A 72,089-nucleotide genomic window follows, 5' to 3' on the forward strand; every position below is an offset into this window, starting at 1 on the left:
ATAAATAACCCCGCGTAGGTCACCCAAAAACTAGGAGATTTGACATTTCGGAGACCTCACGCTACACTAGCGCCTCTAGCGGCGAATTCATTCGCGATAGCCCTCATTGAATTAAAATTCCGGGGTTTACTAGTTTATAAACTCCACTTGGAATAGGGAATATACTGAATAATACTTATCGTATTATTTTAATTATGTTTTTTGAAAATTTGTCTCTATCTTTACTATCGATGTAAAATAGTAATATAATGTTATTTAATATACATCATGATTTCTATAGATACTAATACTCTTTGGTCATGATCTGTCATGGCGACAAAATATAAAGAGAACTGACCTCAGGAACTTACGTATTATATCATGGGTTTGCGCTAGTGTCGCCCCCCGCGCAGGGCTTTGCGTAATATGCCCTATTCTCAAAAAAAACTATATCGTCCGATCCCGTGGGATTATCGGGATAAAAAGTAGCCCTATTCTTATTTTCGCAGTGTGTACAGTCGAGAAACTGTATCATCAGGGTGGAACCTTTTCATAATCAATTTCGCTATGGTTTCTTTGGCAAACGTATGGGATGTCACATGAAATTAGTAGCACAAAGGTTCCACCCTGAGGGGCTACTACGAAATTTGAAGTTCGTATCGTACCGTCCCTCTCACTCTCGTTTAAAATAATATAAGCGTCAGTTGGACAGCAAGAGACGAAGTTCGAATTTTGCACTTCGTAGTAAAGGGCCTGATACCTACGTTATTCCGTCAGTTTTTTCGACTGTACGTACCTAAATATTATCTCCCTTATTCATAAAACTTAACAAGCCTATGTTAACTAACAAATGCTTTGTCCCTTTCTAACAAATACAAATGTCGAAGTGACAGATAAGGACAAACGAATTTTAGCGGCATTTTAACTAAAATAAGTTTGATTGTCGTTTATGAATAAGGGGGTATGTTTTTATCCGTTTTGTTTTAAATGGGTTCTACTGAAAAACAGCGTTATAGCCTGCAACAACATTATGCTGAGTGGAGGCTTACGCTATTTGAGGTTTTTTTTATCGAATATGTGTAAATCTCTCTCTGCCTCAAACAAAATAACTACACAAATTTTTCTGGTTGGTACGTTTTTCGTTTTGGAAACGGTTTGATGCTAATTGTAGCTTTGAGGTTAAAGAGAAAAAACAATTAATTATACAAACAATTTATTTATTGTCCAAGTTTTCTTTCTTCGCACAAACGTCGACCATGCTGCCTGATGTTAGTCCAATTAGTTGGGCCACGTTTTCCCAAGTCTTAGCGTCTATCGTCGTCATCAGGTCTGACTCAAGATACGAGACTTCCACTGAAACAACCATCGAGGAATAGTGAACTCCTCCAGAAAACAATTTAACCACCAATTTAACTATAGTGTCACTTTGCCCGTCTTTGTCAGTCTGGATTCTCTAATTTTTTTGCCAAAAACATTTTTCCCAAACAGATTAGTTTCCCAACTTTCATATAGACTAACGATTTTTTTTTTCAAATTGTTAACACTTTAGTCTGGTTTAAAACTCACCTCACCTAGCCTATAGGGTTCTACGGGATAGTCCATATATCCTAAGTAGTTAACGGTTCCAGAAAAAAATCTTTGGCCCATAATAGAAACAGTTCTGTCTCTGTTTCTCTCTTTGTCTGTTTAAAAAAAATATACCTCCTTGTGTTTTTTGCCGGATTCTTCCCAACAGAGGTTTTTCCGAACCGGTGGCAGATTTTTTTTGACATTCATAAGTGCTTGTTATAGCCTAAATTGAATAAAGATATTTTGACTTTGACTTTGAGTTTGGGAAATTAATCATTTGGGAAAAATATTTTTGGCGAAAAGCCAAGATCTCATCGGTCTGTAACTCTATCAAGACCTTTTTTCTCAGGAACGCGTGAACACGCGTGAAGTAAAGCTGAAATTGATATCAAATACTCAAATCTGCTACCTGCTAAATCAAACTTCTATACTTGGTTTGGATAGGTATATTTAACTAAATGTATACAAAATAACGTCAATTGGTGTCTTAAATATTGAAATTCGCCCATTAAACTATCTAAACATTTACATTTCTGTATTGAAATACACTAGTCTAGTTTGTATTACAATGATAGGTAGGTAAAAGTATAAGTCCACGCAACCAAATAATGCAGTCAACGGCTAAACAAGGTACTTAGTCAGTTTGATTTGACATTTTGTGACGTATTTCTATTTTGCTGTTGTTTGTACCTACGGAACTCTCGGTGTGCGAGTCCGATTCGCACCTGGTGGTTTTTTTATATTTATTCATCCTTGTTATGGTTTCCCATTAAATATTGCCAATACGCCAGAGCTTGGAACTTGCATACACTGAATTGTGAATCTGTTTTATTATTATTTATGCCCGAGGCTTCGCCCCCAGTGTAGTTTTTTTTTTCTAAATCTTCTTTTATAAGAACCTTCTCCTGACAATAGCAAACACAACATAAAAAGAATTAGCGAAATCGGTCCAGCCGTTCACGCGTGATGCCGTGACCAAGGGAAATTGGGATTCATTTTTATATATTAAAAAAAAAGATTTATCGTGGTATACAGATCAAATCGTCTGGATTGTTCGGTCCTCATCTGACATATAGTCGAAATTAAATTACTCTTTTATATGTAGGTACGGGCGAAAGCACCAATCAAGAGTTAATTACTTTTTAACTAGATTATTACTCTATATTCGTGTATACGTCGGAAATTGAAAATGTTTTAACCAACTTAAATAAGTAAGGTAACGGCGCCTATTACCGTGGTACTTAAGGAAGTTTTCAAATGAGTCCCAAAATTTAAGGGTATCAAAGCTCCTTAACAAACGAGAATATTTTTTTATTTAAGAGCGTTTATTGAACTTTCAGTGTCTTAACTTTTGGGCTCGTTTTAGTTATTAGTATTTGATAAAATAATTATTGAAATCAAAATACCCAAATCTTCTATTACCGTGGTAATGGACAGGCTGTGATTCCATTACCGCGAATTGAGCTTCTATTACCGAGGGTATAAAAAAACGGCAATTTTCTACCATCGGTAAAAGGAACCCGACACATGTTTTGGAACTTAATACCGAGGGATTAAAAAAAGGTAATGGCTTTGGTTCTGTACACCAAATATTTTTTGAGAAAATTTAAATAAAAAACTAAAGTATGATTCGAATAGTGTATCCAGCCCATTGTATTTTATTATGCTTATGCCACCAGTTATAGTTTGATGTATGCATGCTGAGTAAGTCACAACTTTATCAAAAAAATCTGCACTTACGGTACCCTAAATGTGAATTATTTTAACAGAAAAATAAAATGTCACTCGGTAATAGGGACTTCTTTAACAACCTATTACCGACCCAAAGACAATTGAATGGGTCGGTAATAGATTCCCAAACATTCTATTACCGAGGGTTATGCGATCATACCATCGTTAATTGGTTTAATTTGGAGTATTGTAAAATCTAATTCCGACCTATAAAAACTATAGGATAGAGTTGTGTTTGAATTACAAATCAAATATACTTATTACATCCTTGGCATATAACCAAAATTACATAACTGGTAAGTAAATATAAAAATTTCATCGCAATATTTAAACAACTTGGCAAAATAACGGTTTCTATTGAAACTACAAATTCAGTATTGAAGTTTTTGCTAAAAATTAAGAGTTTGTTAATACTTTTCATACCACGGAAATAGTTTTTTAAAAGCGTGAATAGATCAAGATTGGAATAACTGTAACAAATTATATAAACGATAATTTATACCAAAAATAAAGCTTGAAGAACCAAAACTACCACTTTAACTATTACCGTGATATACCACGGTATTACAATCAACAGTTAAAAATGGCGCCTATCGCCGCTGTATTTTATTTTCCATTTTAATCGTATTTCCGGGCCAAAAAATATACAAAAAGTATTCAGAACTTGTACAAAAAACTATAAAAAACCATAACATTAGTTCAATTGCCATAAATATTTTGTAAAACACTAAATAAGATTCGAGTCTGCTTGTATGTGGTGTCACGCGTTAGTATGGCAAATCCTCTTCCGTCGGTGCCATTTCGGAAAATCACGAATTGCGAGATCTTTGATTCATTCACATACACTAGCGCTCATAGATCCGTGAGTCGACTAAATAAGCTTTTATCGTGTAAAATATATTTTTTAAGAAATCTATCGGTTTGATTATAAAATGCGTATTTTAAATTGCCGCGGTGATGGCCGTCGATTTCGATACCCCGGTATTAGGCGCCGTTACCTTAGGTTATTTTTTGCTTAAATAGGTAATCAGATTCAAAAGTAGGTGATTACTTTTGTACTTTGTCGTTTTACAGCCACGTACTTAGCGCCATACAAGATTGACAAATGTGTTAATGTGACAGAGTATAAAAGTAATTGAATTGATGCTGACCGCATGCATGAAAGGAAAGGAAAGGAACGAAATTATAAAATAAAATTATAAATGGATGTTTAGATGTATATTATTGATAAACGCTATAATATATAGGTACACCTATAAATCCATAATTTCGTTCCTTTCATGCATTTTACTTAATAAGCTTAGTAAGATTTTTTAGGCCTCGCTTCATTAAATATCAGTACCTAAGTAACTGATGTTTTAGTCGTTACTTCAAAATCACAAACCTCTCATTTGATTCACGTTTTCTAAAATTTTCTTCAAGTTCGATAAATCATTTTCAATGGAAGCCGTGGCTCTTTCAAATACGTCGGTTTCGTTATATAAATCCGTCAATTTACTCAACTTTTCCATTTCGTCTGTTTACTTACAAATAATATCACAAAAGCTTACTTTCTGCTACAAATTAACTGACAACAATAATGTTTACAGTGTTCCTTTTCAGCAAAACCTCAAATAAAATAATTAATTGGCTACTAATATTTATGCGCGTTCGTTAATTTATTTGTGTTTTTTTTTTCAACAATTAGGCAAACTGTTGACTGTCCGCGCGCCTAAATGATAAAGGCGGGAACGCGTAACTTTTTAAAAAAACAAAATTAGGTCAGCCGTCCCATTCAGCCAGTCGACAAACAGTCATCGCGTCGCACGTGGAAAATATGCGCTCCGAATGCGTTTTATTCTCGAATAATTAGTGCAAACAGTCGAACAATGATGCCAATCATCGCGCCGCCCGTACTAAATCTGTTTTTGGATGGGTTTTGGTATGTGAGACGCGTCACTGACTGAATGTCATTGGATTTATAAATACGATCAGCTCCAGAAATAGGTGGCTACAGGTTTTCCAGGCGTACCGACTAAAATAAAGTAGCCTGGATTCGGTTAACAATATTATTGTCTTGAGCGTACGCGGCGACCGACAATAGTGAGTCTCTCAGCTTTCGCTTTTGCTTTCCTGATATTTTATTTTGTGTCGCTATGGATGACGATGAAATGCAACAGTTTTCTTTGCGCTGGCATAACCACCAGGTAGGTAAGTAGTTTTTATATTCAGGACACTCCACAGCGAGCACGGACACATAGGTATACAAACATTTTGATTTAACACGTACAATATAATAATCAAACACACGCAGGCTGAAAGCACGACGCTTTAGCTTTGTTGCGCAGTTATTAAATTAAAAAAGTAATAGTTTCATTTGAATATGGCGACACGCGTGTATTTTTTTTTAATTTAGGTGTTCGGCACAGATTTGGTAACTTTTTTTAGTTCGACACATTTTTATGAAATAAATTTAAATTAAACCCAATTAATTAATGTACCTACATCAATACAGGCGTTTAATTTTGAGCTTTACTCGTAGTATTAGGTAGGTACTTTACAAATACGTAAGTGGTAATTAGAACCAACTTCGCCTAATAATATTTTAAAACGATTAGGTGGCAATTTTATTTATATTTGCTAATTTTCAACCTCAAGCATTCTAGAAGCGCAGTTTGTTGGCTAGTTTTTTCCGCTTTTTCCGTACTTTTTCCTTAATTATAACTTCACAACCCCACACTTTGCTTACGCCACGCATATGACACAACTAAACGCTAATATTTGTAGAGTAGCAGTAGTATACTGAGTGCTTCAAAAAACAAACTTATTTGTTTCGGTGGACAAATTGAGAACTAACGTGGCCACGTATTAACTCCTCGGGAATTGTGAGAAAGTGGCGACTTTCCGTGAATTATCATTGTTACGAATAAGTTTGTAACATTGTGTGACTAAAACAAAGTAATTAAGAAGGTGATTTGGTTGATGTCACTGCTCGTTGTTTCTATTCTACAAATGGATGGAGACCGTGCTTACCTACTTCGATGCGCTCCGATATTTCGAAGCAGTTGCAAGAATGATGTAAAAAAGTTTATATTGTTTTTTACGAAAATTTACTTACTGTCACAGATAAAACCTAAAGTGACTCTATCATAAACTACATTTTATGTATACTATGTAAAAAAAATGTTACCTACATCACTTTAGTGAAACAGAGTTGTATATTTCAAAGCCAAACGAGCGTGTCTTTACTTAAAGCAAAGCCAAAGACGAGATAAATTATGTCATGAGACAGAAAGGAGCGAAACAGTAATAATGACGTATCAGACAAAGATGAAGTATATCTCGACTCCTTGGCTTTGCTTTAGAAGGACTGGTATACAACGTGTAGCTATTATCTATTCTCTGGACAGTGACCGGATTCCCGAGTATAGCTTAGAGTCCCTTCGTAGGATTGTTCTAATATTGTAAGTTATTTGGTTATACATATATAAAAATATATATTTTGTTATGTACCGATTACATACTACAGGCTATTCTGAAGAATTAAATCTTAAATCAGTGATTCGTTATTGCTGTAGCGTTTAGTATATACAGTGTGTGGCCCAGAACCGGGGATAATATTAATAACCTAAACTAACCAACAAATAGTTGGAAAGCCCCTGACTTTGTCACTTCAAAGTTCAATATCTCAAAAACGGTTAAGTCGATTTTGATGAAACATGTCTAAGAACCATCACTAGAAAACCTTATTTCAAATAAAAAACCGCATTCAAATCGAACCACCCGTTTAAGAGCAACGGTGCCACAGATAGACACACAGACACACATAGAGGTCAAACATATAACACCCCTCTTTTTGCGTCGGGGTTAATTGGATCATCATGGTCCCACTTAATTAAAATCAAAACTTAACTTTTGTTTTTTTTTTCAAACAAACTTAATCGTAAATTCAATGAACGCCAGAACCAAACATTTTGCTTTACATTGCTTCTTCGAATAAAAAAGTGTGATAAAAATAAAAATGAACTAATTATTTTTAAAGTCGCTGAACTAATGTTGTCAGTTTGACCAGTACTATCTATGTTTTAATAATTTACTCATGTTACAGGCCACACCCAGTATAGGGTACTATGTTACGTTCTATCTAGAAACTATGTAGAAACTAAGTATGCTTGGAACGTATTGATTAGGCTATTTCTAACCTAAATCAATACTTTCCAAGCATTCGTCATTGTCCAGAGGGTAGAAACAAACTTTGTATATTATAATAATACATTGTATCAGATTACGATTATTTTAATTAATATTCTTAGTGTATCTACTAGAGATGCCACAAATAGTGATTTCGCCGAATACCGATAATACCGAATAACAAATATTCGGCGAGGCACATCACCGAATAGTGAAATAAGTCGCCGAATAGCCGAATACCGAGTAGTTACCGAATATTCGTGGCATCTCTAGTCTCTACGCCGTAGCTTATAAGACCGTTTTAAAACTAAACTAATGAGGGCTATCGCATATGACTTCGCCGCTAGAGGCGCTAGTGTAGCGTGAGGTCTCCGAAATGTCAAATCTCATAGTTTTTGGGTGAACTACGCGGGTTTATTTACAATTAGAATAATTTTGTGAATATTTTGAAGTAGGTACCTGAAATTAATTATGGCAATTATGCGTTACGGGACAATGATGTCTGTGTTTTGAGACAGTTTTGTCTTTCGGAAACTTTTGTCCTCCCTTTTTTTCTGAACAAAACGGGACTACGCAACACTGTGGTTGCTCGATATTTTTATCATATGGTTGTTTTCACGCTCGTAATAACAGACTTTGAAAGCCACACTTAAAAACCTCACGCAACAGTGGCGCCATCTAGAAAGACAAAAAACGATAGCCCTCATTAATACATATGCTAACTTCACATCACACCTCGTGTACTTCATAAATTTTAATAGTAGTGCACTAGCCACATTGCTCGGAGCACTTACTTATTATAAGGTAAGTAGTTAAGGTTCTAGAGGCGACCGCGTACCGGAAGACGAAGTGTTGGCATCCCCCGAGCAAGAACAGATGATTTGGTAAGCATCGTGAGAAACCGAGTCTGCGGGTATAGGTAGTCTTAACTTTTTGAACTGAGCTCATCCACTTGATAACACCATTGAGTGGTTAACTTAGGAAAATTAGGAAACGAAGTTGTAGTAAAAGCTGAGGTATACCTAATCGCATAAGAAGATTAATAAACAGACCTTAGGCACTTGTCCCACCGCCGACGATGAGCGAGAAGCGAGCAGAGCGCGTAACTAGAAACGAGTGGGCGAGCAGTGAAAAGCGAGTGATCGAGCACGACGGGCGATTACTCGCTCTACTCGCTCGAGCCGGGCGGCCGCCAAGTTAACAGTGTTGAGCGTGTATCGCTGAGCTAGTTTATTGCTCAGCGAGTTTTATAGCTCTTGTCGCTGCGACAAAATATGTAAGAGCGAGTTCTCGCCGGCAGTGTGAACCGCCAGCGATCAACTATTAGTATATATATGTCTCTTTTACTCACACAGGATCTCATATATTTTGTTCGTTTCTCGAGCGAGAAAATAGTCGATAGCCAATCGTTTCCTCGCCGGCGGTGAGACAACTGCCTTACCTACTAACGCCATTTAGCTATACCGGGTGTGGCTGTAATATGAGCAAATAATTAAAACATAGATCATGCTCCTCAAACTGAACAGCATTAGTTCAGTGAGTTCTAAAAATAATTAGTTTTTAATTTTTATTACATTTTTAAGTTTATTCTAAGAAGCAATGTAAAGCAAAATGCTTGATGTTTGTAGCGTGACAGGCGACGTCAGTTGGGTTCTAAGATGGCATACATTGATAGCAGTATTTAATTTGTATGAAAAAAAGAAAATTCAAAGACTCCATTATTTTGACATTGTATTTTTGACAAAATGTACCTAATTCTATCGCAACTAAATTATCTACTAACATTATCATTATAAGACTGTAACTAACATGAATTGAATGGGACTAGAGCCTGAAGTAAACGTTAAATTATTATTATTATTAATCTCTTTATTTATTTTTTTATTCTTAAAGAAGTAAGATACAGAAAGTACATACAAAATAAAATATTATAAAAACCTAACCTAGTTTGCCGCCGGTAACGGGCAGGGACCAAGCTACCGATGGTTAGGGCCGCAGAGTGAGGAACCTCCGGACGATGCGTGCCGTGTCCAGAAGTACAGCCTTCTGTATCTGGCCCTTGATCAAGCCATCTAGCGAGAGTCGCTTGAGATGTTGGTCGAGACTCTTCGCTAATAGGCCGTTTATTATTAATTATTATTATTATTTTTAAAAGTCGCTGAACTAATGTTGTTCAGTTTGATGAGGACGATCTATGTTTTAATTTTTTGCTCGTATTACAGGCCCAGTGCGGATTGGTAACTTCACACATACCGTTGAATTGCTTCGCGGGTTTGTACAGGTTTCTTCACGATGTTTTCCTTCACCGTAGAGCTCGTGGTAAATTTCAAATGAAATTCCGCACATGAATTTCGTTAACTACTGCCTACTACCCAACCCAACTACTAACTACTGCCCAAGCCCTCTCATTCTGAGAGGAGGCCTGTGCCCAGCAGTGGGACGTATATAGGCTGGGATGATGATGATGATGATGTTTACAGGCCACACCCGGTATTTATGTTTGTCCTTGATTATAATATTTGTTAAAAAAGTTACCACTGTTTTTGTGATTTCCGTTATAACGGATTGTAAAATTGTTGTAGTCCTACTTGTAGTCTCATGTTAAAAAATAACAAGCAAGTAACTGCAAGAGTTTTTACGAAAAACATCCACTGTTAAATGAAGAAGAATCCTCCATTTAATAAAACACTACTGTGAACGAAAAATTGCCGCCTTGATCAGATGCCCGCAACTCTCCCAATGAAGTCACTGTCTTGCTTACCTACCTAGGTCCTAGCGGGAGGCCTGCCAACGCTGAATCTTCTTGACCTTTTCCCCCCAACAGCTTCTGTTCTTCGAGCAATGTGGCCTGTCTAATGCCGTGGCAACTTACAACTTATTACTGATGATGTCTGACGCAAACGATCATTTCCAACAGAACAGCGTCATTGGTGCGCTAGGGCGCATGCTGAGTACTGGAGCCTTGACTGACGTGACTTTGAATGCCAGTGGGACTTCTGTGAAGGCCCATCGGCTCGTGCTGGCGTCATGCAGCCAGTACTTTGCACAACTTTTCAAGGTTAGTTCTTAGTAACCCTCGCTCGCTTTATTAAGCGAGTTAGTGAACACTAGTTACATCAGAATCTGTAGTTTCAACCCTGATGTACCTAGAACTCCCTATCCTGCATGAATTATAAAAACAAATATTAAAAGAATTTGAGAGATAAATAAGATAAATGTGATGCCTCTTTGTTTATTCGGGTGAAACAACAGATGGCATAAATCTGTATAAATTAGTTGTAAAACAGGCATTAATGTACCTAACTACAGCTAAACTATTTATTTCATTCCTAACCCACCGTAAAACCCTAACGTAGATTAGATTATAATTTCATACATAACAAATTGTGGCTATAGCTTGCCAGGGTGCATAATTTCTGTAAGTTCTAGTATACCTACGTCTTATGTTTTATGTTTTTGCCAAATAAATGAATACTGAATACTGAAAACACCGTTTTTCCGACAGACAATTGCCGTGGTATTTTCTGCGACAAAGTTCCACGGTTTAATTGGTGCGATAGAACAAATATAAAAATAAGGGTCATCGCAGTTATTTCCGCAAACTTTTCAGGAAGTGGAAGCTGAGAACACACTGGTGGTAGTCCTGAGCTGTGAAGCCACGGAGCTGCGATTACTCCTGACCTTCATGTATACAGGGGAAGTGACGGCGTCCAAGGAGGTGCTGCCATCGCTGCTGCGGCTGGCTCAGACCCTGAAGGTGTCGGGGCTGACTGATGCTGACACTGTAAGTTAAGATGCCACGTTGGTGGTGATACCTACTGTGCTGCGAAAGTTTAATAGTAGATTATTCAACAAGGGACTAAAACAAGCCATAATGACACGAAATGTTTAGCCACCCGAGCAGAGCGAGCGACAACCGCACGCCGAGTTGATAACCGCTGGGCCCATAGAGTGCTGGTTTGGAGACAACGGACCACAAGAAGTGTAGGCAGACCCCAGATGAGATGGTCTGATGACATAAAGAGTTACGCCGGACTGTACTGGCTCAGCATTACATCCAGCAGTGGATAGAAAAAGCCTGAATAAGAAGAAGAGATCGTATTAAATAGTAATCTGTACCTTTAATGCGGGTTATATTATCGTACAGGATTTTTTTAACACCATTGTACAAGTAGTGTACATACATAATATATTCCACTATTTTTGACTCTTTAATCTCACTCTTTGTCGGTCCCCAACTGATTGCGCCTCTCTACACTCAAAGGTTGACTGGTAGAGTCGCCTTTGAATAAATAAGTATCTCAAAATTTGTCAATTGTGTTTAGTTTCTTCTTTTGTACAATAAAGAGTTTACATACGTCCGAGAAATTCGTCCGAGAGTCAACCAAGAAATTGGTTTACCACCCTAAGGCTTAATGTCATTTGTAGCGCTTAAAACGTCAAAGCCTATTTTCATTCACAAGTCAATATGGCAATCAGCCTTATTGTTTTATTTCTGAAGAAGAAACTGACATTAAAATTGGTAACGCAATTTCTTGGCGACTATACATACACATTACTTATAAGACGAGTTTAAGTTTTTGTGGCCAATGGTCAATCAACCAATCACCACAAGCCTAAATTGACAGTCGCTAAACTGGCATATGTCAAACTCAAACGCATTTCTCACCGGCCGATCCGGCTAAATACCCTGGATCCCAGACGATTGGGCTCTCTAGTATCTATAAAAAATAACTGTTTAATGAGTGTAGATTGTAGATATTTGCTTATCAAGTCCATTTGCCGGTTGGAGCCATTAGGACCCCATTATCTTGAAGTACCCACCGGGACCCTAAAGCACAGCGTAGTGATAACAAACAGTAGGTAAACTCGGCCATCTAGACAAGCAACTTAAGATACCCTTCAACTGTGCACTGGGACTTAACCGTCCGTAGGCAAAGAGCGTTCACTATATCCATACTAATATTATAAATGCGAAAGTGTGTGTGTTTGTATGTTTGTCCGTGTTTCATGTCGAAACGGAGCGACGGATCGACGTGATTTTAGGCATAGGTAGAGATAGTTTATGGGCCCTACAGTGACATAGGCTACTTTTTATCCCGGAAAAAGCAGTTTCCGAGGGAACCGCGCGCGATAACCGAATTCCACGCGGGCGAAGCCGCGGGCAAAAGCTAGTTACGCTATAATTATACACTTAAGACAGATTTTGCGTTCAACAAAATCGTATGCGACATAGGGCTCAAAAGTATATAATAAATCATAAAAGTAAACCAAGTAACTGAATCATAGAAACATTCTTGAATATTTAAGTTTCGGAATAGTTTGCAAAATAAAATATTTTTGGAGCTTGAGCTATCTATCCGTTTTTTTTTATTAAACGAGTTTTCTGACTCAACTTGCTAGAATATTACGATATGAATAACGGAGTACGATTTCATCCACATACACCTACATTGGGATTCTTTCGACTGCCATAATTTTATAAGTCATAATGTAATGTTATTGTTAGTTATAATTTTTTCCCCGTGAAACAGTACATTTTTCATAATTTTCTAAATGGTTATCCTGTTGAATTCTATAGGTTATGTTAGGTATGTTTTATAAAAATTCTGAAAAATAAATAGTTTCAGAAAAAAAAGAGTTACATCAAACATTACATTATGACTAACAATTTTCGACCAGTCGATATCGAACCACCTACATTGCTATGTAAATATCGAATGCTTCTTCATAACATAATAATTCCAATCCGCATTAGCGATCCCTTAAAATAGCGAACCTACTAGTTAAATACTTGTGATGTATAGATATCATTTATTTATTAGATATCATTTATTTGTATTTGTTTATAATATTGTAAATCTGTTTTTAAAAAAATATACCTCGCTGAGTTTCTTGCCGGATTCTTCTCAACAGAGGTTTTTCCGAACCGGTGGTAAATTTTTGTTTTGCAAACATATTATGGACATCAACTGGGTAGTGCCGCTCCGTCATCGAAGCCAAATAATTTGGCTAGTGGCTTAAATCGGTGTACCACGAATGCACATGCTGGTGGCACGGATTATTGAAATAATAATGCGTGATCTTAGCCAATCCATTACTAAACTTAAAGAGACCGAACGAGACGAACTTCGAATTTCGTAGTAGCCCTGTAGGAACATTATGCATGGTATTCGATTTTAGTCAACCCAACTCAACCTAAATTGTCCTCACATTTTGTACAACTAGAAACATATGCTAAAACCCTCGAGGGTCTGCCTTTCGCGATATCGAAAAGGTATCGACTTGAAAGTATTCCTGTGAAATTGCCACCAGCTCGATAAAACAGCAATTTCATATTCAATGCTGTAGCGGAATAATATAATTCCATCAAACACAAATGTGAAAATAGCCAAATGCAATATCGAGAATGTCAGTTTGTCAACTGGGCCAACAAAAGGTTAGGTAACTTAAAAATATCGGTCTTTTTACCTTTCATTGTATTTCGATTTAGATAATTATTTAGGGACTGATTCACCACCCGTTGATTAATTTTATTTGACGGATAAATGTGATGCCGCCTCCGTCTATTCCAGTGAAAGAAACAAAGACGGCAGCACATTTATCCGTCAAATAAATTTAATCAATGGATGGTCAAACAGGGGGTAAGTCTACTCTTGTTGAATTTATCTATACATCTTACTCATTCTCTTGCCATCTATTAAACAATACAATACAGTACAATACAATACAGTAAAATACAATACAATACAATTTCAGAACCCGACACAGCCGGCGCCGGAGCCCGAACCTCAAGAACCCGACCAGTCCCCAGCGCACGAGAAAAGCCAAGAGCACGACCTCAACGAGACTACTTCCAGAATATTCGACGACTTACCCAACGACAAGGTTAGTCCCTAACATTTAGGGCAAACATCTGCCTGGAGGGAGATCTCTATTGTAGCCTCTCCCCACAAAAAAAAAAAATCCCGCGGCTTCACACGCGTTAAACCAGTATAGACCTGAATGAATCGAAACTCCGGGATTTCGCAAAAGTTCCCGTGGGTATACCCAAAAATGACATCGCCGTGAATTTCATGACTAATCCTGGCGATTGATATTAAGGGATTTTATCCCGATATGGCGGGAACTTTGGGAAAAAAGTAACCCAAGTTTTATGGCAGAAGTGCCTTTGATTAAAGACCTGTTGATAATCGTACCCATAGGAAACCAACTCTACCACCCAAATGACACACTCCATCCGCCGCGCCGCCCAGAAACCGGTCCACACGCTCTCAATACAGGATGCTTCAAATATGCCAATTTTATAATTTAACAATAATTTATTTGTCAGAAATGGAATGCAAATAATGACATACTACAGCCATAAAAGTCAGGTATACGGTCAGACTAGTTTGGATTTTAAGAAGATCTTGTTCGAAGATGAATGCGTTCCTTGTTCTTGACTTATAGTCGTGGTGAGCTTTTTATTTTCGTAAAGGGCATGTTGTGTAAGACAATTTAATTTCAGGACTACGGAATAAACAATGTGGTTCGGAGCGAGAAGGATAGACTGAGCAAGTTAGATCAAATAGTCCAGAATCTATACAGCACGCACAAGATTGGGAGTCCAACAGCGGGACCAGTGACACCACCGATAATGCCTAGCTTAGGTAAGTTTCACATAGGTTAGTTTCAATTAGGTTAGGTTCACTTAGGTAAGTTTCAATTAGGTAAGTTTCACTTAGGTAAGTTTCACTTAGGTAAGTTTCAATTGGGTAAGTTTCAATTAGGTAAGTTTCACATAGGTTAGTTTCAATTAGGTTAGGTTCACTTAGGTAAGTTTCAATTAGGTAAGTTTCAATTAGGTAAGTTTCACTTAGGTAAGTTTCACTTAGGTAAGTTTCAATTAGGTAAGTTTCACTTAGGTTTCGCTTCGTGACCTTTAATAACGTCCGATCAGAGGGCAAAGCAAATAAGAGACCAGCTGAACGATGCTTACCTTATCTTTCCATTTTTGAAGCATGCATCCCATTTCACTGATATGAGATATTTGCTCGATGTCCAAGACGAAAGTTATTTAGGTATATTAAATTATAAAATGACGAGCCTTTTACCTCGCAACTCCGCACAACAATTATTTAGATAGACTGAAGTAAGTATCAATCCCTTTGCCAGCGACAGATCTATACGAAATTTTATAAAATCGAACCGAGTAGGTAAATTTCCCCTTACATTAGGGTTCCTGTTTGTCCCCTTTAGATTCTGATCAGAGACGTCTCTAGCCCGTGTAGTGGACAACGATGTCATAATGATAACACGGGCACAGGTTCATTGAAAGCCCCTAAGCGCCATGCTAGCTGACGCGGTTTGCACGGAGCGGGTAGACGCCTACTGAAAAATAGTATGAGCAGCGCTGACTGCACGTGTCGCGTGCTACGGATTTTACCTGCACCCGCACCCACAGGCCCCGCTAAGTGCACCCATGCCAGCTCGCGTAGGCCCTAACACCGCTGCGCCCGTGTGCGACGCACCTACATCATACCTAAAGACGCCTCTGATTCTGATCTCTGTTACTTTTACCTTCCAGACCCAGAACTCGACCGTAAATGGCGCCTGAACAGCTCCGTGTGTACGATCTGCAACAAACGTCTCAGCAACCAGTACAACTTGCGCGTGCACATGGAAACGCATGCGGGGCGGAGACACGCGTGCCGCGCGTGCAGCCACGTGTCGCGCTCGCGGGACGCGCTGCGGAAACACGTCGCGTACCGGCACGCGCCTGCGAGGAGAGACGCGCACTGATGAGGGGGGTTAAAACACACGCAAGACGGCAGCGGGTCGGGAGCGGGCCGCTTTGGAATTGTGGCGGGCCTGTTTACGTGGCTGTATATGAACAATATCATATCGACGGCGGGCGCAGAGCGGGCCGTGCGTGAGTGCCGAGGTGTGATGTTCTTCATATACCTACAGCCACGTAATAGGCCCGCCGCACTCCCGACCCGACCCGTTCCCGACCTACTGCCGTCCTGCGTACGTTTTGCACTTAAGGGCAGCGCCAGCCCTGAGGTAGAGCAAGAAAAGCAGTCGCATGTGCAGGTGCCAGATGGAGAGGGGCGCCATTTTCACTTTTTTCCTTGCTTTTATTTACTTTATTTTAGTTTTCAAAATTCGGCGCCGCTGGTGGCCTAGGTACCGTGAACTGCTTCAACTTTGCCCTCTGGCCCCAACATTGCCTGATTCAATTGGAGTAGATAACTAGCACCCTTCTAGGTTTTTAAACTTTTATCCCCCCGTAATAATAATTCCCGTGTAGATAAAAGTTTAAAACCTATAAGAGTGCTAAGTTATCGACTCTAAATCGAATCAGGCAATGTTGGGGCCAGAAGGCAAAGTTGAAGCAGTTTACGGTACATGAAAATAATCATGTCAGCTGCATGATGGCATGTTGCCCGCCGACATGAACGGCATGTTGGCGACTTGCGTACGCAAGAGCTAAGTCCGGCGACACCACAACACTCAAGCAATAGTGACGTATACGATCCTCATGGCGCCGACCGACTATGTTTTCCAACTTGCGACTTTAATACTAACCCAACAAAAATTTGCTGACATAAATCGGCAGGCGACTTTAGTGAAAATGACTTCCAATTATTTATCTATATTTATACCTAATGTTCTTCCTTTGCGACGGTTACTTTGCCCCACCGACAAATACAAAAGACACGTTTACTTAGAGAGGATAGTTAAATAAACCTAAAATAACGTCACTGTTTTCGGTACTTGCTTGTGGAACCTTGTCGACGCTGAATCTAACGCAATTTCACTGTTCATTGCGGGATCTAGAGACTAGAGACACTGGCTGCCCAGTGATTACTAGCAGAACAAGTCATGTAGAGAAAATTCTAGTCGCGCCCGCGCCTGGGCTTTAGAGGTTAACGTCTTCTCCTGGTTCCTCCCTGAATAATTACACTACTTAGAACATTTTTTTACCATACATCTATAACTAGTTACCTCTGCCATGCTCAGATTTTAAAATTATTTTTATAATTTAACTAGCTGGTGCCCGCGGCTTCGCCCCCGGTGTAGTTTTTTTTTAATTTTCTAAATCTTTTATAAGAACCTTGTCCTGACAATAGCAAACACAACAAAAAAAGAATAAGCGAAATCGGTCCAGCCGTTCACGCGCGATGCCGTGACCAAGGGAAATAGGGATTCATTTTTATATAAGTATTAAAGATTATTTGAACTAGAGACCTCCGAAAAGTAGGTACAAAATTTATCAGTTTTTTATTTAATAATCATGCGTCCAGTGAATAAATTGAACGAATATTAAAAACAAAATAAAAAATTAGGGACATAGCCAAAACCCTCTTTACCATAAGTTATATTTGAAAGAAGAAATAGGGATTAGGAAATGCTGATTTCGACAGTTTTTTTGTAGGTGTAATCAGTCCGGCCTGCAGTTGTCTCTTTTATGCTCATTCCAGAGGTATATGAAGAAGTAAACAGCAATATTTTATATAAATACCTATTTTTCAATCGGCTCACTCCTCTTACATTGAAGACTAAAGTCTACAAAATCGTCTACGTAAATGCAATGTTTACAATACAAGTACCGAAAGTAGCAACTATTCTTTTGAAGGCCTTTTTGAACAGTTAACCAGTTTTTTACCTTTTTATACTGTGATAAGAATCACATATTGCTCAAACGTTAAAAATGTCATACAACAAAAATAAATCTTATATCAACTGTTATAATTTGAGGTTATTAAGGTTATTTTAATAATTTATTTGTAATGTTAATTCTAGTCGTATTTACCTACTATTTATTTTTATTGGTTTCTAATTAGTTTTAGGTTAAAAAGACAAATTTAAAAGACAATATTTGTAATAATAATAAACTTTTTCTATGACAACTAGTTTTTTATTATTTACTTAACCCATATAGGTTCATCGAGAGTTGATAAAAATGTAAACCGATAAAACAAATAATTATCATAAACAACTACCACTATTACTACTATTAACTGTATAAAACTGAAATTATGTATGGTCGCCGGCGTCCACTCGAGCGTGTTTGACAAGAACTGAGTGCCCGGTACCACGAAACTCAGAGCGCCCGATGATAAGCGACAGCCGTCATTCACTCTGCGATAGTTTAGCGACAGTCGCTATTTCGAAACGTTATCATAATACTTATCTCAAGTCTCAGCGAAAAGACTGTAATTCTCTGGTCAAACCCAATAACTCGATCTAATAATTCACAAAAAAAATCGAATTTAAACTTCTACATAGTGTTCTTTTTTCAACTGTCAATTATTTCGACTTATCGGGTTTGACCACGCAACCCTCGGTATGTGAACTTGATGTGTTTTGCGATGAATACAGCTAATTGTCAAATAAAAAAACAAAATACAAGTGTATACAATTTATTTTCTTATCCTAGTTACATATTTCATTTTAGTAGTAGAAATCACGTAAAAAATCGAGAAAAAATATTTTAGAAATTAGTATAAAAATACTGTTTAGACACAATTATATTTTTTGTTCACAAATCTTAGGAAAATCTGTATAAATGCTGATCCACACAAAGTTAGTATGCGGTTGACGATCTCTAAGATCTAGATGTATAAATACGGGACTGGCTGTTAATAAATGCTTATAGCAGATACATAAATGTCTTATAGTACAAAATACGACTCTCTCACACAAGCAACAGACTTGTGCAACTTTTTCAGCAAAAAGTTGCACAAGAAACTACACGCGTTATAACAACATTCCCGACCAATCAACGGTTTTGATCCCAATACTGCATCAGCCAATCAGAGAGGATGGCGAAACAAAATGGCGGACCAATGGATCAACAAGAGCTTTGGAGCGCTATCGGACTTAGTTTAAAGACATCCTGAACCTTTTTCTGCAGTATATAACCGTGGCAAGTAATATCCAGAATTTTGAGTAAACAGTAACAATAGTCGGACTGCTCAACTTAACTTTGCATCAAGCAGTTAGTAGTAGTAAGGTGAGGTATATTTTGCTAGTTTGTAAGTCGTTGATACGACTTTAATAAGGTAGCGCGTTTGGCAGCGTAAAAGCAATGTAAGAATAATTGTACTTCATTATATTTCTATTTATTACTCAAAACTCTTTGGTTATAACCGAACCCCAAAATGCAGCTACTTGACACTATTTAAAATGTTGCCATATTAAAATAATTACACATGTCATGGAGGGAGCACAATATATTTCTTAAAATTTTAATAATCTCCATTAATTTTTCCGATTTATTTATGAGATCAACCTTATTGTCATTAAAAGCCAGTCCCCTTAAATTTAAATAAATAACACTCTGTTAGCAAAGGTTTTGTAAGAAACGGATAAAGATATACCAGGGTGTAAGCGAACAGAGAATACGTTTCCGAGCAAGAGTGAGAAAGAAGTAAGACTCGTTTATTAATTCTGATAGTGATGCGCTGAAAATAATTATCTCCAATTACTAAGGAATTCATTGTCAGCTATCTATTTTGGCGAAGGAGAAAGAGCGCGTTGCCTACTTCTGTCGCTCATAAGTACTTTATAACTGTTCATCGAGTATGAATGAGTATAAACGGATTGTGTGTATATTTTAAAGTTCTCCAGACTAGACGAATCAAACGGAACTTTTTCGCGTTTCCACCATTCCAAATATGATCTATTTTAGACAATCCACTCATTAAAAAACTAGATTTTGTTGCATATCCACTTTTCTTACAAAACCGCCGCCTGTTAGTAACAAATAAATTACGTAATAAAACTGAGCATCTGATTAAGTTCACAACTTAACATAAGCGAAATAAATATGTTAGTTCATAATATGTAAAAAAGTGTACGTTCTGACAGCAAAAAGTAGAAATCAAAAGACTCCCCTCCGTAACTGTTGCATTGAAAAATAACGGCCAATATATAAGAAATTTACACTATGTCAAACACTCGTTGCTGGCTCCGGCACTTTGACACTAACGCGCCAACGCACTTTATTCTCCATTCATCTATTAATCGATGAACGGTTATCGATAAACGATCAATATTGATCGATGACTTATGGCACCACAAGCAGCGAATCTTTGACATTAGTAGGTACTATACGTTTCAAAGAGCATAAATATTGGATTTATTTTAGTTCGCTCACTGGCATCCGTTTTATTACGCCTATCGATTTTGCAGAAATAATATCTGTTAATGAACTCCATTTAAAATAATGATGTGACGACGCAGATGGGTCAATCAACTTTTTAGTGTAGTTCGTTGCCATGGTAACGTCTCCTGAGCGTCTCGTGAACGTCTACTTAAAAAGTATGATTTTATGGTGTACAAATAAACTAAAACAAAAAAAAAACTGCGAAGCAATTCAATGGTGTGTGTGAAGTTCCCAATCTGCACTGGGCCCGCGTGGGAACTATGGCCCAAGCCCTCTTGTTCTGAGAGGAGGCCTGTGCCCAGCAGTGGGACGTATATAGGCTGGGATGATGGATGAAATAAACTAAAAGTTAGTTGTGACAGTTTTAAGGCAATTCCCTTATGGCTTATCTCCTAATTTAATTGTTTTTTTATTTATCTATTGGTTTTCGCGTTAATAGTATAAAATGCAAACATTTACCTAACAAAGTGTATGATGTCTGATGTCTGATGTTCTGATGTCTCCTGAGTTACGGGACCAAAACTAAATAACAACACTAAAAAGTAGATCGAATTAGGTATTTTGCAAACAAACTTACCGTACAAATTTCCACAACAGGCAGTGACTAACATTGTCAACAAATCCAATAGTAATGTTCATCGAAACTCGTAAAGTAACTCTTGTGCTTTCTACTATTTGTTGTGGGAGTAATGTCAGCTTAGGCCTTGGGGACGGTCCAGACGCGGGTGTTGGCGTCCTGGCCGACGGACACGATCGTTTCGTCGTCCAGCCACGTCAGCCCCGTGATCTGCGACTGCGGGTGCGCGTCTGTTGGACAGAGAGAAATTATCCTTTGGATTAAAACTATCTTATCATTTTAATAAAAGTCGCAACAAACTATATGTAAAGAAAAATATTTCAATCTAATTCTCCTTGTTTTATACATCTCTAACATAATAGATTATTACGCACCTTTTTGATAAAAGTAAATACTTACTTGTACTAGTCTTATCCATATTAAACTTGTAATCGCTACTTCAAATCCGCTCTGTAGTGATGAAGTAACAAACAAACAGACTTACAAACTTTCTCATTTATAATATTAGTGGGAAACATATGAGACTTACTTTTGATAGTAACATGTTTGGCGGGCTGTTCCACGCTCCACACGATGATGCTGGTGTCGAGGGATCCGGAGGCGACGCGCTTGGAGTCGGGGCTGAACGCAACGCAGTTCACTTTGGCCGTGTGAAAGCCCCACTCCTTGTTGTGGGCCAACTGAAAATGAAAAGTATTTTGTTAAAATTCGTTTATGGTCGATCAAATTTTTTGTTGTTTGTTGTTGTCCCGTTGTTAAAAAAAATTCACTTCTATTGCTCGTAAAGTTCGTGTTTATGCTGTATCTAGGCGACATAAAATGACTTTTTATGCTCTAGTGCATAAAATAAAATCTTCGTCTAAGACCAAGGTAATCAGGTGTCAACAGCCACAAACAAAAAAGATTTTACATATTTTTTTAATAATTTTTATTTTCTATATAAATAATAAAATCAATCAAAATAAATCAACAACATTTATAAATGGAATTATATAACAATGCATGAAAATCAAAAGTACATAGAAAGTGAATCATTGTATCCACTGTTGCTATTTAATTTCCTCGCCATCGAAGTGAAAAGCAGAGTGTAAAACTCGAGCACTAAACCTATTTTCCCCTCGACGTGTCTATCCACCCTCGCCGGACCGGCTCGGGTGGCTATATGACCGTCTTGGGTAAAATGGCTCGTTTTATGCTCTTGTTTTACAATGTAATATTTTACACAGAAGCTTGGGTTTGACCACAATCACGCCTGATGGTAAGCAAACATGTGGACTAAGAAGGAGCACGCTTGCTTAATAAATAGTGATCGGCCATCGGAAGCATTTTATGTCAATTTGATGATGAAATTAATACATGGACATGACTATTTAATTTCTTGCACAATTTTTTTACCTGCTAAAAATGTATGTTTTTTTTATTGAGTTACTATCAAGGTTTTAACATTTCTATTAGGTACCTATGATATGATTATGAAGCACAGGCCATAATTTATATAAATGGACCCTCAATGTTAAAAGGAATCGATTGACAGTATTAAACATAGAAAATATAATGATTATTTACTATAACAAATTAAATTCAGTTAATTTTTAAGAATGTGTGGTTTTATTTTAAACTTCACCGACTTATCCATATTAGTCATTACTATTCATTACATAGGACATCAAAGTGACATTAAATACTTCCGATGGCCGATCACTATAATACTGCGGTTCTTAACCGGTGGTCCACGGACCACTGGTGGTCCCTGGAAGAAATCGAAACGGTCCGCGAAGCCATCAACAATGATTGGCAAAACGACGCGCCAGTCAAGTAGCGGTCGCAACCGTTCATACAGTTGGTGGTCCAGCAAGATAGAAATTTTGTCAAAGGGTCCCTCCTAACTAAAAGGTTAAAACCGCTGTTGCCCAGAAACTGTTATAATTATAATAACTACAACGTATGTGACATCCATAAGAACATACATTTTAATTAACTATTGAGAACCGTTTTATCGAAAAAACATAACAATTACCTTTACTAATGGTTTTTTTTTTTTTTCACGAGCAGCAATGTAATGCAAACATTTATTTGACGTTTCAGAGAGGCAGCAAATACTAGTGTCAGGTTGTTAGCTTTGTTACCGATACATTGCGTGCCGAATTAATTTGTACGAAAAAAAACGTGATCTTTTTAAAAGAAATACTAATTTACGTTCATTACGGCTTACGCTTTTAGCCCTTAAAATATATGTTCTTATGGAAGTCACACGTCTATGTTACTAATATGGTTAGGAGATAGTCCATAAAATAATGCGCTTGTAACTACATAAGACAATTTTAACAACAGAAAACATATAGACTCATGGTTTTAAACAGTTTTCCAGGGTACAAAAAAAGTTGATCGATCCTTTTAACCCCCGACGTAAAAGACGGGTTTTGGGTGACGTGTCTGTGTCTGTCTGTGGCATCATAGCTCTCTAAAACGGCTGGACGGATTTGGATGAAATTTGTTTGTTTGTTTATACTCTTTATTGTGCAAAAAGGAAAAACAAAAAGATTATATAAAAAAAGTAGTGTTAAGTACTACTAAAATTGGCACCGGTGTTTTATATGTCTCAGGAAATGGCTAACTCAGAAATTTTAACAAATCTCTAAATCTAAAGGATGTGGTCAAATCACGCAAGATGTTAAAATGGGGAATTCATTTTATCATTTCCCTAGAAAAAATCAGTCATTTGATCAAAAACCTAAAGTGAAACGACAAAATCGGATAAAAAGCGCAAATCGTTTTTTCATTTCACTACATTTGTATAGTGATTTGAAAAAATCCTTGTTACGCGTCAGTGAGTTGACGAAACCAACTCGCAAAGTCGACTTGTTTTATAATTTCACTAGACACGTTTACTAGATTTTTGTAATATCACTAAACGTGCCTAGTGACATGATAAAACGAGTCGACTTTGCGAGTTCGTTTCGTCAACTCACTGACGCGTAACAGGGATTTGTCAATCGCTAAACAAATCTAGTGAAATGTAAAAATAAGTGACCCTCTTTATCCGATTATGTCATTTCACTATACAGGTTTAGGTTTTTGATCAAATGGCTGATATTTTCTAGGGAAATGATAAAATGAATTCCAACATCCAGCGTGATTTGATCATATCCCTTAGAGATTTGTTCCAATTTCTGATTTGGCCATTTCCCTACAACATATACAGTCAAGGGCAAAGATATCGACACGGCCAAAGTTGCAAAAATATGTATACACGGCCTTAATGTTCAGTGCATAAAGTCGTGTATACATATTTTTGTAACTTTGGCCGTGTCGATATTTTTGCCCTTGACTGTACAACGTTAATGAACTATATATTTAATATAATATAATAATACACTTTTATATTGTCTATGCCCTATATTTTTTTAAATGGTTTTAAAAATATATTCTAAATGATCCAGTGTTGTGCTGTTGCATGTGTGCGTGAACTATCATTCCGCTCATTTGGCTTGTGACGGATCCGGGCACTTAAAGAAGTGTCGTCCTCTGCCTAGTGAGTAGTGACTAGTGACGTACCCATCGACAACCGTTGTCTGCCTAGTTACGGATCCGTCCAAATGTACAGAACGTTAATTTCGATAAAAATAAAATACGAACAGTTGATATTATTTTGTTTTATTGCACACAAATAAATCTATAAAAAAAAAAACAAATTGTGGTTCGTTTTTACAATGTTACATGATTATCCTGTAACTATTATGCCTACTTATGGGACATATACAAAATATGAAAAATAGGTCAACCGCGAATCAGGTAGGTATAGTTTTTATGGGTTCCGCATATCACAAATTGTCGTAATAAATTGAGTTGACAAAATCAAATTCAAATGTTTGTTCTGCAATACAGTATTTGTATTATTTGACTGTTTTTTTTATATATTTTTAAATCAAAGCTCGTGCTCGTGATATCGAACGGAAAACAAGTTTTATGCTATCTTTACATACAACAAAGTTATAAAAAATTTAAATCCAAGATTAGACGGAGAAAGACTTACTTACTACTTATACTTACAAACACACACTTTTTCTACTTGCACAGAGAAATGTTTTAGAAAGAGACACATATATAGATGTTTCAACAAATTACTAGGTAATAATGCAATTTTGATCGTATTATTTTTTCCTATGCTAAACATTTTCATAATAATATATATATGGGATATGGCCAACTCGGGAGTTGTTAAATACCGCTTCATGCCGTGCAAGCACCTTTACAAATGTAACTAAGCTGTGATATTAATTTTCATAAAAAAAATCATAATTTGTTTACTTTTAAGTTAGGACTGTTATTTTTTTCTAATTTATGTAATTTTGATTGTGTGTGTTTGCAGTAACAAATAAACATTTTATCTATCTATCTTAAAATCGTTTTGTCAATTTTTGATTTACTTAAATATAACTTACAATACAATACAATGCAATACAATACAATTACTCTTTATTGTACACCAGAAATAGTAAGCGATACAGAAAACAGGTACACAGAGAAAATTACAAGGTAAGCAATAGACGGCCTTATCCAATGACACTTAACTTAGACAATGAACTAAAAACAATTTATTTTCTCTGTCATGTCATGTTACTATGTCTATGAAAGAAATGTATATTCATGTAACTCCTCTGCATACACACTCTCACACGCTGTAAGAATACACACAGATCAACTATCGCCACCACCACACTACGTTGACGCGTTTCGAACTCAACCTGAGTTCATCCTCAGAGCAACAACTTTTCACCATCTCAAACAAAATGTTCTTGAAATTTATTTATTTACAGTGAAGCCATGCTTTATTAATCCTAACTGTTATTGCTCAAATTAGACCGTAGCCGTACGTAGCAAAGCAAACGAGAAGAAGTTTAATTTACCTGCTCATTAATACCCGTACTGTTTGTACCTTACAACGACAACTTAGTATTAAGTAGTTCAATTACTTAAGTAACTGCTGTAAATTGTAAATTCTCTGGTCTCCGCGATACAGGCCCAGAGTCTAGTGCGGAGTCCGCCGATGAATCTAAATTGTAACCTTGTTATATTTCAAATAAATTCTTTCTTTCTTCTTTCTTACCTATAATACTTTTCGGATAGCTTGGGTACGGTGACACAGTCATAAAGCAATTAAAGGGTTGTGAACTTGTGACAATGTAAATTCGAATCGATTTATTGCGATTCTCGATTAAATATGCTAAAGGTGTGTAGTCGATTTTATTAGTGACAGTTTATATTTCTATTTAACTAGTGTTTTTGCTTGTCTATCGGGATCTTACAAACCATGCGTTCGTCTTTGGCACTATATCAAAACTAATAACAAAGTAACAGTTCAAAACATTAAAGGCCCTTCGCTCTAGTACTGATTGACAGATGGCATCTAGATGATGCGAGTCAAACGATTCGACAAGATTGTGGAATCAATTCGGTCGATAAGCAAAGTCAAGCACTATTGTAATTGAGTTCCGTTTAACGCGATGAAAGATGACGAGATCAAAATTTATCTTATTAGTTTTATAACAAAATAAGTGATTTGTGTTTATTATTACGAAATATTTTAAGCTGCATGGAGATACATATTTTTTGTTATTTCAAGATTCAAGTATATTTATTATAAAATATTGGCCTGGAACATTCCTGGCATGGAATGGAAAAAAACACATGTCACCATACACAAGCTATCTGAAAAGTACTATGATTACTTTCTAGCAGTCCGCGGAGCATCCAAAGAGACGCAATCCTTTATCTCAAAAATTTAACACCACGAATCCGAATCTAATAAAAAATGATATCGTAAGGTCGCGGGTGAGCAACGTAACTGTTTTTAGTTAATTAATAAGGACGTGGCCTAAAATAGTACATAAAAAAAGTACAATTTAAGTCAAACTACATTGTAAACAGTTGAGCATGATGATATGATGATTAGCCAATATTTTCTAAAGTATGGTAATCTCTCCAACATGAGCCAACGCAAAGATACACTTTGCACTGGCTGCACATTATATTCGTTTTTGTTTGCTTTCTGAACGCAGCGCATCTGACACAGCGCATCCTTTTGTATCTGTCTTGCTTAGCAGTTTCCTTTACAGCGACCGCACAGTGCTCGGGGAAATGCTCTAAACTTCTATCTAGCCGAGCACAGGGTTCACTGGCCTTATTGCTTCGTGCCGTCACATCTGTGCCAAACTGCTGCGTTAATTCCTCTGCCAATTTATGGCGGAACTGCCTATGTGTCATTTTTTTGCGTTGGCCCATGTTAGATTTGTATATTATGTAAGAGTTTAAAATGGTTATATTTAATAACCGCCGGAAAACTTTTATGTACCATTTTAGACCACGTTTTCTCTCCATGAGGTATGAAGACAATTGTTGGTCTTTGGAATCTACTCTACCCATGAACTTATTATAATAATCGATGACGACAGGTTTCGAGACCTGTCTGCCTGCTCTGTTTCGGCCTACCATATCCGCGTTGTGGTAAGTCGACACTGTGGTGACCAACCTGACGTCTTTCCACGACGTCACAGACACATCTCCACAGTGTCGACTTACAACTGCCCCGCGAGGCATCTTTTTCTCATTTAGGTCCCTTATGTCTGCTGGCGTGTCTCCCCCGCGTCGGTTTAACGTTCCGACAACGTCAGTTTGGCGCGACTTCAAAAATCGTGTTAAACGAATAGAGTTATAAAAATTATCCATTAATAATGTATACCCTTTGTCCAAGTAATTTTTGAAAACGTTTAACACGACTTTTGAAGTCGTATTAGTAAATCCGAAAAGGGGCGCCGAAGGTGAAGTATCTTTACCAGTGTAAATTATCATGTTTAAAACATAGCCGCTTACCGCCTCGCAAAGCTCGTAACTTTTGATGCCAAATCGCGCTGCTTTGGTCCGGATGCACTGAATCCAGCTTAGATTACCTTTCCAAAGCAGCAGCGATTCGTCTAAAGACAGTTCTTTGCGAGGCGAGTACACGGCTTGGAATTTGGTGTTTAAAAAATCTAGGATGGGCTTTATTTTTGCCAGTTTTTTCTCTGGCCCACGTGACAAAATGTAATCATTGTCGGAAAAGTGCAAAAACCTCATTAAAAGTAGGAATCTACCTTTCGACATAAGGGTCCTGAATTGTTGCATGCCCATTACCCCCGTGCTCCAGTACTCCTCAATTCTTCCGCGTAAACATAGAGACATCAGTATCAAAACTGCCACCAATCGGTAGAGTTCTGGTACCGATGTGTCCACCCAATCGTTTACGCGGGAACTGTCGAGTACGCCGCCATCGTTTTCGGACGCGGCAGCTATAAACTGCCACGCATAACGATTGGTTTCGTCTCTAATGTGTTCCATCAATTCCTGATCCCACAATTGAGTGAACACGGCAAGTGGATTTATTCCCTTTATTTTGGGACCAGGAACTTCCTGAAAGTCCTCCTCTACGCCAGTGAAGCTGGCGTAGTCGGCAGACCAAGAGAATTCTTGGTCTACTTCAACGTCAGCCTCCTCCTCGACGACTTCGTCTTCCGGGATTTCTTGTAGCTGTTCTATGATCTCCTCTTCATCCTCACTCCCTGAGTCTACATCAAGACTTACAGAGAGGAGGTCCATGGGATGAGTTTCTTCCTATAATTAATAATTTCATGCCACATACAACCACCAAAACAAAAAACCATTAACCCCAATAGAGTCGGCAGTGACACCACGTTCTCATAATACAGACCATCAATGTGCGATTCAACCCAAGACATAAGGCTGCGGCTCCACTGAGGCGGAGACGAGCGGAGCGGAGAGACCTGTAGGGATCGACTAATCCCTACACGTCTGATGATAATGAGGCGGAGACGAGATGTGGATTCAAGTAATATGATTGGTCGATCCCTACACGTCTCCTCTCCGCTCCGCTCGTCTCCGCCTCAGTGGAGCCGCAGCCTAAGTGTTGTAAATCAACTTTTTAGTATAGTTTGTTGCCATGGTAACATGTCCTTAGTTATAGGTAGTGCCACCAGACTTCAAAGTCAAAGTATCTTTATTCAATTTAGGCTATAGCAAGCACTTATAAATGTCAAAAAAAACTACCACCGGTTCGGAAAAACCTCTGTTGAGAAGAATCCGGCAAGAAACTCAACGAGGTATATATTTTTTAAACAGATTTACAATATTATTAATTGATATTATACATCACAAGTATAGTACTAAAAAGAATATAAGGGCCACTTGAATTTTACTGGTAAAATTAAATCAAAAATATGTTTGGGTTTTTAATTGAATACATTTAATTGAATGAAAAGTATTTGTACTATGTTATGTTTTATTAATAAAACTATTTTTAAACAAGGAATGTCATAAAGAATTATATTTATTAGTATTTGAGTTTCACCCATAAAATTCGCGTGGCCCTTATTTTCTTTTGAGCAGTATATTTAACACAACTTTATTTTTAACACAGCAGGTTCGCTATATTTGAAGGGATCGCCAATGCGGATCAGAATTATTTCCAAATATCCCTGTCCATGATATAATCATTAAATTTATAATACGCCTTAGATATTAATGTCTTCATGACAATAGATCACCACTTCGGCGAATTTATAAATAATATTTTTAAATTTAGTATAATAATAATAATAGAGCGGCAAAGAATCTGGTTTCTCTAGACACAGATATTAGAAAATTTCAAGTTAACTTTCATACTAGATTTTTTTTCGGGTAGGTAAATAATTAATCTAAAATAGACCTCGACAACCCTAAGCGTCCGCGCCGGAGTAGGCGGTTAAGTCTCCTAAAGGGTCGGAGTGTGCATACTTGTTCTCTTTTACTATGGTATCATTGATCTCTCCTGAGTTAGGTAACAGGATAACATACGCTTAAGTTTTTTAAAGTAGTTTATACAGGGTGGCCCATTTATATCGGTCAGTATGGGAAAGTCTGAAACTATACGACATGCGAATATTTCTTCTTAGGAACCATGACATCGATTTTAATAACAAGAAAAACTGCAATCATGCATTTAAAAAAAAAAACCTGTACTCAGCTCGGGAATCGAGCCCGGTTGTTTTGAAAAAAAAAAACAACTTCGAACACCTACTAAAATTAATTAAAGTATGTGAAAACAATGCATTTTATTCATTTTAGACATAATGTATCATGGACACATTTACTTCTTAAGACGTACACAATCGATATCTAAATAGAAATAGTGTAAGTTTTTTTTTTTCAAAACAACCGGGTTCGATTCCCGGGCTGAGTACAGGTTTTTCTTGTTATTAAAATCGATGTCATGGTTCCTAAGAAGAAATTTTCGTATGTCGTATAGTTTCAGACTTTCCCATACTGACCGATATAAATGGGCCACCCTGTATATATAGCGTCCCACAGCTGGGCAAAGGCCTCCCCTCCTGACCTCCACAACTCCCGTACTGACGCTATGTCAGGCCAGTCCTTTGCGTACGTGTCCAAATCGTCGCTCCATCTTCTCGGTTTGCCTCGACGTCGGTGGCCGTTCTCCGGCAACCCACCAAGTAACTCTGTGAGCCCCCACATGTGGCCCAGTCCCATTTTAGCTTAGCAGTCATTTTCGCAACGTCTTTAAAAGTTGATTGACTATCGTATCACTCACCTTGTACTCCTCAGTGTTGTACAAAATGACTTTTCTGTTGGCGTCGCTGGCCGCAAGATACTGGGAGTCATCGCTGAAACAGACGTCCGTGACCTGCCCCAGGTGTTGCAGCACCACGCCCTCGGTGAGGGTGCGGACTTCCAGTTTGTACGTGCGGATTTTGTTGTCCGCGCCTGCCAAACACATACAACAATACAATACAATGCAATAACTCCCGAAGTTCGACGCACATCATCTAAGTAATTTTTTGTTTGATTGACAAAAGAAAAAATATGTGTCCAATAATTTAACTGACGGATTTAATCTTAGAGCAACGCGGGCTTCCTACGGAAGGGAGTAGCCATTCGCCGCGTTCCCCTCTGTCAAAAGTGCAAGCCCAACTGGGCATACGAATTTTATAAAACAAGGCGCGCCCGGATTTCAAACTAGACCGAATCGAGTCGTGCGAGTGAACGCTGAAGTGCAAAAAAACCTCAGACACCCCAAACATGTTTTTTCATTTTAATTGAGTTGATTGAATTTATTTTTGAATACCTTCATTATTATTATTTTTTAAAGACATTGGTGTGTTTTGTTAAAAACCGAGACAAGTGTAGCTGTACCGCACTGACATTTGACTGATGACAGAAACTCGCATCAAGCTAGTTTTAAGCCAGATGCGTTCGCACGTGGCGCCCTCACGGCATATTTCCCTTGTCTGTATGATTTGAGGTTGCATCCTACACTAGCACACTCGCATGTTATTGTGTCCATTAAATATAAATAAAAATTCATTGTAGGATTTGTGGGGGACGTACCTCCGACCACGACTTGTCGAGACTGCGGGTCGATGCTCACACAAGTCGGCTCGAAGTCGAGCGGCAAAGCCGACTGCTTGCTACTCCCGTTTATAACTTGCAACTGTAACAATTACAACAAAATTTTATTCGTTGGTTCTTGGCAAAAATCTAGATAACAAAAATTTTATAATATTTTTTTTTACCAAATACAAAAAACCATAAAAATATTTTTCTAACAGTCTGAAGTTGGTGCCTCAGCACGAGCCAGCAGGAGTGGACCTATAGTCGTCTACCTCACCTGCTAAGGCACCGACTTCAGACTGGTAGAAAATTAAAATCGAAATCGAATTGAAATTGTTTCAAAGATGACGGAGTTCAGACGTAACATAATAAAAATTAAAAAAAACACCCGAATAAAATAAATAAAATAAAAATAAATATCATGGGACACTTGACACCAATTGACCTAGTCCCAAACTAAGCAAAGCTTGTACTATGGATACTAGGCAACGGATAAACATACTTATATAGATAAATACATACTTAAATACATATTAAACATCCAAGACCCGAGAACAAACATTCGTGTTATTCACACAAATATCTGCCCCGGCCGGGATTCGAACCCAGGACCTCAAGCTTCATAGTCAGGTTCTCTAACCACTTAGCCATCCGGTCGTCCAACCTCCTCCTTTTTTTGAAGTTTGTTAAAATAGAGAAAGAAACAATTGACAACCATTGAATTAAGGGCCTTATTCATTCAAGGGGAGGGAAGGGATAAGTGATTATTTTTAATTTTAACATTCCTTCCCTAAAATAATAATACGGTATTATTGTTAGTTTTTTTTGAATTAAGATTAGTCATCAATATCGTTTTCATCGCGGAAAACACAATTAGTGAAAATTCACTCAACAAATTTGACCTTTGGAAAACGTCAAGTTTAACTTTAAGAAACTTGTTGGGCAAACATATATTATTTGTATTGTAAAGTATGAGACTATGTCCACTAGCACGTGTCGTAGCCAACCGTCGCCGTCGCGTGTCATGTATGCGTTTAATATTCCGTTCCTGACACGTTCCTTTTACGGCCATGGCATGATACGGTGTAATGCGTAGAGACCTTTATGCCGCATACGGATAGAAGAATGATTGGTTTTTGGATTATATTTGTATTTTTTATTTCAACTCCAAATTTGTTACTTTTACGGTCATCCAAACTGAAACAAACAGCGGTCCAGTGGTGTAGCGGTATGGCACGCATTAGGAATGCTGAGGACCTGGGTTCGATTCCCAGCGTTGGTCTCTTTTTCTGGGTTTTTCTGTGCATCCATGTTTCAGCATGTATTTTCGTTAGAAGAATACGGTCGAATGCTGCAAAATTCCGACGAGATAGCTTGTTGATTCCCCTACCTCCTTGACGGTGGCGACGATTGTGGTATCGTCTTGTATGATGTGGTCCATACCGCGCGGCTGCGACCCCAGCGGGACGACCACGTCGGTGTACGTTGGCACTTCACCTGCAAACATTAGCATGATAATTACATTAAGAACTAAAAACCGGCCAAGAGCGTGTCGGACACGCCCAAAATAGGGTTCCGTAGCCATTACGAAAAAATTAAGTAATATTTTTCTAAGGATTTCGTATTTTATACAGAATCTTCCATAGTTTAGGTATATTTTATACCTTAGGCTGCTATTTACTCTTAGGGGCTGTTTCACCATCCATTGATTAGTGTTAAGTGACGGTTAAATGTGATGCCGTCTCCGTCTATTCAAACAAAACAAATAGAGACGGCATCACATTTAACCGTCACTTAACACTAATTAATAGATGGTGAAACAGCCCCTTAAACTACTAATAATTGTCAAGCAAACTTAGCCATTATAGTTTTCCTTGAAAGTTTGATATACTTACTACCATCCTGAATTTTTTCAAATTTTTCCACCCACCAGTTTAGATTTTAGAGAGGGGGGGACGCTGGATTTTAATTAAACGAAAAATTGTCGTAGCAAACTCCGCAAATGGTTATGGTTCTCAAAGACTTATCCAACGATACCCCACACTATAGGGTTGGATGAGAAAAAAAATCACCCCCACTTTACGTCTATGGGAGGTACCTACCCTAAAAAAAGACTTGTTTTAGTTTTGTATTGTACCAGTTTGTCGGCATAGTTTACATATATATCCGTGGAAAATTACAGCTTTCTAGCATTGATAGTCCCTGAGCAAAGCCGCGGACGGACGGACAGACAGACAGACATGGCGAAACTATAAGGGTTCTGTTTTTAAGATTGGTTTTTTGGAATCTTTTTGTATTTTTTATTTCAATTCCAAATTTTTACTTTTACGGTCATCCCGTAAAACCTAAATTGAAAATACAAACTGAAATATAGATGCACAGAAAAAACAGAAAAATAAGACCATCACTGGGAATCGAACCCAGGTCCTCGGTAATCCGTACCGCGTGCTATACCGCTACACCACTGATGGTCAAAATCAAAATCTTAATTTGATTGCTTAGTAACGATATCTCTTGTCCGGGTGAGCGGTTAGTTCCAATGGAGTGCCGAAAAAGCTTCTCGATGAGGGCTACGGCATAGATGTCGCTAGCGTCACTGCTTAAGTGACTAAGTAAGAAACAAACAAGCTGAGATATGAGGTGCATAGGGGAAATTCGTGTCGGTACCGTTGACCATCTGTGGTGTAGCGGTATAGCACGCGGTACGGATTACCGAGGACCTGGGTTCAATTCCCAGTGATGGTCTTATTTTTCTGTTTTTTCTGTGCATCTATATTTCAGTTTGTATTTTCAATTTAGGTTCTGTTTTTGCCATTTTGGCTCCGGGACCCTAATAACATATGGAAGCGATTAGCAACTATGGGCAATATCCATACTAATATCATTAATGCACAAGTGTGTGTTTGTATGTTTGTCCGTTTTTCACGTCGAAATGGAATAACGGGTCGACGTGATTTTTGGCATAGAGATAGCTTATGGGCCAGAGAGTAACATAGGCTACTTCTTATCCCGGAAAAATGCACAGTTCCCGAGGGAACGGCTCGCACGCGATAACCGATTTTCTACGCAGGCGAAGCCGCGGGCAAAAGCCCTATGCCTCTATGCCAAAAATCACGTCGATCCGTCGCTCCGTTTCGACATGAAAGACGGACAAACATACAAACACACACACTTGCGCATTTATAATATTAGTATGGATTAGACAATTCAGAACGCCGGTATAATTGGAAATTACATTAAGATTGTTGTTTTCAGTTAAAAATGAACTTGCTCGTCACGGAAACACGGTTTCGTGCCATCACCCACGATTTTTTTCTTACAGCAATTGTCCACTTAGAATTTGCAGCCACTATTGTTGATAATGTTTTTACAATTCATAACAACTAATCTCGTTAGAACATATTTGTTTACTGCAAAACATCATTGGCTTCATTTTTAACCTTAGTTAGCGCTGCTGTGATCGTTTTGCATGTCCCCAATATATAGCTCTCATGACCTTGGTCTTTCTATGTTGACCTTGACCTACTTTCGGCTTTGGGCACGGCGCGTCGCAGCGAGTCATCGATTCCACAAGTCAGCAGAGAACCCTCCTTGCAGGTTTGCATGTCGCTGATACATGGCTCTCGTGACCTTGACCTAGCTTCGACTTTGGGCACGGCGCGTGGCAGTGAGTCATCGATACCGCAAGTCAGCAAAAAGCCGTCCTTGCAAGTTCGCATGTCGCTGATTTATAGCTCCGGTGACCTAGTAATCCTTCTATGTAGACCTTGACCTACGTTCGGCTTTGGGCACGGTTCGTCGCCGTGAGTCATCGATGCCGCAAGTCAGCAATGAGCCGTCCTTGCAGGTTCGCATGTCGCTGATATATGGCTCCCGTGACCTTGATATTTCTGGTGACCTTGACCTACCTTCAGCTTTGGGCACGGCGCGTCGCAGCGAGTCATCGATGCCGCAACTTAGCAGAGAACCGTCCTTGCCGGCTTTCATGGCGTTGATCTGGTTGCCGTGACCTTGACCGAGGATGTGTAGACCTTCGCCTGCAATAAACAAAAATGCCTATTTAAAATCGTGAACAGCTCTAAAATTCTCAGTAACCCGATTAAACTGTTGAACTGTAAGTTATTGAACAGCGGGTACTGCCTTTTCGCATCGTAACGTCCGGCTACCTGTTTTATTTTATTTCGCAACTTTTCATTTCGCTAACTCTAAAACTGTAAATATTTCAGGATTAATTTCAGGGCCATCGTGTAGAACTCTTTAGGTTAGGTTAGGTTAGTTTAAAGAAAAAAGAAATATTTACAGTTTCAGAAAGTCAAGTTGGGAAATGAAAAGTTGCGAAATAAAACAGGTTGCCAAACGTAGTAGACTATTTTTTCTTTTATATTTTTTAAGGCTGTCGTGTTTTTGATTTTCTTTTTTATTCTTTTCGTTATTTCTGTTAAAATGGCTGCTTAAAAATATTATAATGTAAACATTTAGAATGAGCTAATTATTAGCTTTAATTTGATACGCCATATTTTTTTTTCACGGACGCCATATTTAAATATTCTCTGTCACTCTGACAGTCAGGACGAATCTAATGATACCTCAATTATGTTAAAATTCGTTAAACACGCTAGAAAAACAACTCTTCTTTGGGCAGTCGGAAAAAAAAAACTTAAAAATGACTACGGAAATCTTCCAACCCTTCTTACCAGTATCAACATTCCACGAGGTAACATTCCCATCGTGGCTGGCGGTATATACAGTATGTTTGTCCGGGTGCAGCGCTAGACAGGTGATGGGCTTGTTGTGTCCGGTCAGCACGCGGAGAGGCTTGTCCGGGTTGTTAACGTCCAGGTAATTGATCTCACCGGACAGAGACACAGACAGGAGGTGCTGGCCTTGCCAGAGGCACGATACCTGAAAAAAAGTGATATTTTAGGCTATGGTCTCCTATTTTATGCTATAAGCGATATCTGATGAGTGAAAGAGACCACAATACTGCCATCATAAGACAAAAGGCGCTATCTCAAAAAAAACTCTTTTGAGTTATAATCTATTGTGTAGCTTAAAACATTCTGCATCACATGGTGTAAATTACAGAAAAGCGATTTTTTTTGAGATAGCGCCTTTCGGCTTAGGAGGGCAGAATAGTACTCTGTAGTAGTGTAGTCTCTATGGTAAGCATTGTCATGCAGCGTACGACGTAACGCTGTAAACGGCTGATGGCATTTATAGGAGACCATAGCCTTAGGGAGATAGATATTTGTTTGTAAAAATTACATTCTCTATACTTCTCTGACAAGTGGTAGATCTATAGATAAGATAAGATAATGATTTATTTATCAAAATAGATTACATAGTCATAGAGATATACAATACAATATTAATCGCCATGCTACTTATACTACCTAAACCACTAGATGGCGCTAATATTGTGAGGTCTGTTTGACGTTAGTTCAGCTTGCAATTGAAATTAATGAATTAATATTACAAATGTCTGCTATAGATAGTGCCATAAGAGTTGAAGTGAATGATTACACACACAGCTACAAAAAGAACTGATTGCACAAAAGGAGAATGAATTAAATGAATGAGTTAATGTCAAAATTCTGCTGACATTACACGACATGTTGTAGCTGTGTATGCAATCATTCACTTCAACTCTCGTGGCACTACCTATACCACCGGGGATCGAACCCGGGACCAAAAGCTTCATAGTGAGTGAGCAAGGACGTAGTAAAAATATGGGCACACAGGGTCAAACTATGGTTAAACAGGAGATGAGATGAACTTAGTCGGGTAGCAATCCAGGTGGATCTTATCACCGAACAAATTTACCAAAACTACACTGCATGTTTTGTGTTATGTGTAATTTATTAAATAACACCTAAATGAAACTAAAACTATTTGTTAGTTCTTTACTTCAAAAGCTTTATTTTAATTTTGACGACCAGATGGCCTAGTGGTTAGAGAACCTGACTACGAAGCTTGAGGTCCCGGGTTCGATTCCCGTGTCGGGGCAGATATTTGTATGAAAAATACGAATGTTTGTTCTCGGGTCTTGGGTGTTTAATATGTATTTAAGTATGTATCTATCTAAATAATTATATTTATCCGTTGCTTAGTACCCATAACACAAGCTTTGCTATAAGCTTACTTTGGGACTAGGTTAATTGGTGTTAATTGTCCCGTTATATTTATTTATATTTATTTATTTATTTATTTATAAAAGCATAAATTAAACTTTACTTAATTACTAACAAAATTTCAATAGAAACTTTTACTTGATGCAATTTTTCGCGTAGCTTTTTACATTAGTATAATTAATTTGTGCAACTAAAACTAATAGCGACAAAAAAACACGATTGTGACAGGACGCTATAATTAAATATAATCTATGATCGAGGTGAAATGCGATTCGGTGAATCGCTACAAGAAATTTGTACTTTTGAGGTAAAGAACTAACATCATCATCATCCCAGCCTATATACGTCCCACTGCTGGGCACAGGCCTCCTCTCAGAACAAGAGGGCTTGGGCCATAGTTCCCACGCGGGCCCAGTGCGGATTGGGAACTTCACACACACCATTGAATTGCTTCGCAGATTTGTGCAGGTTTCCTCACGATGTTTTCCTTCACCGCAAAGCTCGTGGTAAATTTCAAATGTAATTCCGCACATGAATTTCGAAAAACTCAGAGGTGCGAGCCGGGGTTTGAACCCACGACCCTCTGCTTGGTCAAACCACCAGGCCACCACGGCTAATGACTAAAACCTGTAATGACAGTTGTGTGTAAGTAATAAATAAATGAATGTTTAGGGCCTGTTTCACCACTTGTCAACTAACTTTAAGTGTCAGATAAAAGTAATGCTGTCTCTGTATATTCGGACAAAACAAACAGAGACGGCATCACTGACACAAGTTGACAAGTGATGAAACAGGCCCTTAATATTGAGTTATGAACTAGCAAACCGACCTGTTGATTCTCCACAGCGTTGCCCATATTGAACAGGATGCTTTGTTCCCTGGTCTCCACATCCCAGACCGCACAAGTCTTGTCTCCGGAGCAGGACAGGAGCCGCTTGCCGTCGGGAGACCACGCGATGCCGTACACGCCGCCCTTGTGAGCCGGCGAGCCGAACTGGCGACACAGTACGATATTATTTTTTGTTTTTTATATATAAAATAGGCTTAAGTTTGGCCTCAATCTCGCTTGATGGAAGGCGAAGATGAGGCCTAAGATGGTACACGTTTGCCTAGAAATTAGAGGGTAACCCTCTTATTCATAAAACTTAACAAGCCTATGTTAACTAACAAATGCTTTGTCCCTTTCTAACAAATACAAATGTCGAAGTGACAGATAAGGACAAACGAATTTTAGCGGCATTTTAACTAAAATAGGTTTGATTGTCGTTTATGAATAAGGGGGGTTAGTCATTAGTCAACTTTTTAGGGTAGCTTGCTGCTATGGTAACGTCTCATGATACTGGTTAGGTCAAGTCCTACCCGTCTCGTGTAATGTCTGTACACAGTGTAGAGGGAGTCTGATTACAGCGCAGTGAAGCATATTCCTCACCGTACATGCTGAGCTAAGTCCACAAGAGAATATTTTTTTATAAAATAAATAAATAAATAGCTGAGCATGTACCTTCTCACTTATACAAGGTCTCCCAGAAATCGACGATATACTATACTGACAGAATATGAGGTTTTAGGTTTAGTAAAAATGGCTTAATTCTTGAGATATCGTCAATCGTCATTTAAAAAAAAAACTCCCTGAGCGCGTTCTTTAAAAGCCACAGCTAAAAATGTGAGGTTTTTTTAAACTATTGTTTTTGATAAAATATTCTTAAAAAGTAAAGTTTTTATGGCACTAAAGTTGACCCTAGAACTTATGGTTTACGATATAGTAAAAGTAATATATATATAAAAGATAAAAGTCGTCCACGACGACGTGGACGTGGAAAACGTGGACGACTTCGGCAGAAAGTGGAATGCAGCAAGTAAAAACAAGTTTGTTAAAAGCTGACATGGAAGGGGTCCCGAAGAAGCTCTATAAGGAGTACACAGTACGTTTACATTTACGTTAACGTCAAAAAAGCTTAAATTAAATAAACTTTACTACTTCATTATTTTGATTAAATCTTTTCAGTTTAAATTAAGTTTTTTTTTTCGTTACAAGCCTTATCCCCAATTATTGCCTCACCTCTCCTTTTAGTTCAGAAGTGAGTCCATCGAACAGGAATATCTTGCCGTCGAAGCCGGCCGAAGCGAAAAGACTGCCGTCGGGGCTGTAGCGAACCGCCTGAGCGAAGCGAGTGTGCTCCTGAAAACGTACAAGTAGTTAATTTGCTTTGTTACCTAAGAGCAAAAATTACCCCTGCAATATCCTACCAATCCTACTCTTCTTCTTCTTGCCCCCCTCCCATTTCAACTGGGGTCGGGCCTCCTTGTACGTCGGCGCCAGGACGCTCTGTCCTGGGTTGTCGTTGGTGAGATATTCAGGGCTTTCAGGTCCCTCTCAACATCCAACCAATCCTACTAATATTATAAATGTGAAAGTTTGTGAGTGGGTGAGTGAGTATGTTTGTTACTTCTTCACGCTGAAACGGCTGAACGGATATGGATGAAATTTGGCAAAAACTTAATTTATAACCTGGAAAAACATGGGATACTTTTTATCCCGATATTCCCACGGGATAGGGATAAAATCTCGAAATAACAACCGCTGCGTTTAGAGTCTTGCAATTTTGGACAGTTGTTCTTAAAACAACCTCAATGAAGACCACGATATAAAATTTGGGAATTCGCAAGGGAATTTTGTAAAATCCCCCGGAGTTTAAATTGTAACTACCAGATCGAATAGTTTACGCGTGCGAAGCCGCGGGTAAAATCTAGTTGTCCATAAAGTACACTCAGTAAAATTATTGATTCTGAGGTAGTACGAACTTTTTAAAAAGTAATGACAAGACCATGTACCGTTTGTGCCCAAATAAACATTAAAACATCAATTAAGGCTGGCCAGTCAATCAGTGAGAGGGCGCCGGGCCACTACTTTTGGAGGTACCTAAGTGCCTCCGCTAGCTGGCGCGGACGCCCGCCGCGTGCGCACGCTCGCGGATCCCACTACGGACACCCGCCGTATTAAAATCCGTCGCACGCGCCCGCGCCAGTTAGCGCTGTTCATACAATTTCTTATTAGACGGGAGTCCGTACCGGGTAATCCGCGTCAGCTAGCGGAGGTACTAACAACTAAAATTATACGGAAAGAAGCAGGGCTGGTCGAGCAACGTGTTGGCAACGAAATCAAAATGCTTTGGCAGGCTATTTTGTGGTTGCGGCACTGGCCTGGGTTTGCCATCCTTGTCGGGTTAGTATCACTTTAATTAACTAAAATAAATTCTTTGCTCACCCGCGACCTTTGCAAAATATGCGTGTTGCGTGTTCATGCGGGTGAGCAAAGAAATTCTTTTAGCTCATTGATATGGACTTCTGCAAAGTAACGCCTGATTCAATAAATTAGTATCACTTTGTCTAAAAAGCAGCTGGTCTACTTAGAGCAAGTGGTCTAAAAAGTTCCCCGAATGTCTACTCGGTCTCCGTTCATCTATGAACCAAAGCCGCCGCGGAGTTCCTCTTTCCCGTGGCTCAGGCGCTTCGCACCTTGACGCAACTCTAACCTAACCAAACCCATGATTTTCATGTGTTCGACACGAAAATGTCAAGAGTTTCAGACCACCTTGCTATTTAGACCAGCTGCGTTTTAGACGAAGTGATCTACATCGCATTGTCATGGACAGGGCCGTCTTTCACCTATTAGAGGCCCCGGGCACAACATGCTGCATGCATTCGGTAAGCCTGATTTTCAAACGAGAGTTGAGAGTATCGGTTATTAGTAATGGAGTAGGGACTAGGGGGGGCCCAATCTACCGCGGGGTCCTGTGGGCACGTGCCCACTGGGGAAGAGGCGCCTGGTCATGGACGTTTATTTACCTGCTTGGTGCACTTGAACTTGAACGGTGGTCCTTCGAAGACGCCCAGCGTGTTGTCTTCGGACGCGGTGACGATGCGGAACGGGCGCGCCGGCCGGAAGTCCACCGAGTTGATCGGCTTGGACTGCCCGCTGATCTCGCCCACTGACGTGCCCGTCTCCGCCATGAATACATGGCCGAATCTGAAAATCATTAGGTGGGTTTTTACTGTCGCTTGTTGCCATGGTAACGTCTCTTGAGTTACCTATTAAGAGCGTTTATACCTGCTGAGCTGGCAACGTTGCATTTTTGTGCCAAATGGAATGAAAACGTAAATGTGGTCTGATAGAACTCATATTAACTCTTCTTAATATATAGGTTAACTTAATGTGTCTACTTCAATAATTATTCGTTATAGACTTTTTTTTAAACCGTTAAATAAACATTAATTTGTTTTTAAAGAATACAAAAGTCTATCGCGAATAATTATTAGAGTAGACACATTAACTTATCTATTAAGAACAGTTCTATCAGACCACATTTTTAATTTTCATTATTTTTTTATGGAATAATCGAGAAAAACTAACAAAAATGCAACGTTGCCAGCTCAGCAGGTATAAACGCTCTTAAAATGATATTATGGGGTATAAATCCACTAAAAGTTAAAAGAGTTGCGACAGTTTTAAGGCAATTCCTTCATGGCTCATCTCCTAAGCATACTAATATTATACATTGCAAACATTTATCTAACAAAGTGTATGTCTTATGTCTCCTGAGTTACGGGAGAGAATAGCAACAGCAAAAAGATGATTGACCCAGATGGTTCATAATAGACTAGATTCAGTCTGTTCGGTTAGATTTTCAAATAATAAAGAGTTAAATTTTCCAGGGAACGTTTTTATCACAAAAATAATTTTAGCCCACAGATAATTACAATCAATTCTAATTTTACTTTAAATTTTAGGTTTATTATACAATCTAGATATCTTCAAACTAGATAATTATTTCATTTAATTTGAATCACATTTTAAATCTAATGACAGTTTTAACAAAGTAACAAAGCGGTGACCTTATCCAACTGTATGCAGAAGGTCACAGGGAACTACTTCCGCCTTAAGATAGAACTAAAGTCGGGTTTTAACGCGACCTTTTGTGATCTCTTCTGTGATTCTCGAAATGTTTGTTAGAGAGAGAGAGAGAAAATAAAGACATATACACACTAGGCTGTGACGACACGAACGCCAGCGGAAGGTAGTTCGCAAACAAAGTTAAGCACTTTTATTTATTTATTTATTTAAAAATGATCCTGTGGACTTACTTACAGCGTCCAACAGGATAACAACACACACACACACACACACACACACACACACACACACACACACACACACACACACACACACACACACACACACACAGACAGACAGACTAGGGACTCTATTAGCTTACCGTTCCCTCCCCTCCCCGACGACCACCATCCGTTGACTGTCGGCGCTCCACGCAATGTCCTTGATGGGTCCGCCGATCGGCTGGAACTCATTCTTGAGGATGTGCTCCTTGTTAACCGTATCCCAGATACGAACCTTGCCAGACGCATCTATAACAAAAATAGATTTTAGTCATCATCATCATCAGCCGGAAAACGTCGACTGCTGAATGCATCCACCGGTAGCCCGCAACTCTCTCGATGTCGTCAGCTGTAGCTTAAAAATTGTTTTTGTTTCGAACAGCATATACTTGGGAGCAATTAAATCGAGCCACCCTTGCAATTTTTACGTTGATTTTTAGGTCGTAAATGTTATCATGGAAACGTAAAAATTTGCAAGGGTGGCTCGATTTCTTTGCTGCCAAATGTAATTTAACTTTAATTTATAAATTAAATAAAAAATAGTCAAATGTAATCTGTATTGCTCACTATTTCTGGTGTACAATAAAGAGTCTTTGTATTGTACTGTATTGTATGCCGTATTTCGCCACAAGATGCTCCCTTTAGCTAATTACTAAACACTTGATCATAAATATGCCACCTAATGACAAACGCTACATTAGCAGCATAAATATGGCTTGGATAGTTGGACGGCAGCCAACTCGCTCCAGAATTAAACCAAGTTTATGTAGGGACTGTGGAATAACTGATAATATCTATATTTGTTTCCCAAGATTCCGCAGAAACCACTGCATCTTTACCTAAGAAAATCGTGACTGAATGCCAGATAGCAAAGCATAAGCCACAGTAGTTAGAGACATCGAGGATCATAGGGCGGATAAGAAATCTATGTGCATAATAATAATAGTTGTAAAATTAATTATATCTACGTACCTAGCACAAGTCACACAATAAATTAGTTTTATACTTTACAAATTATCTATTTATTTATGTAGTTAATGGTCTGTAGTATGTCTTTATAACGGTCCGAGGGTTGCCGACGGTGCTGGCTGAAAATCAGCGCTGGGGTGATCTTAACGCTTCAGCATTATGCTGAGCCAGTATCCGATTCATAACCGCAATGGCACATACCTTTGTTGTTTTTTTTTTTGTACCTAATAATATTGTTGTTGTGAATAAATGCAGTTCTTTCTTTTCTTTCTTTCTTTCAAATGGGATTTTTCGAAATTCCCTTTTTTAGGGTTCCTTGGTCAACTAGGAACCCTTATAATTTCGCCATGTGTGTCCGTCTGTCTGTCTGTCCGCGGGTAAGCTCAGAGGCCGTTAGTACTTTCTAGCTGTAATTTGATATGAATACATTTCAGTCACGCCGACAAAGTGATACAATAAAAAAAAGTAAAAAAAATGTTTTTAAGGGTACCTCTCATAGACGTAGTGGGGGTGATTTTTTTTCTCGACATTGTGGGGTATTGTTGGATGTCTTTAAAACCATTTAAAACCATTGGGGGGTTGCTAAGACAATTTTTCTATTCAGTGATCTGTTTGCGAAATATTCAACTTTAACGTGCAAATTTTCAGTGAAAATATTGAAATCGAGCGTCCCCCCCTCTAAAATCTAAACTGTTGGGTGGAAAAATTTGAAAAATTCAGAATGGTAGTAAATATATCAAATTTACAAGGAAAATTATAGCGTCTAAGATTGCTTGAGAATTATTAGTAGTTTAAGAGTAAATAGCAGTCTAAGGTATAAAATATACCTAAACTTGGAAGATTCAGTACCTACCTACACAATACGAAATCCTTAGAAAAATATTATTTGATTTTTTCTTAATTGCTACGGAACCCTATCCCGGGCGTGTACGACACGCTCTTAGCCGGTTTTTTATTTTAGTTTACCGTGAAAATGTTCTAAAGTCTCATCCCACTAATATTATAAATGCGAAAGTTTGTAAGTCTGTTTGGTTGTTACTTCATCACGTCTAAACCACTGAACCGATTTACATGAAATTTAGTATACAGATAGTTTGAGTCACGGAGAAGGACATAGGATAGTTTTTATCCCGGAAAAAAGCATAGTTCCAGCGGGACAGCAATTAACGAATTCTGCATGGACGGAGATGCGGGTAACGGCTAGTACTTAATAAATTAAACTTAAAATGGTATTTATTAAACAAAAAAAAAATACTATAAAATAGTTATGAATGGTAATAATATTAAAAGCCCTGGTAGGGTAGTGGCGTGGTTTGACCTATGGCCTCTCAAGCAGAGGATTGTGGGTTCAAATCCGGGCTTGCACCTATGAGTTTGTCGAAAATCTTGTGCGAAATTGCATTTCAAATTTACCACAAGCTTTATGCTGAAGAAAAATTTGCACAAATCAAGCAATTCAATGGCGTGTGTGAAGTTCCCACTCCGCACTAGGCCCGCGTGGGAATTACGGCTCAAGCCCTCACACTCTGAATGGAGGCCTGTGCCCACCAGTAGGACATGCATATACAGGCTGGAGGATGAGATAGAGAAAGATCATGGGACAGCTACCATGTTATGCAATTTCTCAAAACAACTCAACCTCTCCAAGCTTTGATGACTACACAAAAAAAGAAAAAAAAACAAGATTTATTATTTTATAATTTAGCGGACGAATTTAGCGGATTATGACTTACGACGAGCAAAGTCTTTGTCACTATTTAAATCTATGCTTAAGGAGCACTATCTGTCATCTTGTAATTATTAGCCTTATTATAATTTATTTATTTGTTGCTGTTTATCTCACTACCTATATTTATTTTGGATGTATATTATATGTACGATATAATTATGTATGTATTCGTAGATGTATTGCTGTTACTTTTAAATTTTCTGATCTACTTTTGATGCACCACCTGTTGTAAACTAGTCCTTCCTTCTTTCTGTAAAAAAGGTTGCCTGGAAGAGATCGCTCTTAAGTGATAAGGCCGCCTATTGCTCACCTTGTAATTTTAATAATTTGTTGTCTGTATCGCTTACTATGTCTGGTGTACAATAAAGAGTCTTTGTATTGTATTGTATTGTATTGTATTTATAGTCACTTGCATTAATATCTGCCACAGTGGAACATGCAAAATTATCTGACATGTCCGACCAGCCCTAGAATTAGTCATATCAGATATTTATGCATGATTTGTTGTGTCAGATGTAAGTGCTGGTTCACTGTACCTATTAATTTATGTATCTAGAGTATTTACTTTCCATAAAGTTTGTTCACAGGCAATTAAACTTAAGTGTGAGAAAAGTGTGTCGGAATTAACATATAGTGAAAGCAGATAAACAAGTGTTATAATGGATATTAAGGCGCACATGCATTAATGCTGTACTAAATCAACAGGTTTCTGACTGAAGTTAAAACCCATAAAATTTTTTTTTTGTTCAAGCCGGCAATTGGCGTGAAGTTGCGCAGGATCGGGTTAAGTGGCAAGCTCTCGTTTCGGAGGCCAAGACTCATTTTGGGTCACTGAGCCAAACTAGTTAGTTTTAGTTAGTTAGTTGATGGAATGCTAATTTTATCCTCAATATTAGATATGGGCCGAATGTGGTTTGAACCAAATATGAACTTCGGCCGAACATTCGGTAAAAATAAAAAATCCGCCGAACTTCGGTTCAATAACCTGCTTCTAGTAAATTTTAAATTGTTATTGCAAATGCAACGAGGTTGTTGAAAACAGCCTTTAATAATAAAAAATACATAATGTTTAGTTTGTGCAACTTGTGAACCAAAAACTTTTTCTTTTAAATTGATTTTAAGAATTGTACCTAATCAAGATATTTATTAAATTAATAGGTATTAAGTTTGTTGCATATTCTACTGATATGGCAGACATGCATTCTATTAATTTCAGTCGAAATAGCACAAGTACGTTTTTTTTTCTAGTGCCGAATATTCGGCATTTAAACCGAATTTCGGCCGAATGCCAAAATTCTGCTCAAGCTGTCATTTGATTGTGATCGCGAGTGTCAAAAGCGTTAAGCAATATCTCCTCTGGTCACAGATTACACATTATTGTATGCAATTTTAACTTACAGCTGAAAACTTTTTTTGCAAGTATTTTTTGTGCAAGTAGTATGTCACACCTTGTATTGCCTTTCTCAGGGATGACCTGCCTAAAGGGTTTTGAAGAGAAGCGAGGGATAGAGGAGAATAGCAGCGGATGGAGGAGGCCTATGTCCTGGAGACAACCTGATACTAATGTGGCTGGTGTCAACAAACTATATGTTGTATTTTATATTACCACTGAATATAGGCTATTTTTATTTTTATTTATTTTTATGTCCCACCTAACTAAATCTTCCCCTTATGAAAAACAACAACAACATAAACAACTACATGTTAGCAATTGAATATAAATAAATAAATAAACATGGCAGTAGTTCGATTTCCCCAGATCCAGTCTTACCTGGGTGAATATTCCAGCTGTCATTATTCTCAACATCTTTGTAACGGAATCTAGAATTAACTGATGTTGATTTAATATTGACCCAAGCACTGCTATTTATACAGCTCCAATTGTATCCATTCCTTAATAAATCTGATAAAAAAGTGTTGAGAATAATGACAGCGGTTTAAATACCCAAATACTCACCCACCCCAACAAACCTTAATAAGTACAGTCAAGGAATTTAATTTACGTCCCAGGGTGGAACCTTTACTTAATTATTTTTGTCATGGTTTCTTTAGCAATATGGAATGTCAATATGACATTAGTAACAGAAAGGTTTCACCCTAGGTAGTGATTTAATTTCCTTGACTGTACAAGAACACTGGTCTAATTTGATGACGATGTAAACAGAATTGAAGATGAGTTTTGCTATCTTATTCCTTCACTTTATCAAGTAGGTACTCCAATTGATTCATTGTAGGCTGTGCATACAATTATTATTATTATTTATAATGCACAGGCAGCTTATAGCTGATGCATGCATATCAAACACAACAACACATATAACAGTATTAGCAAAACTTTTTCTTAAATGGCTATATTGGCATTATTATTCAAAAGTAAGAAATTTTCAATCAAATAAATACCGGCTGTACAAGATAAACAATGATTCACAAGCTAATCATGATAAAAGATAACCCTACCTCCTGAGGCGATGTAGAAGCCGCTCGGGGAGTATTTGGCTACGTTAACCTGGCACGAATGCTCCGTGTACACGTCTGCGATAGCCGGGTTCTCGATATCACGAATGATAACTGAATTCCCGTTCGTATACAGGAAATTGCGGCCCTTAGGGTCACCACCCAAAACAAGCGGTGTACCTCGCTGCGTCCTCGGCAGAGCCGCGAAAACGTATTCTGCAAACACATCACCACCATATTACCCTTTAAAACTGTTAATAACTTCAAACATCACATAAATCGAAGGAATTTCTGAAACATTATCGACACAGCCCATGCTTCCGGACACTTAAAATTCATTAATTGGAACTTACTATTCGAATAAGACATCTTTTGCTTAAATTTTATTAGTTTACAACTACAAGTGCTTAGCTAAAAAACTAGAATAAACTAAATAGTTTTCAATCTATTTTGGAAAACACTATCAGCCGCTAATCCATAGCCTTAGCCTTCTACAAAAAGTGACGTATAATGTATAATATTTTATGTAGTGTTGGCAGAATTGCCCCTATTTTTTTGCCCATATATGGGTATGGGCTAGTGTTGTTCGAAATGTAAAATAAACCGGAAAAAGTGTGCTCTCCTCTAGTTCATGGTTCGGCAAGTGTGTAACGTGCCTAATCGACATTTTGATCATAGACAATAGACATTTTAGAATCATTTTTGGCTATGGAAAAGCAGGCATATCAATTTTTTTCTTTACTTACTTGGTGTCAGTGTCAATTTTCATTTCGCCCTGTGTCATGTCTTGAAACGAGTTCACTGCATCATGTGACGGAAAATCGCTAAAAACGCTGCATTGCTTGTGTTTTTATTCAGCAATTGTGCTCTGATGGAACAATAAAGAGTTATGTTTGTGAATGAAATACTAGGCTTTAGCAGTAATAGTGAAATTGTGGCGTTTTTCAAGAATATTATTTGACACTTGTTTCCACGTGGTGGTTGTCACGGATCAGTCGACGTGTTAAAAGTTATCGCAAATTTTTATTCTTTCTTTCGCATTCCCAGCCTAAAAATTAGAACATGGTTTCCTTGAACATGTCTCAATTGAATCTGTCCAGCGTGAGGAGCCAACCTCCTCAAGAAAACGGAACAAAGAGCATTTCCGAAGCAGAAGCTAAACTCGGCGCAATCGTAAGTTGCACACTTACTTTTATACATTTAATATACACGCTCAAACGTAAAAATTAGCAGAAATTTGAAATAAATGTATAACGAAACATATTCTTTGTTAATGTGTGCTTTTTAAAATTGCACAAGAACTTGCTCCATCATTTATTTGTTACACAATATTGAATCATATTTCTTTTGTAGACCATTCAAGATTCTGAAGATGAATACCACTGCGAATACAGAGAAGATATTTGGCAGCATCTGTTGGAACAAGAGAAGGATAAACTGGAGATACATCTGCAATCCCCTCAGGTAAGAGTAAATTTTGTTAAATCATTGTCTGTTTGATAACAAACGAGGCGACATTACAATTATTAAAGATAAGGTGTCTATTTTAATCCCTTTTTTTTTAATTACCTTATTGATAGGGAGCAAAAAACCTACATTCTAGTATTGTTTGTCTCAAATACTAATATAAATTATTCAAATGAAAATATAAACAACTAATAAATTATGCTAGTAAACTAAAACTAAATAAACCTTGAACTAGGCTAAGGTTTGCATTGAGGGTCATATAGATTCAAAACAGTCCTGGATTTGTCCATATAGGCCGTGGCCTATGGGCGGCAGAGGATGAAGTCCAACAAGTACATTAGGCCGCGGAAAGATAAAGTGGCCTACATTCATAAAAATATAAATCCGGTACTGCCCTTGAGACTGAGTCATATTTATATGACTAAAGTATGGTTAAAATATAAGTAGAAAAAAGTCTGCACCATCAAAGTGAAATTGTGACCTCCAAAGTTATCTGTTTTTGTGAGAACAAAATATAAATCATAGGTAATCAAATAAATAAATGTGTAGGATATGTAGTAATTTGTAATAATTTTCACAAGCTTACAAACAATCTGCACAGTGTTTTATCAAAGAAGTTTAACACAATAAATTCCCACTCAGACTTAATGTTAAGGTCTTCAAAAAAAAAAAAAGGTCCACCCAAAGGGACCTTTAGTTATATAAATAAAAAAAAAGCGAAAAATCATTTAAATTGCAATTACTGTATGTAAAACAACAAGTAATATTGAATTCATTATAAACTCGTGTTCTAATTAACTTAATGATAATAAAAATGATAAAATGTGGTGTACCTCTATTACATGGTTCCTGATTACTTCAGAGATAGATAATGTTAAGTAATAATCTAATAATAAAGTTAAGTAATTCTTGTTACATAGCTGATAAGTGTTTAGTTGACTATTGAGAATTGAATTTAACTAATATTAATTTTAAGAGTTGTGTGCCATGCCAACAGAAACCTATCACTAAGGCTCTGCTGTATGGCTGTATGTCTGTCACAAAATTGTATCTTTTGAACCTTTTTAGCATCATGGGAAATCTGCCACAGACAGATCTTTTGGACGGGGTTTTCTTTTTATAATTTTTATTTCATAGTAACATATTAGATATACATAGTTAAGGTTTCTTAGGTAAGTTTTCTTTGTCTTCTTCTTATTAGTATCATTTTATTTTATTCAATCTGTACTTCTTTTGTTTTTTTATTTGAGTAAAAATGCGTTATTTATTTCAAAATAAAAATGAACCTTTAATTATAATTTACAGAATTTATTGTGGGTGCTATGTTAACAAATCATAAAAATAAAATAAAAGCAAAAAAATATTTATAAACGTCACCTACGAAATGCGCTTTTTTATAGCGTTTTAAGTGCCATATTGATTCGCGCTGCCATCGTTCATCCACCATTACCTCTCATATTTCGTTTTATAGATTTTTTTTACCGTACAACGGCAAAACCTACTAGACACTGGCAAAATTGTCCTCCAATGGACAGAGCCATATTTTTCTAAAAAAACAACAACCAAGTGCCATATTGTGAGTAATAATGATAATTAGAATGTGGTACGAGAAACCCTTTGTGTGAGTTTGCCGTAAAAAAATTAAAACCATCAAATTACATTTTCTAATTAAATTTAATTCCAATAAATTCGCCAAAAATCAAAATGCCAATTGTCAAAAAAATTGGGGCTTTTTGAGTTAAGACAGTTTTTGATTACGACATAATATAGTGAGCTCGTGCAATTAGGATAATAGCAGAAAAAAAAAAACTATTTTTAACTCGGTTAACATGAAATTGTGCAAGTGTAAATTGTTTTTAAACTGAATGCACAAATGCATGACGCAAGTTTGGAGTCGAGTTTCAATTATTTTATCGACGCGCGGCAGCACGATTTCGTTCGCGTTCCTGATGGGCTACTACAAAACTCGCAAATCGAAGTTCGTATCGCACCGTCCCTTTCACTCGCGTATTAAATGACATAAGCGTCAGCGGGACGGCAACATACGAAGTTCGAGTTTTGCACTTCGTGGTATAGGGCCTGGCTTTATACTGCGAAGTGCAAAATTCGAACTTCATATCTTGCAGTCTTGCTGACGGTTATGTTATTTAATACGAGAGTGAGTGGGACGGTAAAATAAGAACTTCGAATTTCGTAGTAGGCCCCCTGATGTGTAAGGGAGAATTCCGGCTTCACCCTCATTGCAGATTTCATTATCCCCTGAGAATTTACAATTTCGCAAAATTTTTATTCCTTGTTCGCGTTATAACTGCGAATCATTTAAGGCTGGGCTTATATGACTTGAACAGTGAGGGTGTTAACATTTTTGGAACGTAACAAATTTCGAGATGTGTGCGCGCATCTTATAGAAAAAAAGGGTAGTTTAGTATAAAGATCATATAAAGCGAGACCTTGTAGTTAAAACTACGCCTCGCTCTCCTTCTAATAGATACTGTGAAAACCTAGAAAAATTACTATAATTGCAGTTGTTTTTATCTTATAACTAGCTTTTGCCCGCGTGGAATTCGGTTATCGCGCGCTTTTCCTTCGGGAACTGTGCATTTTCCGGGATAAAAAGTAACCTATGTTACTGTCTGGTCGATAAACTACCTGTATGCCAAATATCACGTCGATCCGTCGCTCCGTTTCGACATGAAAGACGGACAAAGATTAGTAACAGACAAATACTTTCGGTTTCTAGACTTAATGAACTTAAAACTCCTATTATTGAATTTAATTATATAAAAAGTAAATAAATATAATTATATAAACAAATGAAATCTTAGTTCCTTATTTATGCGAGATGAAGATTTTCACGCACTCACAGTACATGTCTTATGCACCATAATATAATTTATTATAAATTTAAATGTCAAAAAAACGCGATAGCCCTAGAACTAGAACACTTGTCCCAAACTACAAAGAACGGCGAAGTATGCAGCTGGGGCTCCTCCCACCCGCGTCTCACCGTCGGATTACTGTAGGGAAACTTGTTATACTGTGCTAATACTATGTTTTCCTTCACCGCAAAGCTCGTGGTAAATTTCAAATGTAATTCCGCACATGAATTTCGAAAAACTCAGAGGTGCGAGCCGGGGTTTGAACCCACGACCCTCTGCTTGAGAGGCGATAGGTCAAACCACTAGGCCAGCAACGCGACTCAGCGGCTGCTGCAACACGCGCACTGCGCGCCACCGCTCTGCTCGCGCGAGCATCGCGAAGGGCTACGGATTAGCCCGAAACATGTCGAGCTAAACTCGATATAAGACGTGAGTTATCCGGGTCAATATATTTAATATGAGTGAGTCTCACGGTAGTTTCATGTTCAAAAAAAAATTAGAGCAAATCCCGTCACAAGCGCTTTGAGTACAACGGTACCATTTGAGAGCGTAATCAATAACAATATTCGTAAGACGCGTGATAGGGTACCATTCGCACCTGGTTATGATCCCTGTTTTACACAAAAAGGGGCTTTGTGTTGTTACTTACCTGGTGGATACCCAATGCCAAAGTATGGGATTGACTACCTGAACGGCGCAGGTCTTGGTTTGAAGGAAACGCCGAACATAAATTTAAAAGGATCTGTATTTCCACTTCCAGTTTTCATACAATTTTTAGATGCTATTGCGTGGGCGGTTGCCGTACAACTAACTTGAACTATATCTACCTACATATTTACTTAACATGCTTTCTATGTATGTACCTACGGTATCGTACACTACCTGCGATTTTCAAACATGTACCTACCTTGTATTTAAGTTAATGAAAGTATAGCAAATTAATATATGCATTTTAACGTTATTAACTTAAGTACATACCAAGGACTTGATCACTTCGGCATAATTCACCGCGCTGGTTTTCAGTCTGTGCCTCTACACCGCGTACGGACATACATTGACATTACATTACAATACAATGGGAATATGATGAATAAAATAAGGGGTGTAGTTAATGTACGACTTGTTAATGCACGCTTAATAATGCACGGCCTGATGATCCGTGCTTATATGCACGAATTATCATGTCGTGCATTATCACCCCGTACCGAACTAGCAGGGAACCAATAATGTACGAGCAATAATGTACGACGTGATAATCCGAAGCATTATGTCATCCGATTATCATGCCTTACGATTTCCGTGATTGAAATAAAAAAAAACCTAACGAAGGGCGAGAGCGGCGAGCGAGGCTGCCGCCGATTATCATGCCGTACATTTACCCTAAAAAAGTAGGGTAGACCGGGGACAATAGAAACACGTTATGATTGAAACAAGTCAAATTTCTCGAAAACTATGATACCTACGGGTATGACGCAACACTCAGAACACGCGGTCGGCCACGGCTGAATCCTCGACCAATAGCGCTCGAGCGACCGAGCCGCGTGGACTTGTCGAGGAGCCATCGAAATTTTTCGCAGTCAAAAACATGAATTTGTGATCTACTATGTTTTCTTATAATTTTGTTTACTCTTGTATTTTGACTGATTAAATTATTGGAGGGTAATAGTAAGGAATACACGCGTGTTTTGATTGTTATGGATCAGCTTTAGAGTGTCTTTGATGAGTAATATTTGACCTTGAATTAAAAAATGTGATGTGGGGACGGTAGAAACAACTTGCTTGTGGACGATTGAAACGTTTTTATCATCCACGCGTTTTAATCGTCCCCAAAAGTAACCCACTTCAAATATAAGGAGGTTCTGTGTTCGATGCACATACATGCTGTTCACAACATACATTTTTAGGGTTCCACAAATCGGTAACGTTTAGGCATAATGTAATCCTCTTCGGAATCTTAGGGGGCTCCGCTGGATAATAATGACTAGGAAAGGGTAGGAGTTGCTTAAATCAGGGACCCCTACCTTACATTATATCAATAAACTACAAGCATTTACCTTGCTACTCTGTAGCGCACAATATTAGTATGTTAGCAAGGTCATAGTTCATTGATACTAATATGGATGTCTGCAAAATAACGCCTGGATATAAATATATCTATCTAGAACAGGGTTTCTCAGACTTATCGCTCCACGTACCCCTGTTAAAGTTTCTAAACGATAGCGAACCCCCCCCAAAGAAAGTAATAAAATTGACTGTTGGAGAAACTAAAAATAAAAAATACAAAAAGACTCCAAAAACCAATCTTAATCATCTTGCTACTCTTGCAGCCTGGTGGTTTTTGGACTCACGTAAACCTTGTCGCGAACCCCCTACCGTCGAATCGTACTCCACTTTGAGTAACCCTGAACTAGAAAGTTTTCGTGACAACATGGGAAAAATGGGTAAAAATAAAATAAAAATATGCCTGTCACGACACAAAATACTAACTACATCTATCTCTTTGGTCCCACAGCTTGAATTCCGTGGCGCCCTAATACAGCAGTTGCGCGATATAAACAAGAAGCTTGGTTTGACAATCGCCACTCTCCACTCGGCGGCGGCGCTGCTCGACCAGTTCATGGATGCCCACCGGCTGAGAGCCGACCGGCTGACGCACGTCGCGCTGGCGTGCTTGAGTCTTGCAGGTATCATCACAGAATTACCATTATCACCATCGACGTCTATGTATAGACTTCCAAAAAATATTATAAATGAAACGGATACAAAATTCAGATCTATTGTCAAGAAGACATTAATATCAAAGGCGTATTATAAAGTTAATGATTATATCATGGACAGGGATATTTGGAAATAATTCCGATCCGCATTAGCGATCCCTTCAAATAGCGAACCTACCGTGCTAAAAATAAAGTTGTGTTAAATACTTGGGATGTATACATATCATTTAATAATATTGTAAATCTGCTTAAAAAAAAATATACCTCGTTGAGTTCCTTGCCAGATTCTTCTCAGCAGAGGTTTATCCGAACCGGTAGTAGATTCTTTTTGACATTCATGAGTGCTTGTTATAGCCTAAATTGAATAAAGATATTTTGACTTTTGAGACTGCATGTTTCTTACATTATAACGGCGCACAAAATTTGTTCACAGCGCGGATTTGTGAACCTTTCACTATAGTTTGTTGACGTCCGTGACAGGGGTTGTGTCAAAGTAATATTGATGATTGATGCGCCGCGCGTTTTGTTCTAAACAGCCAGTCTAGTGCTGTAAGGTACATAGATGTCAACGCGCTCCTGCAGCAGCAGTACGCCATGCAGTAACAAACTCATTTACCGACCTTGGGCTTTATGACAATAAAATTAGTATGGGCAGTGCCTCATTTACCGACCACGGGTTTCATGACAAGTACATTAAGTTCGAGGGTTTCATTTGGGAGGTTGCAACCAAGGTAGCCTGCAAGTTACGACACTGTTTACGAGCAAGTGTGATGAAAAACATTTTACCTTTATTCCAGCTAAAAGTGAAGAAAAATTCAGCCGGGCACCAACCTTAAAAACACTATCAAAGATCAGCAACGTCCATCTCTGCGGTAAAACCTTCCGTCAGTTGGAATGGATGGTTGGCCAGCACGTCAGATGGAGGCTGCTGGCTCCAACACCTGTCACCTTCGCAGCGCTACTGGCCCAATATGTGGTTACAGACGGAGACCTAACCACCAGACATCCAAAGTTTGTGAGGAGGTTCAAAAGGGACGGAGCAAAACTGCTTGATGCCTATTTGGATTTAACTTTGTCTGGTAAGTTTAATAAATTGACACAACTTAATCTACCTAGTCCCAAACTAAGCAAAGCTTGTAATATGGATACTAGGCAACGGATAAACTTACTTATATAGATAAATACATATTAAACATCCAAGACCCGAGAACAAACATTTGTAGTATTCATACAAATATCTGCCCGGCCGGGAATCAAACCCGGGACCTCAAACTTCATCAATTCAAGTTTAAACATGAGTTTTCAGTAATTGAGAAATCGTAAAGCGAAAAGTAATTTTTCACTATCACTCAGAAATGTTTCCGTTTGTTTTTTTTTTGTCAAAGTGAGACTAGAATATAGAAAAGTCTGTATATAATATGTGTTTCCTAGACCCAGCTATTACATACAAAATTTCATCCAATCCCATCCAGCCATTTTAGCTTGAAAGAATATTGTTACACTGATTTACTTACCCTAGTAAGGTGAGAATGAGACCCTACTTCTAATCTCCGATAGCGTGATTTTCACTCAAAATTAAAATACCACAAACGGGACTTATCACGCTAAACACACGAGTAATATTTACCTCGACGTTTCGACCACATTACAGTGGCCGTGGTCACGAGAAGACTGAAGTGTGCCTAGCAGCGCGAGTCCTTCGAACTACACGCACACGTATCTCGATCGAACTACCCTAAATACTTGGTAATTTTTATTAAATATTATGTGATATTTTAACTAGAAGTCATTTTTGTTGTAGACGTGCGTCTGAAAGTAGTGGAGTCTGTGGATGTGGGGTGTGCCTGCGTGGTGTGCGCTCGCGCCGACCTGGGGCTTAGTGCGTGGCCGGCCTGGCTCGCGCAAGCCACCGCGCGGCCCGCCGCCCGCGTCGCGCCCGTCGCGAGGCTACTGCACCGGTAAGCAATACAATACAATATAAAACAGATGCTCTTTATTGAGCACCAGTACAGTGAGTTAAGATACAAGCAGTACAATAATTTTTGTGCGGGGGTGTTTAGTAGACTGAAAGAACTCAGGATGTCTTTTGAAGTTGTTGATCCACACTAAGAAAATCTTGAGCTAGGGCTGAGCGCGTCGCACCAGTTGCGAATCTCCCACACTACTAAGCGATACGTGTTGAGCAGAACATTAAACCGAATGAACGCTCGGTGTCTTTCGAAATAGTTCAGCCGTTTGTCAAAAGATGGCGCCACGTGTTGTAATTGATATCTACCCGCTGAAACACCCTGAAACGGTGTGTTCCCACTAGTTCCATTGACAGTATTATTATAGAACTCTATTATAGTACTGTCAATGGAACTAGTGGGAACACACCGAAAAGCGTACCTTAAGAATGCGGTCATGCTGGGTTAATTTTTCGTACTTAATTAAGTTTCGTTTCTGAAACTATTGAGCTGCACACTGAATTAATTATTTTTGTCTTATTGACGACTTTACGAGTACAGTCAACGTCATAAATAAGTGATCACTTTTGTACCTTGTCACTTTAACGTCATGTTTGAAAAGCCATACGAAATACGGTATTTGACTATTTTGTATATGTTTTATATTGAATAGAAAAATATTTTTTAAGCTACCTTTACAAATAACAAAGTTATAAAGGTTTTGAAATTCAAGATTAGACACAGAAAGACATACTTGCATGTGACGTCACACGCCGGTACCGACATACTTGCTGCATAGAGAAAAGCGTTTCGAGAAAGAGACAGGTATATAGATTTTTCAAAAAATCACTATAAATCCTATTTTCAACCGATTTAAATTTATCTTCGCTAAACACTATATTTTCATAATAATATTAAGATATAGCAAAATCAGGAGTTGTCAAATACCGTATTGTGTAACGACTGAAAGCGACAAGGTACAGAAATGATCACTTATTTATGAGGTTGACTGTACATTATCTATCACATGTGATACTCGTTATATTGTCAGCTTTCATTATGAAGATAGGTGAAAAAAAACACGCGCTCTGCGTGAAAGCAGTTTATGAATATTTTTAATGATGAAACAAAGGCCGAAAAGACCAATACAAATAAGGTTGACGTCCCAAGCGGTTGATATCCTGCACAGTCGATATCCCAAATGGCGATTCCCTTCTACTGGTTATAACAATGAAGCGTTATACTGAACAACGTACCTTTCAAACCACTTAATTCAAAAACAACACGATCTGATTCTCCCTTTTTTTAACAGGATGATGCAGACCTTGAAATCACGTGACGCCCCGGTCGAGTCTGAAACTGATCAAGGATACAGTAGCGCGAAAACTTCACCAAACCAAACACCTTCAACGTCCCCGCATCAAGTCTCCCCCGCCTCGTCCACTTGCAGTACATCAACTCGAAGCTATGTAAACGTTGACACTTCTTACCGCCAACACCCTGTGCAGGCAAGTATGTACTCCGTGCTAGACTTAAACGCGGCAAATTTAACCAACGTACGAGATTGTTACCTGCCAGCTGTCGATATGACTGTAAGAGTCGACAACCCTAACGATTACAGGTATTTTAAGTCGCGAAGGCTTATAGAAGCTAGTTTAGAGGGGCAACCGTCAACTAGCATGGCTGTGAAACGTGGTCTAGAGGCCAACGTTGATTTAGACAGGAAGAGGTATCGATTGACACAAATTTCCCAGGTCGTTCAATGATTTCGTTCTAGTCGGTCCATATTTGTGAGTTACAACTAAATGCTTGCGATTCTATCGCCAAATGAAGTAATGTAGTGGAAGTATTTAATTCCAGTCAAGTCAGTTGTCGAAAAATCTTGTCAACTGATGCAAATATTCGATATTGATCTTGAGCAGTCAGTTTTGATTATTTGAAGCGTAACTGCATTAATAATTACAACAGATTAGCTAAAATAACTCGGTAACTCTTCCCGAAAAAAAATATTTCTTGCTCTTATCTATAAACTGAAAAGAAATCCCTATTATGTCTATTGTGAACAAAAGTGTATATTACATTATAAAGCATACTGCCAAAACTTCACAGATATGGACACTGTGATTGCACGTGCTTATTTGTTGCATTTTATATGCATTTTTGTAAAGGCATATGCAATCAGTTAGCCTAATTCTTAAACACATGTTATGCTAAATTGTATATTGTAGCACCGATATATTGTATGCTTAAGCAATTTTATATCTAGAAGGAATAAGGTATTGGGGCCAGAGCCCATAAAAATATATGGCTCTAATATGTAAACATGTTGATATGTCGAATAGAAACTTTAAATCTTCATTCGTAAATCACTCAAAAACAATCGAAAAATTAATAAAAATTCTTTCATTTTATTATAAGTATTCGCAAACAGTAAACAGTAGTTATGATGTCATCATCATCACCCCAGCCTATATACGTCCCACTGCTGGGCACAGGCCTCCTCTCAGAACAAGAGGGCTTGGGCCATAGTTCCCACGCGGGCCCAGTGCGGATTGGGAACTTCGCACGCACCATTGAATCGCTTCGCAGGTTTGTGCAGGTTTCAAATTTCAAATGTATTCCACACATGAATTTCGAAAAACTCAGAGGTGCGAGCCGGGGTTCGAACCCACAACCCTCTGCTTGAGAGGCGATAGGTCAAACCACTAGGCCACCACGGCTAGTTATGATGTAACATAATTTATTTATAAATTAACAAACCGAACATTTAAATTCCTAACATTTAAAAATTATCCTTATTCCTTCTTATCATAATAACTTAAGTATGGTGGTGTATGCGAAGTGCGAACGAAGCATTTTTTAATGCAGCTAGATAATTATTGTGAGCCTAGAGAATCGACTCGCCGAGCAAAATTGATCAACAACAAAATTTAAAATATCCTTTTTTGTCCATATGTATATGCAGGACGATTCTGGAGACATCTTAACCAACTCAGCTAATTGTAAACAAGCGTTTTGTAGCAATAATCAGTGGCATAGCTAGGTTAGCCGTGTATGACCCCAATGCAAAAAAAAAAATTGGACACCGAATTTTTTAATTACTTATCTTCTCTTTCTTGGCGTTGCTCGTCTTTTAATTCTCAACTAGGTTTTTATCCATAATTTCCAATTTAAGGTTCATAAGGTGCACGGACCCCTAACCCTGCTATAGCTACACCACTGCCAATAATTTAGTGAGATCAGTGTTCCTTTTTATGGTTCCGTAGTTAACTAGGAACCCTTATAGTTTCGCCATGTCTGTAAGACAATTTTTCTATTCAGTGATCTGTTTGCCAAATATTCAACTTTAAAGTGCAAATTTTCAGAAATCTAGCGTCAACCCCCCCCCCCCCCCCCGTCCACTGTTGGGTGGAGAATTGTTAGTAGTTTAAGAGTAACTGCCTAGTAGCAGTCTAAGGTAGGTATAAAATATACCTAAACTTGGAACATTCAGTACACAATACGAAATCCATAGAAAAATATTATTTGATTTTTTCGTTATGGCTACGGAACCCTATCCTGGGCGTGAACGTACTTTGTAGATTTATCGTCGTGAGAAATGTAGTAACACTCCAGTGAAGTTCTTTGTAAAACAAAATATGAAAGTTTAAATATGGTAGTAACTATTCTATACGTTTACTGAATACCGCGATCACGTCTCCAGAATCATTCTGTATACAACAGACAGTAAAGAAACTACACAATTCAGCCTACCATACCTCGGGATCATGCTTGTTGGGTTGTCAAAATCTCTAAAGGCGCTTTGACTAGGTAAGAATGTAACGAAATGTGATATAGGGTAAAGTGTAGTTATTGGCCATGTAAATGACAAAAGAAATTTTTCACTTTTTCACATGTTTTTACTATTACTGTACGATATGTGGTCAAGTATTTCTCAATGTTACCCTATGTTTAGCTTTCTGATTATCCAAAACGTAGTGATAAAATTGTTTTTATGGACTAAACGGTTAAATGTTTTTTATTGTGTGTAATTTATTTATTTTTGTTACCGATTCTATTTGCCTCTGCCGGTCAGAACGCGGCAAAAACTAAAATACTTTACACTTAATTGGCCAATAAAAAAGGTTTGACGTTTCAGATGTAGCCTAATCGTCGATATATCCTCACTACTTCGAAAAAGACTCGTGCCTCAAAATTGATACTTTTCAAAGTGAACTTTACGAACATTATTTCAAAGGTCAATTTTGTTGACGTATTGATTTGAGATACGAGATTTTTTCAAAGTAGTGACGATATTTCTTAAAGTTTGTAAAAACGTTAAGGTGATTGTGATTTATCTCGAAGTAATTCACTTGTATAAGTCTATGATGCCAAATCTGTATCTAGACATTATATTTTATTAAATTACTACTTGTAAAGCGTCATGACGTTAATTATTTGTTAAAGTTTTCACTTCACATTTTATTCTCAAATCGTACGCTCTATCAACCGCCTTAACGTTTATTATACTTAATTTTAATACTTAGTTAAAACCACCCGAGACTAGTATAATACATAGACAAGTGAAATATAGAACTTGATTGATTAATTTATTAATACTGTTTTTGGATAAGTGAGGTTGTGATTAAAGAATGTTTTGTTTTAACTTATTTATTTCGTAGATTTCCAAAACGTGATATGGAATAGAATTTTTGAGCTCAATATTTGTACTCGAAGTTGTTTTTAGTTTTTTTTTTACCATGTTTCCAAATATTCCGTTCCATTTTCACTTTGATTTGTGAAGTTTGCTGGATTGGAAATGGTTTCAACATAGTTAATGATTTTAATTGTATTTCAATGATTAAATTTAATGATCATCTGATTATCATTAGCCATTTCTAAGACAGTGAATTAAATAATGAAATGTACAAGCGGGTATTTGTAAATATATTATTTTCTTACTTTTTTAAAAAATACCTGTATTACTTATATGTTGATTTATATCAGTTGATTGTGTTATATTGTAGTCTGAAGTAGAAGCAAACGCAATGTATACATTTTTAAAACGAATTCTGTTTGCTAATAATTTAGAAACATGATTATTTTTTAACTTTTCGTTTGTCAACTGCCAAAAACTTGAATTTTACAAGATTAATATGCATTTTGAAAAATACTGTTACGGCGTCAAAAAGTTAAAATATTTTAACGGCAGTTGTCTGTTTTTGTTGTCTGTTTAAAGGATTAATATTTTAAGACCATGCTACGTTTTTATGTCATTTATAATTTTAATATTTTCGTTTTACTCTTTCGTTTTTTCTTGCATTATGATGATAATTTTTTAAGAAGCCACATAAAACTAATTAATAAATTTCTCACCGATATTGTGATATCAGCAAAACCTCAAAAATATTGGAACAAAAAAATATTATAAATGTATGTATGTAGCTTTTAAAAATGCTATAAACCCGTGTATCACTAAGCAACTCGCAATAAATATTGAAATTGATATAACATATTGTCAAATCTAAGTTATAAAGTTAACCTGGACAGAAGAACTATTTCAAGTTCAAGTTTCTTAATGCTGGCTTTTTTGTTCGTGTTTTGCTCTGTCTTTCGAATGAACAAAAAAACTGTATGTTTCTTGGTTTTTTACAAATATTTGGTGAAACTGCGTAAATGGCCGGCATCTCATGTCCCAGTGAACTTAACAATTAGAGAATCAGATCACAGACATACAGAATTAGGCTTGATTGTTAAAAATAATACAATTAATCGGTCAGTTAGATTAACAAACAATCTTTTGTTAAAAAAAATATGTTGAACATGGATTTCAGTTTGTGCGACTGATCGGATTCTTCTCATCAATGCTTAGCGGTCTGTGGGTGCAGGTGGGTTCTGTGTATTATTTATTTCCTAAGATTTATCAGAAGTACTGAAAATTAACCAATTATTTTTAATTATGTGACAAAAACACACTTACTGTATAAAAATGATGTACTTAGTATTTATTGTCTGTCACATAATAAATTGTAATTTTCAGTAGCTTCTGTATACATACGAACAACTAACGCGTATGAGAGTTATTACCCTTATAAATTATCAAATAACTTGTAAGATGTTGAGAATAGCTTGGACTTAGCCTGCAAATTATTAAAAAAAATATTAAGTATAAATTATAGAATGATGTAAAAACGTAAAAGGACTTGTATGAAGACTGAGAACAATCGTGCGTGGCGTTGTACTGATATACTATATTTTGTACCCTTAAATCGATGATGAGAACGAAGACCTATACCTTGAAATAAATATTTACTTCTGTAAAAGTGTTTTGCATTTTACCTTTATTTGAGTTTTAATAATTCACCGCTGTATATCCGTCCGTAAAAGCATTAAACCAAAAAATAAGTTAAAATAAGAGGTTTTTGTTGTGGAACATACAGTCAACGTCATAAATAAGTGATCACTTGTAACTTGTCACTTTAACGTCATTTTTGAAAAACCATACAAAATGAGGGTTTTCACCACGTTTTCACCAAGTTTTCAGAGGCGAAATATCGCTAGATGGCGTTAGTATCGTGAAGTGCGTTTGACGTTTGCTTGCGATTGGCTCATTTACTTTTTTAACCAATCAGGAGCTAACGTCAAACGGACCTCACGATACTAACGCCATCTAGCGATATTTCGCCTCCGTGAAAACCCTCATTGTGTAACGACTGAAAGCGACAAGGTACAGAAATTATCACTTATTTATGACGTTGACTGTACTTAGTACTATTATTTATTTTGTGGTTGTGAGCTTTCGGTAGTACTTACAGATTACCACTACTATGCACGATACATGTACACAGCCAAGTCATTTAGTCGCACGGTAATGTAAGGACTGTGGCGGAATATAAAGCTTGACTAGCAATTTTCAAATAAATTTGTTTGTACACGTTGCAAGCACATGTTACCTTTTTGAATGACATTATGACGGAATATATCATTACTCGGTTGATAAAAAAATAGACCTTAAGGTGGTCAACCTTTTCATTCCGCGACTGAGATTACCAAGACCTACCTTACTAAGGCGTTAAAAAATATCTCTATACAATCTATATTAATAATTTCGTCCAGGGGTACGGTAGACTCGAACGAAATGCACATCAAATTGAAGAGCGTAAAAAATTAGTCGATCCGAGTCGACAACATATATCCGCAAAATTCGGATTATGGAGAATTTCGTTAAATTCTAATGGCACTGACAAACAAACCGCAGTCGCCATCTTGGGTAGTTAATAAACGTTCCGTTTCATACTAGCTAGCTCTTAGATACGGCTCGCCTTCAACACATCGCGTGCGTCACGCCAAAAAAGTATCCATTACAAAGAACTGTGACTCATGTGACTGTGTAAAACGAAACGTCTTGCCGGAAAACTTGAATGGATCTTATCAAAACTCAAAACTATCACCAACTACCTTCAACTATAACTATCTTCAGTTGTTGACGTTTGTTCCGAGTCGACAACTTGTAGGTAGAAAATTCGGATTTAGCGAGTATTTTCAATAAAAAATGGAATAAATTACTGAGTATATATAATGGCGTTGCGAAGTAAACATGTCAAAGTCATCACATCAAAGTGGCGTGAGTGTCACGTCATCACGTGTCACAGGTTTGCATTTCGTTCTCCATTGTGACCTTTTAAGGGCCCCACACACGGTACGATTCGTCGATTTTCATCAGATCGATCGTACAGACGGATCGTACCTTATATGGGGCCCTTTAGGTCTAATTTCTTTGATTATGAGACAGACATACGTAGTCGGTCCCAAAGTTCTGTCACTGGCACATTATTTTTAAATTTAAAATATGATTTTAAGAAAATTTGATTGAATTCCATTTTTGAATGTTTGTCAATTATTTTAAAACAATAAACAGTCATTCGCTGCAATTTCTCACGATGGAGTGGACGTTGAAAGAAAACCGAATAGCTGTTTTAGCATTGCACCGCTGTGGGCACTCGCCAAGTACCATTTTCAAGTTGCTCAAAAATGTAAATATAACGCTTAGGTTTGTGTACCGTACGATTGACAGGTACAATGAAGTCTCCAGTGTTGAGGACAAGAAAAGAATTGGCCGGCCTCGCTCCGTACAAACACCAGCAGTGATCAAAGCGATCAAGGCACGCATAGCAAGAAATCCTGTCCGAAAACAGAAGTTGATGGCTTTGCAGATGGGTGTCAGTAGAAAAACCGTCAAAAAGGTTTTAAACGAAGATCTTAGTCTGCGAGCATACAAAAAATAGAGTGGGCACTTACTTAATGCCCGTCTAAAAACAATAAGGTTTAAAAGATCCCGGAAGTTGTTAAAGCGGTACGCGAAAAATCGACACCGTGATATCCTCTTTACAGACGAAAAGATTTTCGATATTGAAGAGAAGTACAATAAACATAATGATAGAGTGTACGCTAGGAGCTCTAAAGAGTATTCTCTGATCTTATTACGGGCCAACTGAGGTTCATTTTTGCGAAAAAGGGGTCAAAATCAGTGCGAAAGTGTACCAAGAGACGGTTTTGGATAAGCATGTCAAAGATCTGCCCAACACGCTATTTTCAGGTCATAATTTTGTGTTCCAGCAGGATTCTGCGCCAGCACACAAAGCCAAGACCACTCAAGCCTGGTTTGGCCGTCAAAAAATCGACTTTATAAGCCACGAAGATTGGCCTTCCTCCAGTCCGAACCTTAATCCTCTGGACTTTAAAATTTGGCAGGTCTTAGAGGGGAAGGTCTGTGCTAAACCCCATAAAAATTTGGAGAGCCTGAAGTCATCTTTAAGAAAAGCAGTCGCTGAAATAGACATGAAAATGGTGCGTGCTGCGATAGACGACTGGCTGCGCCGATTAAGGGCCTGTATTAAAAACAAAGGAAGTCATTTTGAATAATTTTAAGTACTTAAATTTATTTTTTTGTTAAATTTACTTTAAATTGGTATATAATTTATTAAAAACTGATTGGTACTTTTGTTTTTATCATTATTTTCATTTGTGACAGAAGTTTGGGACTGACTACGTAGTTATTTGGGCAAATAAGATTTAGGAGAAATATCTTCTGGTGAAATACCGATACGTAGGTTAGCCGTTAAAGTGTTTGTGATAATAATTAAGGCTGGGAATATACGTCAGATTTTTCTATAAGTACGACAGTCTTTACTGGCAAAACAATTTTTCAAACATATTATTATGAGTCTACATTTTACCCGAGCGAAGCCGGGTTTTCATCTAGTAACTCTTTATTGCACACCAACACAGTAAGCAGTACAGGTAACAAATATATACAAGAGATTTACCTATACCCCTATACCTATACCTTTATGCTACTTATCATAAGATTGATGTTTACACATTTTTAACGGGTTATCTTATGCCCTCGACTGTACGCTAGTACGTACGTTAGGTGTGTGTTCGGTCGGGCGAGAAAGACAAGACTATTTTCCGTACACATTATGTGTTGAGGCTATTAAACCGTCATCAACGTAAAGTCCGATTATGATTTTATTTCCATTCGTTTGTCGAATAAATAAACATGGATCTGTGTCACATTGTTTAAATCCGATTGATTTTAAATAGTCAACAATACACTTATTCCAGCATCGTGGAGCTTGTTTGAGACCATAAAGACTCCTCTTCAATTTGCAGACTTTGTTTGTGCCATCACTGAACCCTTCTGGTTGACTCATGTAGACGTCTTCGTTTATTGAGCCATTAAGGAAGGCAGTGGCTACATCGAATTGCATGAGAGATAGTCCCTCGTTAGCTGCAATACTTAGGATTGATCTGATTGTAGCCATTTTAGCAACTGGACTAAATGTTTCGTCATAATCAATTCCTTTTTCTTGCGTGTAACCTCTTGCTACGAGTCGAGCTTTGTACTTATCGAGACTTCCATCGGCATTAACTTTCTTTTTGTAAATCCACTTACAAGAAATTAGTTTTCTGTCTTTTGGGCGATCTACCAAGATCCAAGTCTTGTTGTCATTTAAAGATTTAATTTCGCTATTCATTGCTTTCATCCATTCAGTTTTCTGCTGACTTTTCATGGCGTCTTTATATGTGGTGGGTTCATGCTCGTCATTTAATATAGTCGAGACAATAAAGTCGTCATATCTACTTGGAAGTCGCAGTGTGGATCTGTCGCGAAGAGTTCTGGTATCAGTGTTGAGGTAAAATTTTATATTGACAATCAACAATGATAATAACAAATCAAAATAGACAGGGTTACAGCCAGTATTGTTATAGAGTAGAAGTGTTTGCTTAAAACCTCTTCTAACATCCTCCCTTTTTGGCAAACTCTATCTACAGTATAAGGCCAATTAACCCACTAATAAATGCCAATCTAGGCTTAAAAACAGCTTTTGTGAGAATATCTGCACATTGATATTCTGTGGGAACATATTTAACTTGCAGCTCTTTGTCTGTTACAAGTTCTCTGACATAAAAATGCCTTATCGCAATGTGCTTCGTTCTTCTGTGCATTTCTGGGTTTTGTGCAAGCTTTATAACTGCATCATTGTCAATTTGTAGAGTTGGGATATCTTTCAGTATGGTTATTTCATTGAACAGTCTTTTCAGCCAAACTATTTCACGTCCTGCTTCACTAGCCGCAACTAATTCAGCTTCTGTGCTCGAGATCGCTACAGATGTTTGTCTGCGACTTGCCCAAGAGATCACACCTCCTGCATAGATGCACAAAATTCCAGATGTAGAACGTCCTGTATTTGTGTCTCCGCCGTGATCGGAGTCGCTATAACATTCCAACACTCCGGGTTTGTGTCCTTTTTTGTAAACAATCCCTGAATCGATAGTTCCTTTCAGGTAACGAAAAATTCGTTTAACTTTGAGAACGTCTTCATTAGATGGATTGTCTAGTGTTCTGGATACGACGCTTACGGCGTACGATATGTCTGGTCTGGTTCCTGTCTGGAGGTATGCCAGTGCACCGACAGCTTCGCGGTAGGGGAACTTTACTTCCTTCTCCGTTTCCGTATCTGGTTGTGCTTCTTTAATAATTGGTGTACTGATAGCCTTGCAGTCACTCATTTTAAATCTCTCTAGAAGCTTGTTTGTATAGTGTTTTTGAGACACTTTAATGGAACCATCTTTATCGTTGAAGATTTCTAGTCCAAGAAAGTAGGAAGCTGGCTTTGTGGTTATCTTGAACCTTCTTTTCAATTCAGCCAAAAACTTTTCAGATTCCTTTGGATTCGTTGATGACGGTTTAATAGCCTCAACATGGTAGCAGAGCGTGGTTTAAGTTTTTATTGTTAGCTTGACTTGTAGATGTAGATGGTTTTGTTTCTTTAGGAGGTTTCCCATCCGAGATCCATTTACGACAATTCTTGACTTTATGGCCGAACAGTTTGCAATATCCGCATTTTTCTTTGTTTTATGACTCAAGTTCTGTACTACTAGCGCTTGAGCGTCAGGTTCCTCTTCTTTATTCGCCAATGATCTTTCGTAACTACAAATTTGAGCAGTCAAATTCTCAATGTTGCGATCCTTTTTAGACATGAGCATCCAACTTGATTTGAACGGGAAGTAACTATCATCGGGTAGCGTTTCTAAAATCTTGCATATGATTAAAATCTCTGGAAGATCATACTTAGCTTCATCCTTTTGTAGCTCAACCTTTAATTCATGCCATATATTTTTCAATTTGGATATGTGCATGGACATGTCATGTAGGGGATCTTTGCGATAACTGAAGAAGCTGTAGCAAAGGTTATAGCTTTTATCCTCAGATGTGCCGTCGAACAGAGTGTGTAATTCATCCCAAATCTGTTTCGCACTTGTTAGCCTCATTACTTTTTGTAGAGTAACATCTGACATATTAGCCATTAAAATAAGCATTGCGGCGCTATCTTTTTCGTTATAGTCTTGTAGAGCTTGTTGATAAGAAACCATGGCTGCCGGGTTCGCTGCTGCATCTGGGTGCGTAGGTGGCTTTAGGTTGCCGTTGATAGCGTCTAATCCGCCAGGCGTTCCTCTTAGCAATAACAGTACCTTGCAGCGCCATGTAGACCAATTTTCTTTTCCTTCTAAACGACCGATATCAATTTTGCAGCTCGTTGATGAAGTTGACATTTTGACAGGCCTTGTTAGAAAAAACTTGTGAAAATTGTTATTAATTATTCTTCGATAAATAATTATGTTTCGCTCATTAGAAATATAACATCACAAATATTTTATTTTAAAATACTTTTCGATACGCATCTGCTACCATGTTGAGGTAAAATTTTATATTGACAATCAACAATGATAATAACAAATCAAAATAGACAGGGTTACAGCCAGTATTGTTATAGAGTAGAAGTGTTTGCTTAAAACCTCTTCTAACATTATGGGCCTAATAAGGAGTAAGGACAGTCGGTCCCCTAACACATATTACATCCATTTTCCTATGAAACTAGTATGAGAAAGTGGACCCGACCGTGCGTACAAGCGTGATTAACTTTTATTGTCTCTGTGTGTTTACATTACCTAGTCATTGCGGTCTTGTCCATTTATTTTTGGTCAGTTTTAGGTATATCATTTCTTCTGTGTTATCAGTACTCTACTCTGCTCTAGATCACTCACTAAATATTATTTATTACTTACTATCGATATAATATTTAACTGAGTGCTAATGATGATGGGTAAAAAAAACCTAAATGAAATTCTAATAATAGTATCAATTTCGCGCCTTTTTTACCAGCTTTTATTTAGTTTCACCTGGGACAGGCGACCGGTCCCATTGTCTGTCGGTCTGTCTGTCTGTAGTCAAATCTTGCAAATACAAACTGAAATATAGATGCACAGAAAAAACAGAAAAATAAGACCAACACTAGGAATCGAACCCAGGTCCACATGTTGACCAACAGTGGTGTAGCGGTACAGCACGCGGTACGGAATACCGAGGACCTGGGTCTTTCTGTGCATCTATATTTCAGTTTGTATTTTCAATTTAGGTTTTACGATGACCGTAAAAGTAAAAATTTGGAATTGAAATAAAAAATACCAATCTAAAATCTTGCAAGTTAAATTTGATCAAGTTTCAGTATTCATGCAGATTGACTTGAAATTTGGAATACTTATGAAAATCACGTGACAATAGAATAATCTAGTAGTGACATCCTGGTAGTCCAGCCAGGATCATCTCCGCAGGAAGGAACTCATCAAAGGTTAATAGCATCGACTTGTTTGGTATGCAAATGTAGTTTGGGTGACTATGCAAGTACAGTCAACAAAAAGTACAGTCAGCAAAAAAAGCTTAATTGTATTAAAAATAATGTTTTATGGTTAGGTTAGTTTATACAGTGTGTGGTGTGAAGCACTGTGCACACCCTCCCTATACATACTGTATATACCCTATATATACTGTAGTCTTTAACTGTGCAATTTTTCCATTGACCTATACACCTTGTGTTTACTTGCTCTGAAAATTATTTTAGTGATGTGCCGAGATTATAATTATATTATTGATTCAAGTTGCATGCATTAAATGCACGTTATGGTCGTCGCGTCGCGTGACGATAATTTTCAAACTAGCATGATGCAATGCGGAGGTTTTTAGCGCTTAGCAAAACTTCTATCTTAGTTTATAAAATAAAACAACAAAGCATTTTGGTATAATATTAATTATATTTACAAATCTTATTTACAAACCTAAAAATTAAACACACTATGATTGTGCCAGTTTCGTTTTGTACCTAAATTACATTTAGGCAAGCCGGTAGACCGATGCATCATCAGGGGATATGGCTGGCAGACGCGGGGGACGACGTGGGGGGCGGCGGCGGCGCCGTGGACGGCACTCGCAGTGCAAAGCGCAGAGCCCGATGCCAGCACAGCCAGACAGAAACAGCGGAAGAGCCAGGGTCCTTGTCACCGTCGCAACTTGCTCCCCTCTCGACCAGCGTGGAATCACCACACTAGTGTCCGCCCTGGACCAGTAGCAACTGTATCTCGCTCCAACGTAGCCGTAGCTGATGGTAAAATTTTCGCAATCCACGATAGGAGGATAGCCACAGCCCTTTATGTTAACGAAGAGAACTGCCGGATGCCATTCGTCGCCGCGCGCTTTGTACTTGACATGCAGTTGCGTGCATTTGTATGCGTCACTTGTGCAGCCTTCTCTGCAAGATGCCCACGTGCAGTTATCCAATCCTAAGCGATCGTCTCTTCGTTCTGTCACGCATTCCGCTGGCACTGGGTCGAAGTCAGCCGCTAAAGCACTTAAAGCTGGGTCCGCATACAGTGGTACGAGGAAAAGTAGAGCTGATGTACCACCGCCGAGTAAAGCGGCAAGCATAACAGTGATGTACCGTGTTAGTTTCGCACGCGTTTCTCCCCTGCGTCGGGAAGGCCGCACGACCAATCTCTCGGAGCTCCCACCACTCATTTTACTAACACTGGGACACTGCGTCAACCCATGTTGAACTGAATACCTGGTGTCCCAAATGCAGTTGTTGCGGCGTACGCATGCGTCGATACTGGGCATGCGCCATGCGAGCTCATTCAGGATTCATTGCGATGCTATGTAATTTGTTATCAAGTCGTTTGTTGAATGACGCTAAATTATTTAGTATTGTGGGTCAGGTGACCTAATTAAAAGCATGGAATAGGTAGACAGCTAATTCTCGCAACGAGTTAAAACTGAACAACAGCAACAGCAAATACAAATACAAATAATGTATTTGTCAAACATAGGTTAAAATAGTTGGCACACTGATCATAGATTTGTATCACTATGCTGCGCCCGAGGGCATATACAAATATAAATGTCTTGTAGGTAGGCACATTCAGCAAATTAGATTTATTTTCCTAATGCTTAAGATATTTTGCCATATTTTGTGTGTAAACTATGTAGGTAGGTAAGTAGCAAAAATAGGCACTGATTCATAGTATAAGTACCCACGGTAGTATGTACTATTAATTATTCTGTGGTATAAGTAAGCCGTGGTGGCCTAGTGGTTTGACCTATCGCCTCACAAGCAGAGGGTCGTG

General features: G+C 37.9%; 4 protein-coding genes across 7 annotated transcripts; 2 read left to right on the top strand and 2 right to left on the bottom strand.

Moving 5' to 3' along the window:
- The first annotated feature begins 5,217 nt into the window (after positions 1-5,217).
- LOC141438973 (uncharacterized) lies at positions 5,218-16,565 on the top strand. Of its 4 annotated transcripts, none has more exons than XM_074103058.1 (6): positions 5,218-5,361; positions 10,367-10,507; positions 11,060-11,233; positions 14,209-14,337; positions 14,960-15,101; positions 16,019-16,565. In XM_074103058.1, exons 2-6 carry the CDS (start codon positions 10,394-10,396, stop codon positions 16,231-16,233), a joined length of 774 nt encoding a protein of 257 aa, XP_073959159.1. In that variant the 5' UTR covers positions 5,218-5,361; positions 10,367-10,393; the 3' UTR covers positions 16,234-16,565. The 4 variants fall into 4 exon arrangements, with proteins under 4 accessions (XP_073959159.1, XP_073959158.1, XP_073959160.1 ...); XM_074103057.1 differs by lacking the exon at positions 5,218-5,361 and adding an exon at positions 5,368-5,465; XM_074103059.1 differs by lacking the exon at positions 5,218-5,361 and adding an exon at positions 5,392-5,469.
- A 2,279-nt stretch (positions 16,566-18,844) lies between these two features.
- On the bottom strand, positions 18,845-48,601 carry flr (actin-interacting protein 1 flr). The gene is made up of 13 exons (XM_074103347.1): positions 48,434-48,601; positions 48,084-48,296; positions 43,030-43,177; positions 41,603-41,783; positions 39,816-39,935; positions 38,586-38,750; positions 36,320-36,527; positions 35,534-35,662; positions 33,016-33,122; positions 31,623-31,725; positions 30,826-30,998; positions 21,715-21,865; positions 18,845-21,415 (listed from the first exon to the last, which is right to left on the bottom strand). The coding sequence occupies exons 1-13, from the start codon at positions 48,447-48,449 to the stop codon at positions 21,306-21,308; spliced, it is 1,824 nt and encodes a 607-aa protein (XP_073959448.1). The 5' UTR covers positions 48,450-48,601; the 3' UTR covers positions 18,845-21,305.
- Positions 48,602-48,822: 221 nt separating this feature from the next.
- CycJ (Cyclin J) lies at positions 48,823-59,870 on the top strand. The gene is made up of 6 exons (XM_074103355.1): positions 48,823-49,253; positions 49,434-49,544; positions 54,939-55,110; positions 55,941-56,222; positions 56,945-57,101; positions 58,402-59,870. The coding sequence occupies exons 1-6, from the start codon at positions 49,143-49,145 to the stop codon at positions 58,853-58,855; spliced, it is 1,287 nt and encodes a 428-aa protein (XP_073959456.1). The 5' UTR covers positions 48,823-49,142; the 3' UTR covers positions 58,856-59,870.
- A 10,861-nt stretch (positions 59,871-70,731) lies between these two features.
- Teh1 (tipE homolog 1 phospholipid transfer protein) lies at positions 70,732-71,704 on the bottom strand. Its single transcript, XM_074103359.1, has one exon. It carries the CDS (start codon positions 71,581-71,583, stop codon positions 70,804-70,806), a length of 780 nt encoding a protein of 259 aa, XP_073959460.1. The 5' UTR covers positions 71,584-71,704; the 3' UTR covers positions 70,732-70,803.
- Between the last annotated feature and the right edge of the window lie 385 nt (positions 71,705-72,089).

The sequence above is a fragment of the Choristoneura fumiferana genome, chromosome 20, assembly GCF_025370935.1.
Source record: "Choristoneura fumiferana chromosome 20, NRCan_CFum_1, whole genome shotgun sequence".
Lineage (NCBI taxonomy): Eukaryota > Metazoa > Arthropoda > Insecta > Lepidoptera > Tortricidae > Choristoneura > Choristoneura fumiferana.

Bases quoted from the DNA above. Each gene is read 5' to 3' on its own strand.
- LOC141438973 (XM_074103057.1), top strand. From the start codon at position 5,415: ATGGATGACGATGAAATGCAACAGTTTTCTTTGCGCTGGCATAACCAC. The intron at 10,508-11,059 runs GTTAGTTCTTAG...CAAACTTTTCAG, and splicing joins ACTTTGCACAACTTTTCAAG to GAAGTGGAAGCTGAGAACAC. The intron at 14,338-14,959 runs GTTAGTCCCTAA...ATTTAATTTCAG, and splicing joins ACGACTTACCCAACGACAAG to GACTACGGAATAAACAATGT.
- flr (XM_074103347.1), bottom strand. The intron at 43,178-48,083 runs GTAGGGTTATCT...TTTTTGTTATAG, and splicing joins CTTCTACATCGCCTCAGGAG to ATGCGTCTGGCAAGGTTCGT. The intron at 36,528-38,585 runs GTCGGTTTGCTA...ACTTTTTTTCAG, and splicing joins ACGCTGTGGAGAATCAACAG to GTATCGTGCCTCTGGCAAGG.
- CycJ (XM_074103355.1), top strand. From the start codon at position 49,143: ATGGTTTCCTTGAACATGTCTCAATTGAATCTGTCCAGCGTGAGGAGC. The intron at 49,545-54,938 runs GTAAGAGTAAAT...TTGGTCCCACAG, and splicing joins TACATCTGCAATCCCCTCAG to CTTGAATTCCGTGGCGCCCT. The intron at 57,102-58,401 runs GTAAGCAATACA...TTTTTTTAACAG, and splicing joins GTCGCGAGGCTACTGCACCG to GATGATGCAGACCTTGAAAT.
- Teh1 (XM_074103359.1), bottom strand. From the start codon at position 71,583: ATGCCCAGTATCGACGCATGCGTACGCCGCAACAACTGCATTTGGGAC.